The 70,823-nt window shown below is 50.5% G+C and overlaps 3 protein-coding genes across 3 annotated transcripts; 2 read left to right on the plus strand and 1 right to left on the minus strand.

Annotated features, from left to right (window-relative positions):
* The first annotated feature begins 15,946 nt into the window (after positions 1-15,946).
* PLA2G2F (phospholipase A2 group IIF) lies at positions 15,947-24,725 on the plus strand. Its single transcript, XM_060118425.1, is given in 6 exon segments — positions 15,947-16,062; positions 16,968-17,020; positions 20,547-20,659; positions 20,662-20,693; positions 21,848-21,957; positions 24,256-24,725. Coding segments are annotated over 6 exon segments (894 nt in total).
* A 9,297-nt stretch (positions 24,726-34,022) lies between these two features.
* On the minus strand, positions 34,023-48,849 carry PLA2G2C (phospholipase A2 group IIC). The gene is made up of 5 exons (XM_060118439.1): positions 48,707-48,849; positions 46,531-46,634; positions 36,898-37,030; positions 35,835-35,898; positions 34,023-34,076 (listed from the first exon to the last, which is right to left on the minus strand). The coding sequence occupies exons 1-5, from the start codon at positions 48,847-48,849 to the stop codon at positions 34,023-34,025; spliced, it is 498 nt and encodes a 165-aa protein (XP_059974422.1).
* A 17,892-nt stretch (positions 48,850-66,741) lies between these two features.
* UBXN10 (UBX domain protein 10) lies at positions 66,742-67,586 on the plus strand. The gene is given in 2 exon segments (XM_060080405.1): positions 66,742-66,762; positions 66,765-67,586. Coding segments are annotated over 2 exon segments (843 nt in total).
* The last annotated feature ends 3,237 nt before the right edge of the window (positions 67,587-70,823 follow it).

Below are 70,823 nucleotides of genomic sequence, written 5' to 3' on the forward strand. Positions count from 1 at the left end.
TTCTATCATGTCACATAATTACAATTTCTTTTTGTGGTTGGCATAATTAAGATCTAGTCCCTTAGCAAATTTGACGATTATAATACAACATTGTTGTCTATATTCACTGTACTATCTCTAGGACTTATTTACTACTTGTTGCAAGTTTGTACCTTTAAACAACTTTAGTCCTATCCCTCCCCATCCCCTACTTCCTGGTAACCACCATTTTACTCTCTGTTTTTACATGTTTGGTTGTTTTATTCCACATATAAGTGATATTATACAGTATTTGTCTTTCTCTGTCTTACACCTCACTTACCACAATGCCCTCAAGGTCTATCCATATTGTTGCAAATGGCAGGATACCCTTCTTTTTATGGCTGCATAATGTTCCATTGTGTATATATATACTCACATACATGACATCTTTATCCCTTCACCCGTTGATGGGAGCTTACGTTGTTTCCACTATTAACGCTTTGGTGTATGTCCTTCTGGTTCTATTGCTATATATATCTTTCCACACTTTTCCCTGACCGAATTAGGAAAATGTTACAGGTAGTACTTTGTAGTCTGTCTTTTCACTTACTAAAATAACTTGAACATATTTCTATGTTGTTAAATATTGTCCTGCAGAAATGTTTTGAAAGGCAGCCTTGTATTCCATTATATGACTATGCTCTTCATTTAACAAATCCCTTATTCATGGGCATATAGGTCAATTTCGTACTCTTTTAGACCATACAGTGGTACAGTGAAAGAAATCTTTGTTGTTAAATCTCAGTTTCTGCCCAAAATTGTTTATAGGATCTACTCCTTAAGTGAACTTGCTGAGTCAAAGCACACACACAATTTGAAGGCAGTTGATGTGTGTTGACTACTTACCCTGCAGAAGGTCTGCCCCAGATTACAATGGGAATCCTAATGAGGCAAATGGTGTGGATCCAGCCCAACTAGGGTGGAGATGCTGATGGCAGGACACACATGGCATTACAAAGGGATGGTCTGCCACAAAGGCTCCACTGGTAACATTCCAGGGTTTGATGGAAAGTCCATGATACCAGAAATTGGGTTTCTTCCATGCCGGTCAGATAGCTGTTCAAGAACACAGTGCATAGGCTGACCTCTTTGCTGCTAGCTAATCAGTCCACCCAAAAAAGCGAGACACTGCTGGGTATTCTCCCTGTCCCTCTCCCAGCCCTCTTCACTCTCTCTTTTAAATCTAATTTTCCTTTGTTCCTAGACTCAGTCACCAACTGATCATCTCAAATGTGAGAAAGCAATCTGCATGCAAAATTATTAAGCAGCAAGTAAATGAAATGTCTCTGGCATATTCTTTGACACTCCTCCCCTCTGTGTGCTCAATAGTCATTCCCTTATACTCTTACCAATGTGGGACCTTACTGTACAGTCTTCTAGATCTGGGGTCTTGATGGGACATAGGGCTACTCTCCAGAGCCCCAGCTTCCCCCAAGCTGGTATCATTTCGGCAGGAGCAAAAGTAGCCAGGATCTCTGCTGCTTCCAGAATAGATGCTACAAAAAGTTCTCAAAATCTGCTGTCCCAGAGACCCCAGTGCACAGCTGAAAGGCTGAGTTTGAGATCAAAGGGAATGTGTTAAAACTCTGGCTTCTTCTCTTACCAGCTGTGGGACCCCGGGCAAATCACCTGACCTCATGAGCCTTGGCTTCCTCATTTGCCGAATGGGGACAATGTGGGGGCAACAGTCCCTCCCTCCTCTGATTGCTGTGGGGTTTAGAGAACACATGCACACAGCACACTGCACCAAGTCTCACCCACAGAGATGATGCCATTATGGTGACCACAACACGTGCTATGTAGCATCACATGGAGATGAAGAGGCCGAGAGGTGGGATTCGAACTCAGGCTGCCTCCCCAGTGTTCCAGCTGCTTCGCTGGGAGAAAGCTGCTCGGCTCCGTCTTCCATTTCCTCATGTGTGAAATGGGGCAGTGAAGCAGTGTTACTGAACCAAACTTGGGTCTTCTTGCCAGCATACAGTAAAGCCAATCTACTGACCTCGGGCTGTGGTGAACCAAAGTGCATCATTTATTGCAGGGTGCCAAGCAAGGAATCCAGGCTGCTAATGTTCAAAAGGCTTGAATTCCTCTGGTGGCTTTCAGGGAAAGGTTTTTAAAGACAGGATGAAGGAGAGGGGGTTGCAGGGTGTGTGATCAGCTCATGGACATTCTTCTGATTGGTTGGTGGTGAGGTAATTGGGGGTCAATCTCATTAACCTCTGGTTCCAATCATTTGGGGTCTGCTGTTAATCTGCTGTTAATCCTATCCACTCTATCATCTCAGTGTATTTTTTTCTCCCTAGAAATGTGATCTGGGTTTTAAAAAAAAATATCTTCTGTTTCTAATTAACCTGCTCAAGCTTTCCTCTATCTTCTTAAACATATAGAATATAGTTATAACAACTGTCATAATGTCTTTATCTACTAATTCTATCATTTGCGTTGTTCTAGGTCTGTTTCTATTGATTGCTTTTTTTTTCTTATTATGACTTTTAGGTCACCATTGCTCATTGTTATAGAAAATACTATGGGGAATTCCTTGGTGGTCCAGTGATTAAGACTCCGCAGGGGGCACTGGTTTGATCCCTGGTTGGGGAACTAAGATCCTGCATGCCTCACAGCATGCCCGCCCCCCAAAAAAAGGAAAAGAAAAGAAAGCACTATGATAATAAATCTTTGTCTGTTTTTAAAAGGGGGTTTCTTTAAACTAGGTTTTCAGAAGTGAAACTGCTGAATTAGAAGATTGACGCGTTCTTAAACTTCTTCCTCTTTCTGAAATTGGTAGGAATTTCGAAACTCCCTTGCTTCTGGTTCCATCAGCAGCATATAATAGTTGGAACTGGTCATTTCCTGAGACTTGCCAGCAAGTCTGGATTTTTACTTTCCTGGAAACAGTGGGGAAAACACTTGGTGATACTATTAGGCCACAATCCATCAATATGTCCAAGTGGTGGACAGAAAGGAGCAGGAGAGGACTTAGACACTGAAGTGCAAATTCTATTAAGAATAGTTACCATCAGCTGGGGCTCAGAGAGGTTAGAAACCAGCCTAGCGTCATACAGCAGGTACGTGGCAGAATTTGGGTTAGAATAGAGGTCTGCCAGAGCTGCCCTTACTATGTGCTGGGCACTGTCCTAAGTGCTCCACAGATAGTAAATGTAAGCAGGTACTGCCCTAATCCCCATTTTACAGATGAGTCCTTTTACCCAGGGGCTACTTCCTTGCCCTCCCAACATAGATGGAGAAGAGCTGGTAGAGCCTGGAGACTGCTGCCCCCAGCCTCAGTGCAGAGAAGAAGGTAGACCCCCATCTCCTAAGAGACACCCCCATGGGGTGAGAACGTGTCCTTTTAGCCAGTGACCAGAGTCCTTCACGTGATGCATCCCTCCCCGCAAAGCCCCATTTACTGAAATGATCCCATTGCCTGGATTCCATTCATGATGAAACCTGCCAGAGGGGGTTAGAGATGCAGCTCAGAATTACTGAAGGTTTGCAGGGGAAGAGGAAATTTAAAGAAGCTAGGCTTAGCTAGAGATTATCATACTAAGTGAAGTAAGTCAGACGGAGAAAGGCAAATATATGATACCACTTATATGTGGAATCTAAAAAAAAAAAAAAAAAATACAAATGAACTTATTTACAAAACATAAACAGACTCACAGACTTTGAAAACAAACTTATGGTTACCAAAGGGGAAATGTAGGGGGAAGACACAAATTAGGAGTTTGGGAGTAACATATACACACTACTCTATACAAAATAAATAATCAACAACACCTACTGTATAGCACAGGGAACTCTACTCAATATTCTGTAATAGCATATATGGGAAAAGAATCTGAAAAAGAATGGATTTATGTATATGTATAACTGAATCACTTTGCTGTACACCTGAAACTAACACAACATGGTAAATCAACTACACTCCAATATAAAATAAAAATTAAATTAAAAAAATAAAAAGAGGAAAACAGGTAAAAAATAATAAAGAAGCTGGACTTCCTCAGGGTCTTCTGAACTTCATCTCTGATACCATCTGGCAGGGGGCGAGGAGGGAGGGAGAGAGCTGAGATTCCTTTGTGGCGTAGTGACCCACTTTTCTCCACCTGCACCCAAGCAGAACTGAAGTAAGTGAATTAAACAACCAGAAACCACTCAATGTCTGTCTGCTGCAGAATGGTAGATGGCGTGATTACATCACATCGACAAACTACAGCTACACATAACAACCCGGAAAAATCTCACAAACATAATGCTGAATGAAAAAAGCTGGACACAAAAGAGTACAGGTTGTAAGAGAGATTTATATGACCTTCCCAAATAGTCAAGCTAATTGGTGCTTTTAAAAGTCAGGACAGGGCTTCCCTGGTGGTGCAGTGGTTGGGATGTCCCCTGCCGATGCAAGGGACACGGGTTCGTGCCCCGGTCCAGGAGGATCCCACGTGCCATGGAGCGGCTGGGCCCGTGAGCCATGGCCGCTGGGCCTGCGCATCCGGAGCCTGTGCTCCACAACGGGAGAGGCCACAGCAGTGAGAGGCCCGCGTACCACACACACACACACACAAAAATTCAGGACAGTGGCTACCCATTGAGGGGCGTGGTGACTGGAGGGGTTTCTAAGAGGGTTTCAGGGGTGCTGCTGATACTCTGTCTCTTTGGGTATTGGTTACATTGGTGCATTCATATTCTGAAAATTCGTCCAGCTGTTCACTATTGTTTCTTTTGGCGGCACCACACAGCATGTGCAATCATAGTTCCCCGACCAGGGATCAAACCCATACCCCTCCAAGGGAAGTGCAGAGTCTTAACCACTGGGCCAGGGAAGTCCCCAGGCTGTTCACTTTTGATTTGTATATTTTCATGTATATGTTATACATCCATAAATTTGAGTAATAACAATGATAATTAGGATCCTGACAGTAAAAGCAAGTGGACTCAAACTTCACTAGGAAGTATTGGCTTGGCCAAAAAGTTCATTCGGGTTCATTTTCCCCGAATGAATTTTTAGCCAACCCAACACTTCAGATACCCTTCTAGATGATCACATATCCTTCTGGATGATCAGATAATCTTTCTAGATAACCCAATATCCTTCTAGGTGATCCAGTATCCTTCTAGATGATCAGATATCCTTCTAGATGTTCAGATAGCCTACCAGATTATGAACAACTGAAGTTGTGTAGTAGAAACAAATTTCTACTTTGATATCAGGCAAATCTGGCTTCGAATTCTAGATTATTCATGGCATTACTTTGATTACATTACTTCATCTCTGTGAACCTCAGGTTTCCCATCTGAAACTGGGGCCAATCACGCTTCCTCTGAGGCTCGTTGTCATGATTACAGGTAGAATGGTTGGCACACAGTAGGTGGTCAGTAAAGGCATGGCACCTGGTGACCCCTCTGCCCAGGAGAAAAGAGTTTAAAGTTCTGACCTCCCCTCACACCTCAGGCCCAGAGACTCTTGCTTCTAAAGAATAGAGTTGGTCACAGAGCAGGGAATTTCCACTTTGACCTCTCAGACAAGTGGCCACAGAATTACTTTCAAAATCACTCAAAATCCCCCTCCAGGCAGCTTCAAGTTGGTCATTGCTTGAAGGTTCTTCTTGTGTTCAGACTTGGCCTGGGCCCCTGCTGCCTTCCTCAAGGTCGCATCATCCTGGAAGGCAGCAGAGCCTGGGTGTTCAGAAGGGGGTTAGACAGGCCTGGTGTGGATCCTGACTCCCCCTCTGCTTTCTCCTCTGTTAAGTGGGCTGGAGGAACATGAGAATGTCCAGCTATCAGAGTTCTTGTGAGGATTCTGAGACATGGGGCACGGACGGTGCTTGTTGCAAAGGGCAGGTGTGGGTGGGGCCTGGCACCACTTTGCAGGAGTTGATTTGCGTGGAGGTGGCTTGATCTGCCTCAGGAGTTGGGGTTGTGACTGTGGACACCAAGAGATTTGTCTGGTGGCTTTGGCCTGAGCCCTGTGCAGAGAGCTCTGCAGAAACTCCAGGCGTAGGCTCTGGTCACTGGCAGGGGCTCTGCAGGGCACAGGGGACAGAGGGGTGCAAACGTGGTGCAGGATGGGTGCGGCTCTGAGGCTGGAGGGTAGGGAGACTCCACTGGGCCCCTGAAGGCCCACAGCTTTGGGGTGCTGAGGCCTCCAGGAACAGCTGCGGAGGTGGGTTTGGGGAACAGAGCAGGAGACTATGAGAGCCTGGGGTTCCCAAGGCTCCCTTGGAGACTCCCAGAAAGAACGGCAAGGTTTTACTTCGTGGGGACTTAGGGAGGGGCTGACTTATGTGGGCCAGACAAGAGGCATTTCTTACTGTTAATATGATTCCCCCAGGGGCCCACAGCCTGTTGAGAGATGGAATATTTCCTGCCATATCAGTAAACAAAGGATGTCACGTCATCAGCGATTGCAGCCCCCCAACGTGAGCCAGTGAACCCTGAGAAAACTCAGGAAGGGAAGACTGCCTGCCATCTAGCAGCCATCAGACTGCAGCCACTCCCTATGGCAAGCCCTGAGGAACCTCAGGATATGAAAACACAGGACACTGGCCTCAGATAGCTGAGGTGCAGATCAAAGGAATGATTTCAGTGAGCCCAGACTCCTGCATCTTCCCATACATAGAAAAAATGCTAATTCCTTAACTTGGGATATCTGGTTTTCTTTAATTAACAGTAATCTTTTGATCTTCCTGACTACCTGTCCTTTGTTGCAAAACTCCTATATATTCTAGCTACCCACCTCCGGGGGAGCAGTTCTCTCAGGGTTACTTGAGATGTTGCTTCCAGGGCTTGAAGTCCTAAAAATTCCCACAGAATGAAACAGGACTCTCAACTTTTAGGCTGTGAATGTTTTTTTTAAAGTCGACACTCTTGAGACCTGGTGGAAGGGTATACCCAAGAGACACATCATTCACTCCATAGGAAATAGCAATGTTTTGCCTTTTACATGAGGTCTTTGATCTCACCATGTGTATGGTGGGTATTGTCTGTCCCATCTGCAGATGGGGTTAGTGGGGCTCCGAAGGATCAAGCCACTTCTCAGGCAGAGCACTGGCCAGACCCGGTCTCCTCCCTTTGAAGTCTGATTCTTTTCCAGTGGGGCATCGCCATGGGCTATATGCACAATGGGTGGTGTTATGGGCTGAACGTGTCCTCCCACCCTGTAAAATGTATATGTTGAAGTCCTAGGCCCCAGTATCCTATTTGGAGATAGGGTTTTTAAAGAGGTAATTAAGTTAAAATGAGGTCATTAGGGTGGGTCCTATTCTAACATGACTTGTGTCCTTATAAGAAGAAGAGATTGGGACATAGACAGATACAGAGGGACAAACCATGTGAAGACACAGGGAGCAGATGGCCACCTGCAAGCCGAGGAGAAAGGCCTCAGAAGGAACCAACCCTACTGATACCTTGATCTCCGACTTCCAGCTTCTAGAACTGTGAGAAAACAAAATTCTCTTGTTTAAGCCCCACACTCTGTGGTGCCTTGTTATGGCAGCCTGAGCAAACCAACACTGATGTTAAGAGAGCCCAGAAATAATAATGGATGCATAGGCAGGCTTCCTGGAGGAGGTGAGCAGCTGCTAGTCATTGCCCTCTTTCTTCTGCTTGGTCCTCTTCCCCTCCCCACAATGTCCACATGCACCGTGCCTGCAGTAGAGACCTGGTCTGAGGGACTGGCCTGGTCCTCAGGCTGCTGCCTGTAACCAGGCTTTCCCTGACTCACAAGGCTGAGTCCAGCTTGTTGCCTCAGTTTCCGCCTCCATAAAATTGGAATAATGTCCTTTGATGTCTCCCTCCTCCAGGGTCAACTGCTTAATGATTAGGAATTATTTGGCGATATAGTCATTATATACGTGTGTGTATATATAAAACATTTTTGTTATAAATGTAGAAGCAGTATATGTTTCTTAACTTTTTGTTTCTTTTAAAGTCAACTTTACTGAGGTATAATTTCCACAAAATTTGGTATAGCCAGTATTTTTAATTTCCAGCCCTCTAATAAGTATGTAGTAGAATCTCGTGTGGTGTTAATTTTCATTTCCTTAATGACTAATGATTCAGAGCATCTTTTCTCTGTGCTAATTTGTCAATCAATATCTTCTTTGGTGAAGAGTCTGTTCAAATCTTTTGCTCATTTTTAAAAATTGAGTGGTTTGTTTTCTTATTATTGAGTTCTGAGAGTTCTTTATATATTCTGCATACAGGTCCTTTATCAGATGTGTGATTTGCAAATATTTTCTTCTGGTCTGTGATGTGTCTTTCTGTTATCTCAGTAGAGTCTTTAGAAAAAGCAGAAGTTTCATTTTCCTGAAGCCCAATTTATTGTTGGCTTCATATCTTCTATATTCTCTCTATATCATGCTTTTGGTGTTGTACCAAGAAATCTGCCTAATCCAAGGTCACAAAGATTTTCTGCTATGCTTTCTTCTAGAAATTTTATAAGCTTAGGTTTTACATCTAGGTCTATGATCCTTTTTAAAAATAGATTTTTTTAAAGTTTTGGTAAAATATATGCACGTAACATTTACCATCTTAACTACTGTTCACACTCTTGTGCAACTATCACCACCATCCAGCTGCAGAATTCCTTTCCTCTTTGCAAAACTAAAACTCTGTATCCACTAAACAAGAACTCCTAATCTCGCCCTCCCCCTCCCCTCCTCCCTGGCAACCACCATTCTTTCTGTCTCTGAATTCGACTCTCTAAGTAGCTCATACGAATGGAATCATGCAGTATACATCCTTTTCTAACTGACTTATTTTACTCAACACAATGTACTCAAGGTTCATCCAAATGGCATGTGTCAAAAATTTCCTTCCTTTTTAAAGCTGAATAATATGATCCATTAAAAAATAGCTTGGGGCTTCCCTGGTGGTGCATTGGTTGAGAGTCTACCTGCCAATGAAGGGGACATGGGTTCGAGCCCTGGTCTGGGAGGATCCCACATGCCGTGGAGCAACTAGGCCCGTGAACCACAACTACTGAGCCTGCGTGTCTGGAGCCTGTGCTCCACAACAAGAGAGGCCGTGATAGTGAGAGGCCCACGCACCGCGATGAAGAGTGGCCCCCGCTTGCCGCAACTAGAGAAAGCCCTCACACAGAAACGAAGACCCAACACAGCCAAAACTAAAACTAAAAATAAAAGAATATCTTTACAGAAATATAATTTGCATATCACACCATTCATTCGAGTGTATAATTTGATTTGTTTTGGTATATTCACCGTTATGCAACCATCACCACAATCTAATTTTAGAACGTTTTCAACATCCCCCAAAGAAACCCTCCCCATTAACAGTTACCAACCTCCTCTACCCCATACTCCCTCCCCCAAGCCCCAGGCAACAACTAATCTGCTTTCAGTCTATACCGTTGCCGAGTCTGGAATTTCATATAAAGGAAATCATATAATATGTGGCCTTTTGTGGCTGGCTTCTTTCATTTAACATAATGTTTTTGAGGTTCATCCATGTTATAGCTCGTATCAATATTTTATTCCTTTTAATTGTTGAATAATGTTCCATTGTATAGATATTCCTCTTTCATATATCTATTTATCAATTGATGGACATTTGTTTCTCCCTGCTTTTTGGTTATTATGAATGATCCTGCTATGAACATCTGTGTGCAAATTTTTGTGTGGGTGTATGTTGTCATTTCTCTTGGGTACATACCTATATACCATATATATAGCCATCCTAGTGGGTGTGAAGTGGTAACTCATTATGGTTTTGATTTGTGTTTCCCTAATGACTAATGATGTTGAGCAACTTTTCATGTGCTTGCTGGTCATTTGTTTATCTTCTTAGGAGAAATGTCTATTCAAATCCTTCGCCTATTTTTAAATTGGGTTGTTATCTTTATTGTTGAGTTATAAGAATTCTGGACCCAAGTCCCTTATCAGACATACGATTTGCACATGTTTTATCCTATTCTGTGGGCTGTCTTTTTATTTTCTTAGTGGTATAGTTTGCAGCACAACATTTTTAATTTTGATGACGTTCAATTATTTATTTATTTATCACTTGTGCTTTTTTTGTAGTATCTAAGAAACAATTGCCTAACCCAAGGTCACAAAGATCTACTCCTATTTTTTCTTCTAAGTTTCTTCTGAGTTTTATAGTTTTAAGCCTTACAGTTAAATCTATCATCCATTTTGAGTTAACTTCTGTGTATGGTGTGGGGAAGGAAACCAGTTTCATTCTTTTGCATGTGGATATCTAATTGTTTCAGCACCATTTTTTTTTTTTTTTCTTTTTGCGGTATGCGGGCCTCTCACTGTTGTGGCCTCTCCCGTTGCGGAGCACAGGCTCCGGATGCGCAGGCCCAGCGGCCATGGCTCACGGGCCCAGCCGCTCCGCGGCATATGGGATCCTCCCAGACCGGGGCACGAACCCGTATCCCCTGCATCGGCAGGCGGACTCTTAACCACTGCGCCACCAGGGAGGCCCTCAGCACCATTTTTTGAAGACCTCTTTCCCTATTGAATTATCTTGGCACCCTTGTTGAACTATGATCCATTCTGATTAATTTTTGAATATAGTGAGATATATGGATGAAATTATCTTTTTTCCCTCCCTCCCTCTCTTCCTCCCTCCCTTCCTTCCTTCCTTCCTTTCTTCCTCTCTTTTCTTCATATTGATAGTCAATTGTTCCAGCACCATTGTTGAAAATCCTCCACCGGAGCTTCCCTGGTGGCGCGGTGGTTAAGAATCACCTGCCAATGCAGGGGACACAGGTTCGAGCCCTGGTCCTGCAAGATCCCACATGACGCGGAGCAACTAAGCCCGTGCGTCACAGCTACTGAGCCTGCACTCGAGAGCCCGCAAGCCACAACTACTGAGCCCGCGTGCTACGACTACTGAAGCTCGCACGCCTAGAGCCCGTGCTCCGCAACAAGAGAGGTTACCGCAGTGAGAAGCCCGCGCACAGCAACGAAGAGTAGCCCCCACTCTCCACAACTAGAGAAAGCCCGCATGCAGCAATGAAGACTCAATGCAGCCAAAAATAAATAAAAGAAACAAAAAGAAAGAAAATCCTCCACGGGATTTCCTTTGCACCTGTGTCAAAAATAAATTTTCCATAAATGTATAGGTCTAATTCTGGATCATCTATTCTGTTCCATTGATCTATTTGTCTATCTTTATACCAATCTACACTGTCTTGATTAAAGTAAATTTATAAGCCTTAAAATCAGGTAGTATAAATTCTGCAACTTTGTTCTTTTCAAAGTTGATTTGATATTCTAGGTCCTTTGCATTTCCATATGAATTTTAGTATCAGCTTGTCAATTTCTACAAGAAAAGTCTATTAGGATTTTGAATGAGAGGGCATTGACTTTATAGAGCAAATCGGGATAATTGGCATCTTAACAGTATTCAGTCTTCCGATTCATAAACATGGTCTTTCTTGATTTCTCTGGGCATTGTTTCATAGTTTTCAATGTACAAGTCTTCCATATATTTTGTCAGATTTATCCCTAAATATTTCATATTTTTGGATATTATTGTTAAAGTATTTTTTTCAATTTCATTTTCCGGTTGTTTACTGCTAGTAAATAGAAGTACAATTTTCTTGTATTTTCATCTTATATACTTCTCCCTTGCTACTAAACTCAGTTATTAGTTCTAGCAGTTTTTTTGTAGATTCTACAGGATATTTTTTTTTACATGGACTATCATGTTTATGCCAATAGAGACAATCTTACTTCTTTTCCAATCTGAATGCCTTTCATTTCTTTTCTTGCCCTAGTGAACTGCCTAAAACCACCAGTAAAACATTGAATAGAAGTAGCGAGAGTGGAGATTCTTGCCTTGTTCCTAATCTTAGAAGGAAAAGTAATCAGCGTTTCCCCATTAACTATGATGTTAGCTGCAGGGGTTTTTTTGTAGACGCCCTTTTTCAAGCTGAGGAAGTTCCCTTCTATCTCAGTTTTCTGACAGTATTTTTCAAAAATCAGGGACAGATGTCAGACTTTGTCAGATGGATGGGGTTTTTTTGCATTTATTAAGGGGTTTTCTTTTTTAGTCTGTTAATCATTGATTGATTTTTTAATGTAAAACCAAACTTTCATTCCTCACTTGATCATTTTGTATTTTCCTTTTTATATCTTGTTGGACTCTGTTTGCTAACATTTTATTAAGGATTTTTACATCTATGTTCATGAGAGATATTAGTCTGTAGTTTTCTTTTCTTGTAATGTCTTTATCTGGTTTTGGTGTCAGAAGAATAGTGGCTTAATAGTATGAATTGGGAAGTATTTCCTCCACTTAAATTTTCTAGAAGAATTTGCGTAGAATTGTGTCCTCTCAAAATTCATATGTTGAAGTTAACCCCCATTATCTCAGAATGTGACTGTATTTGAAGATAGGGTTTTAATTGAGTTTAAATGAGGCCATTAGGGTGGTCCCTAATCCAATCTGACTAGTTTTTATGAGAAGAGGAAATGTGGACACACAAAGAGACAGGAGGGATGTGCATGCACCGAGGAAAGACCATGTGTGGAGCCGTCTGCAAGCCAAGAAGAGAGGCCTCAGAATGAAACCAACCCTGCCGACACTTCGATCTTGGGTTTCTAGCCTCCGGAAGTGTGAGAAAGTGAATTTCTGTCATTTAAGCTACCCAGACTATGGTACTTTGTAATGGCACCCCTAGCAGCCTGATACAATTAGTATTATTTCTTCCTTAAGTATTTGGTTGCATTCACCTGTGAAGTCATCTAGACCTGGGGTTTATTTATGAAAAGGTTTTAAACTGCATGTTCAATTTGTTTAATAGATGTAGGGGCTATTTCCAGTTGAGTGAATTCATGTTTCTCAAGGAAAGTGACTGTTTCATCTTAGTCATTGAATATACTGCCTTACATTCATTTTAACACACAAAAATGACAGACAGTAAAACCACCAGTTATTCTACTGTCTAAAAATAACCACTGCTAATGTTTTGCTGTATATCTTCCAGATAATTTTTATGCATGTGCCCACCCACCCCTCAACAACCTCCCCCCCCTTATTTTTTTAGTTTCCAATAGTCTTTTTTTTTTTTAATTGGGGTATATTTGCTTGAAAATGTTGTGCCCACCCTACTTTTCTTTTGTTTGTTTTACAAAATTGCTATTACCTTTAATATCCAGGTTTTTTGTATCGGTAAATCTTTGAAAACATAATTATGGATGGATGGTTAATCATTTGCTTAACTAATTCCCTAACTGAACGTGCTTCTGATTTTGCATCGTAAAGAACGCCACAGTCAGTATCCTCTTTCATTTGTCTCTGGGAGCTACTCAGGTTTGTATCTTGGTTTATAGTCCCAGAAGTGGAATTACTGGGTCGACCAGTCTATTGTTGACTTTTGATATTGAGCACTCTGCGATTGGGGGAGGAGGGGGGAGGGAGGGGGAGGGAGCGCCCATCCTCCTCTCAAGGGACCAAGCCCAAACCAACGCAGCCAGTGGGAGTGTGTGATGAGAAAATGGCACAGGACTATGCAGGGGCTCTCAGGGCCTCCCCCACTGCCACCCCCCAACCCCAGCCATGGCCTCCTTGGCATAGATCTAAGTGCCTCCTGGTTACCTGCATGTTGGCGGCTGTATCATCAGTATGTGGACTGGACTGGGCCTTACTTCTTGGTTCTTCCTCCTTTGGAGTGAGTTATATCATTAAGAGGCATCTGCAAAAATCAAAGTGAGTACTGAACTGTGCAGGCAAGTGAAGGCAGAGACCAGCCTTACCCTCCCATCACCACGCTCTGTTCTCAGGGAGCTTACAGTCTGATGGGGCAGATGCAGCCCCTGTCCCAGGAGAACCCCTGGCTTTTTTGGAGGAAACGATAGGATCCCTGGATCCCTGGTTTGAGTGCAATGTCAAGACCCACAGACCAAAACACATACAGGTGCCTACAAAAGACTGTATAAACAAGCACAGGTCAACACCTTCCACGTAAGGATGTGTGATTGGATGCACTGGGGCTTTTCTAGGATAACTTCCTGGGAAGGAGAAGGGCCTGGACCCGCACAGAGGAGGTTGGGCAAGGGAAGGGTGAGGGCTGGGAGAACGGGGAAATGACATGTGGGATTGGCCAGCCAGTTGGTTTGGTAGAGCCAGAAGTGCAAGCTGGAAAAACTGGGGGTAGGAAGGGAAGTGCTGGTGTGGGGGGAGGGGCGGTTCTCTTCTGTTCTTTGCCAGCAAGTTTGGGACCATTGGGAGGGAAGGGCCAATGGAGACGATTTGGATTCTCATTTCCAATGATACTCTTCTTCCCCCCTCCCTTTTTCCCCTCCCACCATCTCAGTTCACCTCAAGGCTGGAGAACAGGCCTCTGCTTGGTAACAAACAGGTCTTTATCTGAGCACCTACCACATGCCCCCATAGCACACAACACCTGTAATCTGTTATTATCTGTGAGCAGAATCCTTGCTCAGTGATGCCCGGTTATACCCATCTTACAGCTGAGGACACAGAGGCCAGGGAAGGGAGCTATCCTACCAGGATCTCAGAGTCAAGAAGTCAGGGTTCTAGGATCGGAGCCCCTGTCTGTGCAACAGTCCACACTGCCGTGGGCTCCCAGGGCTCCAGCCCCTCTCTGTTCCTCCCTGGCCCCATCTTTCCCCCACACGTGCCACCTCCAAACAGAGGCAAATGGCACTGACCCCCAGGCCACCAGGATCTCAACCAGAGGTGACTGGGCCCCCCAGGGCACATTTGGTGATGTCTGGAGATACCTTTGTTGTCACAAGTGGGGGTGGGGGGGAGGGAGGAGGAGAGGAGCACGGGGAGGGGTCACTACCGGGTCTAGTGGTGGAGGTTAGGGATGCTGCCCAGCCCCCTGGGATGCCTAGGGCGGTCCCCACCGGAGAGGTGTCGGGTCACATGACAGTGGTGGTGACGCAGAGTAGCCCTGTTCCAGATCTGCAGGCTCGCCCTTCCGAATGGGAGCTGGGGCTTTCCTGCTGGATGCGTGTGCCCGTGCCCCTCCAGCCTTAGCCAGAGGTGGGCACCAGCAGCTTGCAGATGTGGGTAGGCAGTTCTCTGCAGATTCTGGACTAAAGCCCTTCCAGGTGTGAAGGGATGGCTTACAGATGTGTGCATATCCACACGGAGGGCCTTCCGGGCAGAGCCTCTCCTTGACTCAAACTTGCTTGGTCTCCTTGAACTCTTCTCCTCCTAGGCCTCAACTTCTGGGCTTCCATGTCCATCTAGGCATTGTCCAGTTTTAGCATGACATCAGCAGCTAAGTCACTTCAGCCAGGATCCCTCATCCTTGATATCTGATGGGGTGCCTCACCCACCCCCCCACCAGCCCCAGGTGATGTCTGATCACCCTGCCTGCCTTCAGCAAGAATCCTATTAGGTGGGTTTAGCCAGAATCCCTCCAACCCTGATGTTTCCTCTTAGGAATTTCCCATCCTCTGACCCCCACGCTGTGCCTTGGCTACAAATTTCCACTTTTCTTTGTTCTATTTGGAGTTGAATCCAATCTCTTTCCCTCACCGCAAGACCCCATCATAGTGGTCCCTACACTATCCAGTGGCCCCCTTGAATAATTAGTCTGCCTTGCTGTGCTTTAACAAGTGTCACTGGATAATTTTTTCATCCTTTTCAGATGGGAAGAGAGAGAACTTTGGGCTAATTTCCTTTCAGATGCCTGGGGAAGGGCCACCTCCTCTTCAGGTGCATCAACTCCCACGCCCCGCAGGCCTGAACACCCTGGAGTGGGAGTTACCAGGCAGCTGTGGGCAGGGCCGTGGGGGGAGGTGGAGCCTCCTTTTTCTAGGCCATGTGTCACCTGCGTCCTGCCCTGGGGCATTGCCCCGCACTACTGTGCCACTGCAACAGAGAGAAGCTGGGGCCTGCTCCCCGGAGACTTTGGGGTGGATCGTGGCTCTCCTTGAGAGCCCTATGTTCCTGGCCCCCCAGAACCCAGAACATGGCAGATGGGACTCAGGCCAACCCCAAAGAGTTCAGGAAGAAGGGGCTGGTTAGACACCCCTCTGGGTGGAGGGGCCCGAGCCTCAGGGCCTCTTCTCCTTTGAGAAACTCCAGGTACATGCCTGCTTCCCTGGGATGGAGCCCTCCTTGGAGAGGAGCAGGGATGAGGGTGGGGAAGTGGCTCCTAGAATCCATTTCTTCAGAAAGGAGAGCTCTGAGTCTCTGATGGTGGCTGAGATATGTCATTGCATTTTTAGCACTACAAGGGCCTTTGGGATCATCTAGCTAATCCTTATAGGCACTTGAGGCCCAGAGAGACTAAGGAATCTATGGATGATCACACAGCATTTTGGAAGTAGAGCTGCAGCTAGAACCCAGGGACCCAGGTCTCTTGGCTCTGGGCGCAAGAGCCAGCCAGAAGGTTGGGTCACGTGACTCCCTGGCGTGCACATGGAAGAGGGTTGGTTCTGATCTGTGACGAGGTCCAACTCCATGAGACAGGAGCTCCCTGTCCTGGAAGCTGATTCTTGCTCAGAGTGGGAGGGAAGGAGGCTCTCGGTGCCTCTGGGCTCTGCCATCCTGGGGCTTGTCCCTCCAGGAGGTGCAGGCAAGTGGGAGGTGCTCAGATCTTCCTGGAGGAGCTAATCACAAGGCAAGGGCAGCAGGAAATGGGGCATCAAGAGGTGGCGTTGGGCTTCCCTGGTGGCGCAGTTGTTGAGAGTCCGCCTGCCAATGCAGGGGACACTGGTTCGTGTCCCGGTCCGGGAGGATCCCACATGCCGCAGAGCGGCTGGGCCTGTGAGCCATGGCCTCTGAGCCTGCGTGTCCAGAGCCTGTGCTCCGCAATGGGAGAGGCCACAACAGTGAGAGGCCCGCGTACTGCAAAAAATAAATAAATAAATAAAAATAAGAGATGGCGTTGACCCCACCTGTAACAAGGCTCAGGAGGGAGCCGCAGGCCAGGAACCGCACGCAGGGTGAAGGGACGGACACAAGACCAGGGTTTCTTCCTATCTCAGGTCTTACCTAGGGGCGAAGACGTTCATCGCCATCGCCATCCTGGCCAGCTGTGGTGAGTGAAGGTGCTGGGAAACTCCTCCTTCTTCCCCAACACCCCCAGCCTTTCTGCTGTGACTCACCCACGGTCCACAGGACCTCAGGCCTGCCATCAGGTCTCTGCTTCCTGGCTCTGCCCCTGACTGGCTTCATCCCCTCTTTGGGGCTCTTTACTCCTCCAGGCACCTGTAAACATAGCCGGGTTGGTCGGCATTTACTATTTACGAGCCTCAAGGGTGCAGGGCCTACAGCTGAGCAAGCATCGTAAAGTGGTGGTGGTGGCTTGGCGTCAGGGCACTTAGGGACACCGGGGTGCTTGTGTACATAGGAAAACGTGTTTGTGTGCGTGTGTACATGCAAAGCTAGTGAGCTTGCGTGCAGATAGCCACATGTATCTATGTGTGTGTGGGTGTGTCCGAGCACGTGGTGACGTCTATGTGTGTAACACACATCAGGATGATGTGTGTGTGTTCACAGTGGCGTGTGTGTCTCTAGAGCGTGTATATGAAAGTAGGCTGTACACATCTGCACACGGCAGGTGTGTAGCAGTGTCTGGGTGTGAGATGTACCGGAAGACATGGAGCAGGTCTGAGGGCCTTCTTTCTGGGGGGGGCCACCCCCTGGACAGCTGAGGCTCCTGCCACACAGGCAGGCGCCCTGGTGGCAGTTGCCCTGTGTAGGCGGAAGATGGGCTGAATGTCCCACTGGCTTTCTGTCCACCTGTTCAGCATTCCCTGAACCCAGCCAGGTCTGAGACAAAGGAAGAAAATATCAGAAACGAAATAAGGTTATATGTGGCCAGACATGAGAAACAGTTGGTTGAATTCAGGCGAAGTGACTTGTTATTTAGAACGTAACCCCTTGAGTTCAGCCCCGCCCAGGGGCCTGGGACAGAGGCTGCAGCCTGAGTGAAGGCAGGTTTTGTTCCTTCCGCTCGGAGTGGAATGTGCACGTGGCCACTCTGGGTGCTGTGTGTGTGTGAGAGTGGGAGTGTGTGTGCATGTGTATGGGCATGGGGGTGAGTGTGGGTCTGCTTGTGAGACTGTATGAGTGTGGGAGGTATAGGGGAAGGGCAGGCCTGGCCCAGGGGCCCAACAAATCCTGGGAAGGGGCACCATGGGGGGAGTGAGGGTCTGGTGCTTGCCAGGCCCCGAGCTGGGCACGGGCCTGCCCGATCTCTGGGGGCTGGGATTGTTATTCCCATTTTGCAGATGGGAAAACAGAGGCCCAGGGAGCTTTAGTTCTGGGCCTGCCTCTGTCTGACTCCAAAGTGAATGTGTATATGCGTGTGTGAGGTTGGCGAGTACGAGAGTGTGCGTCTATGTGTGAGGCGTGTGAGAGCACAGGAAGTATGGGTGGGCGTGTGTCTGCGTGTGTGTGTACACTTGTGTGGTGTGTGGAGGAGAGTGTGCAGTGGGTGACTGTGGGTTTACGTCTGTGTGTGTGTTAGAGTGTGAGTGTGTGTCTGTCCTGTGTGTGGATGGGTGAGTTTTAGGCGGGAGCTGATGGCTGGGGGCCCTGGGGATGGAAGCTGCCAGCTACCAGGGGTAACACCTCCAGGATGTGGGAGTGGGGGTGGGGGTGAGGAGGCCAGGACCTCACAGCAGGCGATGCGGCCCGTTGCCCTGCAGGGGAATGACTTTCTTGGCTCCTCTCAGATTTGGGAATCGAAGTCAAAGAATTTAGGCAACCTGCCCCCGGCCGCACAGCACTAATGGAGAGATCTGTTTGCAGATCTGGGTCTGTCTGACCCCCAGGCTGCTTGGCACACATTTGATTCCAGCAGCAAGAGCCCTGCAAGGCAGAAAGGGTGGGGGGAGAGCTAACATTCCCAGGGACCCCTCTTGTCCCCCCTCTTCCACTCTCTTCAACAGCCCATGCGGCCAAGTCAGAGAGAGGCCTACAGGATGCAGGGGCCCCTCTCTCCCTGCCCCGTACCTAACATAGCCATTTACAGGCTCTAAACCATCCTCTTAAAATTGTCTGTCATTTCTCCCCACTCCTTCTTTGTTTCCTCTCTTGTGTGCTACTTATTTTCTGTAATGATGAAAATCCTGGAGCCAGTAGACAGGAAGACACAGGTGGAGCAGGATTACTAAAGTCAGCTCTCTGACAGGGAGGGCAGGCCTGGCCCAGGGTCCCAACAAGCCCTGAGAGGGGGCACCATGGGGGCAGTGAGGGTCTGGTGTGTGCCAGGCCCTGAGCTGGGCGCGGGCCTGCCTGATCTCTGGAGGCTGGGATTGTTATTCCCATTTTGCAGATGGGAAAACCTCCCAAGGGAGCTTTAGTTCTGGGCCTGCCTCTGTCTGACTCCAAAGTCTGTGCTCTTCCCACTGAGGCATGTGGAGGTGGTGAGTCCCTTGTCATCACTAGCGATGTTGGACAACCACGTCTCCAGAAACAAGTAATTTCGGCCTTTGGGTTTCCATCCAGTCTCCGTTTCTGAAATTCTTAGCTTCCTCCTTCCCCCAGTACATTTCCTCTTTCAGGCCATGGAGCTGGGTGGGGGATGTAGAGAGAGTTAAGGTTAGGCTGAACTGGGTGCCTAGCCCCGGGCACAGATGGAGGAGCCCAGGTTGGGGAGGCATCCCAGCTCTGGGGCACACAAACCTGGGTTCAGGTCTGGGCTCTGCCACTTCCAGGCTGCATGGCCTGGGCAAAGCTTCACCTTTCTGAGCCTCAGTTTGCTCATCCATAAAATGGGATGACAGCGGCCCTCCTGCCTGTGTGGGTGGCGGCCTCACCGAGGTAAGGACCCAAATGCTAGGCTTGATGTTGACTCAGCAGTGAGCCAGCACATCTGGGAGCCCAGGAGGCAGGGAAGCAGGGGAGGAGAATATGTTCCTGGGGTGAGCGGCCTGAGGATGCCAGGAAGCTGATTTTGTGATTTTGCTGGTGTAGGAAAGGTTGTTGCACTACCTGTGAGACAAGGACAAAGGGAAAGAAATATATACGTGTGTGTGCGTGTGTGTGTGTTCATTGAATAATGCACTGGCCCCAGGGCCACGTGGGGATGCTGAGTCCCTGCTGGGTGTAGAAGAGCCAGGCCAAGCCAGAAGGGCCCAGAATCGTGTTCAGAAGAGCTTGTGGCGTTTGTGAAGCCCCTTAGAGTGTATAAGGCACTGGGCTCTCACTGGCTGGGTCCAAATTCTGCTTCACCTCTTTTCAACAATGTCTTCTTGGGGAAGTTACTATATGCTCTGGGTCTCGGTCTTCTCATCTGTAAAATGGGGATAATATCAGCACTCTGTAGGGCTGCAGGGAGCACTTGATGAGTTAATGTATGGAAGGGGCATAGGACAGTGCCTGGCAAATACTATTATCATATTCTCAGGGCCATAGGGCTCAGTGTAAGGACGTGTGTAACGCACCATACCGGCTGCTTTGTGGATTGCACCCTCCTCCTGCTCTGCCCTCCCTCTCCTGCTCCCTCTCTCCCTTCCCCTTTCCCCAGCCCTGGGGTGTTGCAAGGACAGCCAGTCAAACAGGAGAGGCCACGCACAGGGCAGGGAACTCACAGCACCCCCTCGGTTCTCTTGCAGTCCTGCCTGCGGCCCACAGCAGCCTGCTCAACCTCAAGTCCATGGTGGAAGCCAACACAGGGAGGAATGCCATCTTGTCCTTCGTGGGCTACGGCTGCTACTGCGGGAGGGGTGGGGGCATGGCCTGCCCATGGATGAGGTGGACTGGTAGGTCCTGGAGAGTCTGGGCTGCTGGAACCGGGCAGGGACAGTGAAGGTCAGACTGTCTCCATCTCTGAGAGGTGGGAGAGGCCCCTTCCCCCAAGGAGGAGGCTTGTTTGATGAGTTAGTGGCCAGAAGCCTGACCTTTGACCCGTGTCCTCCTCGACCGTCTTGGATATTTTGTTTTCTTTTTTTTTTAAGTGTATAACATTGTGGGGTTTTTTTTTAAATTCTATCATTAGCATGTTTTTTTAATTTTATTTTTATTTCTTTTGGCCGCGAGGCTTGTGGCATCTCAGTTCCCCAACCAGGGATTGAACCTGGGCCCTCCGCAGTGAAAGTGTGGAGTCCTAACCACTGGGCCGCCAGGGAAGTCCCATCTTGGACACTTTCTATCGTCCCTTTCCAAGGTCTTGGGCTTGGAGGCATTTGAACTTCCGTTCTCACCGGAAGGAGCATTTGACCTGCTTCCAAACACACATGAGAGCAATAGTCACACAGCTTATACTTGACAAAGGCAAGGACTGTGACCACTGGCCCCTCAGACTGGAGGCTCTGGTGGACAGGACTGTGCTTCCTCCATCAGACTGGGAGTTCCTGGAAGCCGTGGCTTATCCTTTGCTCCTGTCTCTCCCCAAAGCAGCCAGCACCAAGTCTGGTATCAGTGGAGGCTTCATAAATGCATGTTGACTAATTGCCTGCCCTCCACTAGAGGGGATGGGACAGCCACACCACATTTGCTTCCTGTCCCCCATCCCCAAGCCCCACTTAACTCTCCAGGCCTTTGTCTCTCCCTGGCCATCGTGCACAGCCAGGTATAGCCCCTGCATCTAGCCGGTCTCTTCCTACTTTGACTTCACCCAGGCCCCTCCCTCCCACCCTGACCCCTCCTGCAGCTGCAGCCAGGGCTCCAGGGGGTTGGGGGGGAAGCTAGGGCTCTGGGCGGAGGGCAAAGGGAGGGGATCACGGACAAGAACCTGGGGCACTGGCCTGGTTCTGCCCGGCTGTGTGACCTAAGGCAAGTAACTGCCCTCTCTGGGCCTCAGTCTGAAGGTCTGACCCGTAAGGGACAGGAACAGATGATCATGATAGAGGTCACTGCCAGTGGGAGAGGGGCCAAGCCTGGCTATGCCTGCCTGCTCTCCTCCCCCCGCCCCTACGTGCTGCCATGCCCACGACTGCTGCTACCAGAAGCTCTTTGACTTGGGCTGCCACACCTATGTGGACCACTACGACTACACCATCGAGAACAACACCAACATTGTCTGCAGTGTCTCCCACCATCGCCCCTTCCCCTCAAGAAAGTGTGTACTGCCAGCCCCCTCAGCCTGTGCTAGGGCCGTGGGCCGGGTTTCCAGATGAAATACAGGATGCCCAGTTAAATTCAAATTTCAGATAAACAATGAAAGATGTTTTCATGTAAGTATATCCTAAATATTGCATGGGACATACTTATACTAAAAACTAAATGTTAGCATACAATTAATAAGTATTAGTATGAAAGGAAGAATTAGCATAAGTATATCCCATGCAACATTTGGGATCTACTTATACTAAAATATTTATTGTCTGAAATTCAGATTTAACCAGGTACCTTGTTTTTCGTTTGCCAAATCTAATAACCCTGGCTGTGGCTCTGGCACATCTCCCTGATGTGCTCGGAGCCCCCAGGCCTGAACTGGCCCCCAGGTTCTCCAGTCCCCGAGATTCTTAAGCTTCGGAGAGCTTAGGGAGTGATTCTGATTCAGCGGGTCGGGTCTGGGTGGGGTCCAGGACTCTCTGTTTTTAATCAGATCCTCAGGTGATCCTGAGACTTTGTGTCAGGCTGGCATGGGAGTCAGGGGACCTGGGATGGAACCCAGGTTCCCCCAGCATGTATGACCCTGGGCAGGCTCCTTCCCCACCTGGTCTCAGTCTCCCCATGGGTACATTGAAGGGTTTGGATCTGAGCAGACCCATTCCCTTCTAGTTCTGTCATTGGGACCCCAGAAGATGAGGTGGCCCCATCCTAGACACCCAGGGTTTCTAGGGATTCAAGGTGTTGGAGCCAGGCCTGGCAGGTTCCCTCCTTTACCATGGACTCACTCCCCACCTGACGGGCGCAGCATCCAAGCTGATGGCCCAGGTGTCCCTGCCCGGCCCCTGCTGGTGCCCCACCCTGGGGCAGCAGGTGCCCCTTGGCCCAGCCCCATGGGTAGCCCTGGGCTCCCTTTGTCTCCTTATCTTAACCAGGCTGTGTGTCGTCCCTTACGAAGAGCTCACAAGCAATGCCAGCTTTGCAAAGATACTCAAGACTCCTGTTCTCTGGGAAAGAGTCTGGTGGGGAACTGGGCACATCTGGGGACCCTTGGCAGCCCAGGACTGTCTGGTCCTCATATTCTGCTGTTCAGATGTGCGGTGGAGGGTCTGGCTTGAGAGAGGAGTTCATTAAGCAGTTCGAGGAGAGGAATCTCCCTCCTCAACCCCCAAGACAATGGACTAACCCAAGCAATGGTTTTCACACTGGGTTCTGGGGATTTCTGGGGCCATCAGGTCAACTGCTGTGAGAGCTAATGGGGGGTCGGTTATCCCTGGATTGGTGGTCCAGCTGGTTCTTTAATGTATTTTGTAGCTCAAGTGGCTTCTCTTTCAGCTGTTTAAAAAAATTTTTTTTTATTCTTATCTTTTTTATTTTGGCTGCACTGGGTCTTTGCTGCGGCGTGCGGGCTCCTCTAGTTGCAGCTCTCGGGCTCAGTTGCTGTATTTGGGATCTTAGCTCCCCAACCAGGGATCAAACCCGGGCCCCCCCTGCATTGGGAGCACAGAGTCTTAACCACTGGACCCCCAGGGAAGTCCCCTCTCTCGGCTGTTTGATATATTAGTCTTTGGCCAAGAGTTTCATGTCAGAGAAGGTATTCTGCTGATGGAGAGTTTGCAAGTTTGCAAACAATTGGGCTAGTGGGTGGTTCTCGAAAGGTGTTTCCTGAACCTGCAGCATCAACAGCACTTGTTAGAAGAAGCTCTACGGGTGGGGTTGGGCAGCCTTGGTTTTCAGGAGCGCTCCAGCTGATTCTAATGCGCTCCTAAGGCTGAGAACTCTGGGGTAGATGATTTCTGAAGGCCCGTAACAACAACGACAGCATTTGCTCCCTGGGACACACTGAGCTAAGCTCTTTACAAGTGTTTTTCTCACTCAGTCCTCACCACTAACTCCCTCCAGAGTGGGTGTGTTGTGATTCTGTGCTTGAGAGACCCCTGCGATGGTAGAAAGTAACTGGGCTGGGGGGCGAGTTCCTGACACCTGAGTTTCCGTCCCAGCTCTGTCTTGGGTTTGCTGGGTGACTTAGGCAAACGCACCCTTTCCTGAGCCTCAGTTTCCTCCTCTTGTCATTGTCCTGTTGGGCTTCAGGGGTTCTCTGTTTACCATGTACCAGGGGCACCTGGAGGGCTGTGAATGCAGAGGCTGGGCCCCGAGCGTCTGAGCCTGCAGGCCGGGGGTGGGCCCGCTGATGGTGCTGGTGCTGCTGGCCCAAGACCACCTTCCGAGGTCCACTGTGACCTCAGAGTCCGTGCGCTGCACTCCCCATAGGCGAGCTCAACCAGACGGAGCGTGACCAGCAGACGTGCGAGTGTGACAAGAGCGTGGTCCTGTGCTTCCAGAAGCCGACATACAGGGAGGAAGGAGCATGGCAACGACCTCAACATCTACGCCAGAGCCCCACGCCCAACTGCAGCATCTACGGGCCACGCCCCCCGCCCCTCCCTAGCGCCCTCTGGGGGCTGACAGAGAGGAGTGTTGGAGGTTCCCGTCCTGGGGACCAGCCAGATGGAGCAGGTGGAGGTGGGGGCGGGTCGGGGGCCCCTGGGCTGCCCTCCTCCCTGGAGCCCTCCAGCGAGACTGGCCCCAGAGGACTCAGAAAGGCTAGAGCCCTGGCCCCCTGGCTCCTCCAGCCCAGACCTGGGTGTGGCTTCATCCTGGACGTGGCAGGGGGCATATGCCCTGTTGGGGTCTCTCCCGAATGTGGAAGGCAAGGCCTGCGAAAGACTGGGGGCCTCTGAGGGAGGGGGGCCTCTCACTGGCACTAGCTTGACTTCCTCAGCCAGGCCCTCAAGGCTGGGGCCCAGAGTCTTCGAGAGCCAGACCTGGAGCAGCCAACATGGGCCCAGAGCTTGGCGTGTCCTAGGACCAGGTTCCCAGGCAGACAAGGCCTGGTTCTGGGGCCCCTTGGCTGCTTCCAGGGGATGACTCAGGGTGATCCCTGCTTTGGGAGCCTTGCAGCCCCCCAAAGCCCCAAGAAACAGCAGGTGGCCCCATCCTGGCCTTTGTCAAAGTAGCACATGAGTCCCAGCCCAGACACCACAGGATGGTCACGGGGCTAACGTCCCAGGCCTGAAGTCTGGCCTCAGTTACCCAGAGAGCCTCAGAGCAGGCTCCTGGGCACTGACAGAAGCCACATGCACCACCCCCAGGTGCACAGGGACAGAGATGGGAGCACCCTCAGATGTGTCCCCACCACTCGAGTCCTCTGCCGACCCATTCATGTCAGAGGCACACCCTGGCCGCCGCCCTGCAACGCTGAACTGCTCTGAGGGGCGCCCCGACCCTAGGCCGCCCGGGTCCCTGACAAACACGGGAGGGGGAAGCCCCAGGTCTCCAGGCGCTCCCCCTGCATCTCTCCCCGTGCAGCAACCAGGCCAGGGGCTGGAAGGGACCAGAACACTCATTCCCTGGGCAAGGAGAGGCAAGGCTGCAGCCTGGCAACAGAAGCCCTCTCGATGGGGAGGAAGCTGAGAGCTGGGACCCACCTCGGTGAAGAGGAGACAAAGGCAGGAGAGACCAGGTCCAGGCAGGAGGCCGTGGGGGAGATTCCAGAAGGCAGCAGAGAGGAAGCAGGATGTGAAGAGGGAAGGGAGAGGAGAAAGTGGGAGAGAGGTGACACAAGGTGAGGGCCAGACGTCCAGACCAGAGTGGTCCTGGCAGGAGGAGGGGGGGCAGAGGAGCCTTGGGGGTGGGGTCCCCCCCTGGGGCCCAGGTTCCCGCTGGGGCTTGTGGGTTTACCAGCAGAAGAGCAGGAGGATCAGGCCTCAACGGGCCTGCTTTCCTGACTCCGCCCCAGCACTGTTGTTTCCCCCGCTTCCCAGTCCTTCCTCAACTTGTCTCTTGACCTCAGGGTCAGCGGCCTCCAAGTAGCCAGTGTGCCCTGCCTTGCTCCACCCTCTGCCTTCATCCAGCGTCAACCCTGAGGGCCACTGACACAGCGCTGTGACCCACCCTGGACACTGAGAACATCCACCAAGAATCTCGGCCCAGCCTGCGGCCGCTCAGGACCACCAACACAGGGGGGAGGGACAGTCAAGAAGAGCACAGGCGGGGAGGGACGTGGGGGTAGGGAGAACATCTACAAAAAAGACGGCAGGGCTGGACGGAGTCCCGCCAAGCTGCAGCTTCTAGAAACCCTCCTTGGGCTCTGGAGTCAGCTGTCACTGTGTATGGGAGGCCTTCCTGCTGCTCACCCCCTGCTGTCCTGCTGGCCGTGATGGGTGTTGGCTGTGGTCCCCCGTGTGCCCGCACCCGACCTGCCCAGTCACCGAGATGCTCTCAGGAGCCCACCTGCTCCTGAGCTGACCCCATCAACTCTGAGCTGAAGCCCCGCCCCACCCAGCAGGAATGGAGCCAGGATGGGGAGTCCCCCAGAGGCGGGGGCAGCAGAGGCCTGGGCCCCTTGCCTGTGGGAGCCTGGGTTTCTGGCTGTGCCCCTCTACCCGTGCAGACAGCCTCCCCTCCTAAAAGTCTGGGTGTTGGGATGGGATTCCGCTGCTAAGGGGTCCTGCCTGCCCCATGCCTCACCCCAGACTTTCCCAGATACTGCAACCCCCAGAGATTGTCCACAGGCCATGGCACCCCTCCTCAAACTAATAAAGGCCTCCTACCTCAACTCCCCACTGCTGAGTCCTCCTTGGCAAGGCACCCACTGGCCAGGGAAAAGCACAGTGACTCCCTCCTGGGTCTCCAGCTCTGGGGAAAGTGGGTTCCCTGACACTCAGCATCTGGCATGGCCTATCCCCTTCCTGCTCCTGGCCTGGGCAAAGTGGCCCTCCTCCAGCAGACACAAAAATGTTGGGAGGGTTGGAAAGTGGGGCTGTGGTCCAGCGCTCGGACAACGATAACAACTACTGGGCTGAGTACTTGCTAGACATCCATCTCCACAACGTTCTCCCTCTACCCCATCCTTTTCTGTTGAAAAAACCAAGGCCCAGAGAGGGTAAGTAACTTGCCCAAAGTCACACAGGTCATTAGTGATGAGGCTGGGATCTGAATCCTCAGCAACTGACTTTTTTTTTTTTTTTTTGCGGTACGCGGGCCTCTCACTGTTGTGGCCTCTCCCATTGCAGAGCACAGGCTCCAGATGCGCAGGCTCAGCAGCCATGGCTCACGGGCGCAGCTGCTCCGCGGCATGTGGGATCTTCCCGGACTGGGGCACGAACCCGTGTCCCCTGCATCGGCAGGCGGACTCTCAACCACTGCGCCACCAGGGAAGCCCAGCATCTGACTTTTAATGTCATCTCTTCGTACCTTCTTAATGAAGACTTGGGCAGCTGGGGTCAGTGGGACAAGTGACTGAGAGTCCAGCAGGGTGCCAGGTCCTGTGTCCTGGCCTTAGCCTCTTCCCTGTGATGGGCATCAGTTTCCCCAAGTGCAGAGAGACCAGAGCCACTGTTTCAGACGCTCCCCAAAGCCATGGGTTTTCCTGGGACTTCTAGGGGTGATCTCTGGGGAAGGGGAGGCTGAGCAGATGGGAGTCTGAGCCCCCCACCTCATTCTTCCATGAGCAGCCGTGCTTTTCCTGTGTTACATATTGACCCTTCCCATGAGCTACCATAAGAAGAAAAGAGAGTCTTCAGCTAACATTCTGAAAACCCCTCGACATGATCATCCATTGGTTCATTCATTCAACGGACCTATCCCGATGGTCTCCTGTGGACCAGGCATGAGGCTGGGCTTCGGGGTAGACACCACTTATCAGACACAGCCTCTGCCCCCAGGACCCCACAGCCTGGGAGGGGGAGGCAGACACATGGACCAATACCCTTGACATACGGTGCCAGGTGGTGTCAGGGGAGCACGAAGGATGCAGCCAATCCTGGAAGTGGCCCCCAAGGGGATGGGGTGGAGATGGGATGGTGTACTTGATGCCTCTGGAGGTGGCGAGGGGGAGTGGGATCACAGTTTTTGAAGGGCACTTTGCTTCTACAGTATGGGTGGTCTTTCTCTCCTCAAGTTAGTGAGGTCTTTTATGCAGAGGCTCGAGGAGGGGGCTGGACTTGCTTCCCACTGGTCTGGGGGCTGCCATTAACAAAGACTCTCTCCTTGACCAAAATTTAGTCAGGTTCCTCTGAGATCTTTTCTCAGCTAGGTCTCAACATTTCGGTTTCTATTGCCTCGTGTTAGCAAGAATCCTGCCGTGTCAGTTTAGTGAGAATCCCTACCTACCCTCAATATCTGATCAGATTCCTCATCCTCCACCATCCCCTGGGTGAAACCTGATTACCCCACCTGCCTTCTGCAAGAATCCTGTTAGGTCGGTTTAGCAAGAATTCCCCAGCTCTTATCAATTTTCCACCTCCCCCCAGTCCCTGCTATAAACCCTCACTTAAGAAATGTAAGGATTTGAAATTGTATTTGGAAATGAGCCCAATTCTATACTGGCCCCTATTGAAATAGTTCTGGAATAAAATCTGTTTTGGCCGCTTAAGCTACTGTCCGGCTCTGGTTTTCTAGGAGTTGTGACTCAGATGGAATCATATTCATCATTGGACCCCGGGATCTCTGCCAACTAAAAGTTGTTGCTTGCCATTCTTGTTTCTATAAGAATGAAGTCACCAGCCACTGCAGCCTCTGACCTTCAACACCCCCTGAAAGGAGTTAAGGGTGGAGATCAGGCACGAGGCGCTCTGTGCTCTGGGAAAAACTGGCAGAACAGGTCTTCAGGTCGTTCGATATTTTCAGGAGGAGATTTTATGAGCTCAATTTCTTGCATCTTCTCACATCTAGAAAAGCACTAAAATCATTCACAGAGACATCTGGCTCTTTGTGACCCGCAGCAACCTTCTTGACTAATAGCAACTTTTGGCAAAATGTGTGCCTGACTGCACCAAAATCACACGTATTCTGACCCCTCCCCCCTTTACCTCTTTGGAGCAGTTCCTCAGTGCTATTTGAGATGCTATAGTTCTCATTTTGCCCCAAATAAAACTTAACTCACAACTCTCACGTTGTGCATTTTAAAAAATTCAACACCTCTCACTTTCAGTGGGAAGTATAGCACAGCCTCGTGGGTTATTACATTACAGTCCTGTTCATTGTCTTTGAGCTATTTTTCACCCTCTTGGTTAGATTCCATTTTCCTTTCTGCTTTGTTACCTGTCTGTAAACCGGAATGAATCCTGCCATCCTGCACATTTTGTTAATTCTTCTAATTTTCTCCAAAATCTGGCTACAACTCTTCAAATGAATGTTTCCAATTTTTCTCCCACCCTCTTGACTTGGAGTCACTGAGAACTAAAACCCAACTGCCCAGATCCTTACTGGGACTTTCTAAAGAAGCCCTATGAGCTGAAGCTGGATGCGTCCATGCTCTTCTCCAAGAAACAAGCATGACCATGACACGGATGTCCGTGCCATCACCAGAGATGATGCAAGCTGCAACCAGGAAGACCAATGGATTGCCACCTCTCTCCTCACTTCACCATCTACAGATGCTTCAAGCTCAACATCTAGAAATCTCAACTGGCTGTCCTTTGAACCCAGAAACTGGGTTTAGTTGCTCCGATCATTAATCTTTGTTTTTCTTTTTTCATAGATATCCCCCTCATTTAAATGCTTGATGGTTCACACCATCCAGAAAATACCCTTTACTACCAAGTCTCAACAGGTGGTTCCACTGGTCACTAATGAACAAAAAATGACCAATCGAGAAATGAACTCATATTGTTCAGAAGAAAGAAGATCTCCTCTTTCCCTGAACCAGAGGAGGGACTGGCAAAGACTCTCCCCTTGACCAAACTTTGGGCTCCTCTGAGAAGTTTCTCAACTTGGCCTCAACCTGTGGGCTTCTGTGTTCATCTTTGCATCATTCTTGTATTTCAGCAGGAATCTGGCTATAACAGTTTAGGGAGAATCCCTACCCTTCCTCAATATCTGATCAAATTTCTCACCTCTCACTAGTCCCCAGGTGATATCTGATCACCACGACCTGCCTTCGGCAAGAATCCTGTTAGGTCAGTTTATCAAGAATCCCCTACTCTCTTAGCAATTTTCCAGCCACTGATTACCCCCACCCAGCTCCTTAGTTAGAAATCCCCATTTTTCTTTGTTAATATTAAGAATGGAGCCCAGTTCTATACTGTCTCTTTTCCCCCACTGCAATAGTTAATAAAATCTACTTTTACCACTTTAACTTCTGTCCAGTTCTGATTTTCTACACCATCATCTCTGCCCAGACCTAGGTCAGTCTTCCATTCTCGGAGAAGCACTGCCCCATGCCCGCATTCTTCAGACCCCCACCCACCAAGGGAGTGGCTGTCAACTCTTTTCTAGAACATGGGCGACACCTAGTGGTCATGATAGGTCACCACCTATGCTTTGCTCCACACCTCCTGCCCCTCTGGGTCTGAACCCAAAGGGAGAGACCCTGCCCCAGGCTGGCAATGCCCAGGAGAGCACTAGGAAACCATCCCTGTCACCTCCACCTTATCATTGCCATCGACACTGCCTCTCACAAGGAGCAGACTGGGTGCAACCCTGGCTCTGCCGCTCATGGGGCCACTGGCCTTGGGTTAGTTGCCTCACCCCTCCCAGTCTCCAACTCCCCCTTCTGTAAAATGTGTGTAATAAAGAAGAGCACGTCGTTGGGTCTGAGGACTACATGAGGCCGCGGAGGAGAATGCTCCCAGCACAGGGCCTGGTGCAGAGACTGGAAACTCAGTGCTGGAGACTGGGGCCCACCCTTGACAACATGTTGGGCCAAAAGTCCTCAGGGCCAGGCTGGCAAAGGGCAGTAGGTGGAAGGAAGCAAGATGCTGATGGAAGTGTATGGCCTGGGACATTCTCCCCCAGACGGAAACCTGGCAGAGCAAAGCTGTGGTTTACCAAGAAAATCCGGCTCTCTGCACGTGGGTTTTGGGGGGAGGGGAGGGGAAGGCGAGAGGCAGAGGGAGAAGGGAAGGGGGCAACTTAGTGCCCCAGCTGCACAGCCAGGCCCCTGGTGCCTGCCCGGCCCTGGTCTCAGCTGGGCCTGGGAGCCACCTCTCTTCATGCTCGGGACCGACTATGAACGCAGGGAGGTGGTCCTGTCCTCCCCAGTGGTTGTCATGGCAACACTGCTGTCAGCTTCCCCAGCTGTGGCTTCTAACAAGCAGCTGATGCCACCAACTGTGACAACAAGCAGAGTTGGGCATTAGGAGACAAGGGTGCACAGTACCAAGGTCCGGGTACATGGCCCTGCAACCCTGCCCAACACCCTGCCTCCTGGGCTGGCCATCTGGTACCTCAGCATGTCAGGGCCCTGTGAGTAGAGCAAGATTTATTAAGCACTTACTGTATGCTGAGCACCGGGCTCAGAGCTCTGTGTGCGCCATCTCACTGAACCCTCCTAGCAGCCCTATGAGGTGGGGCTCTTCATAGCTTTGTTTATAAAAGGAGGGAACTGAGGCCCAGAGAAGCCAAGTAAGTTACTCAAGGTCATGCAGCAGAAGCAGGGTTTGAACCCTGACTCCAGAGCCTTAGCTTCAGAGAGCATCCTTTCAACCCCTCCATTCTGAGAAAGGGGATGGGAAACAAGAAACTTAGAATTGGGACTTCCCTGGCGGTCCAGTGGCTAAGACTCCGTGCTCCCACTGCAGGGGGCATGGGTTCGATCCCTGGTCAGGTAAGTAAGATCCTGCATGCCGTGCGGCGCGGCCAAAAAAAAAAAAACAGAGAAATTTAGAATCAGAAGACATGGGTTCCCATTCCAGCCCCACCTGCCTGCTCAGACCCTCCATTTTCATCTGTGAAAAGGGAATGAATAATTTCTGAGGTCCCACTGATGATCAACAAGTTGGGTGAAAAAAAGCTTCAGGAAGGGTCAGATGTACACAAATAGGAACCTGGGGCCCAGGAAGAGGAAGGGGCTTATGTGAGGTGGTCCTCACCCCGACTTCCTTCTCTCCAGCCTCCTAGCTCCCTCCTTCCAGCCCCCTTCAGCCCCCCACTCATCTCAGCTATGGGCTGCCTCTCTCCTTTGCCTGCCTCCCGGCCTCTGCTCAGGCCGTTCCCTCTGCCTGGTGCCCTCTCCCTCCTCTCTGCCTTGCCTGGCTGACTTGCACCTAACCTTCAGGTCTGGAAGCCTCTGCTGACCGGCAGGTCTGGATGGGGTGCCCCCCAGGTATGCCCGCCTCCGGGCTCCCTGCCCCTCACTGTCTTGTTATCACCTGGTTACTTGTCTGCCTTCAGCTCCATTGTGAGTTTTAGGGGTCAGGGGTGTACCCTCCTATTCCCACTGAAACCAGTGCCCACCCCATCTCGGCACACTGGATATTTGTGCACTGGGTGAATGAATGAATGAAACCACACAACGACTTAGTGGCTTGGCCAGAACCAGAACCTAGGCCTCCCTCTAGGGCAAGTGTTTAAACCCTGGGGGAACAGCCTCCTCCATTACCCCTCCCCCAAGTCTCACCAGTACTGGATTCCTTCTGAGATGAGCCGGGAGAGGGGAACCTTAGGGCAAGGAGAGTCAGCCTGGGCTCTAGCCGCTGCTCTGCTACGTGTTAGCGGTGTGGCCCTGAGCCTCAGTCAATTGGGGACTTAACAGCAACTGCCCGAGGAAGGTCGGGTATACTATGCACAAAGGGAGTGCTGTGCCCGGGACGAGATGAGCCTCAGTATCTGGAGGCTGCTTGCTGCAGCAACCAAGGCTTGGGGGGCACATCAGGATTCCCCTTCTCCCCACTCAGCATCCCGGGTCCTGGGCCTCGCCCCCTGCCCCAGCTCTCTGTTCTCCCACCGGACATGATTTCGCTTCCAGATGAGCTCAGTAATGCCTGGACCATCCCAGGCGCCCCGGGAGAGCCTCTGTAGCCACTGACCCAGTCACCTCTCTCCCCACCAGGCCGGCTGCCCCGCTCCAGGCCCCCAGCCGTGCCCACGCTGCTGCGTTATGCCAGACTCCCCACATCTGCTCATCCCCGTACCTTTCACAGCTTTGCAGACACCCCGGAAGGGGGATGGGGGACAATGGCTCTGCCTGCCGTGCACACAGTCACCCCAAAGCAGTGACAGCCTCTCCCTGTGGGGCACCGAGCCCAAAGCCCGCCCTTGGTGGAGGGCGTGCCCACTGCTCCACCTCTCCCTGACTGCCTGGCAGCTTCACCCAGACAGCAAGAAATGCAGCTGAGGAAAAGATGCAGACACAGAGCTGTCGCAAAAATGCATCTACACTTGACGTCTGTCCCCTTTGAGGCAGGGAGTTCGCTCCCACAACAGTGCCGAGGCGGAAGGGAAGGGACACCACTGCGCCCCCGCGATCGCCACAGCCCTCCCCGTGTTAGTCATCACGCGCCCTGGTCTCGCCGTCCACCCGTCTGCCTCTTTTCCCCTGAGGACACTGAGCTGCCCAAGGTCTCCCAGGTGGAAAGTGGTGATGGCCCAGAGCACTGGGACCCCCACTGCTCCCTGGATCTGAGCCCAGACTTCTTAAAGTGGCCACAGGCTTTCCTTGACCTGGCCTTGCCTTCCTCATCTCTTCTGCTCGCTTGAAAATCGACTCCCACATTCCATGCTCCCCACTCTGAGCTAATGCAATCCCTTCACATTGACCTCACGTCATTCAACATACACATCAGGGATTAGAAAAGAACACAGATCCTTGCCCCCAGGAGCTCATCTTCCAGCGGGGAGGCAGGCAACGAACAGTGGTATCCATGCGTGTACGAAGCCTGGGGAAACAGAGAACAGGATGAAGGGGATGGGAAAGGCCAGGGGAGGGTGGGCAGTATTAAAGGGGGTGGTCGCATAAGCTTTATTAGGAAGCTGAGATTCCAGCAGAGACTTGGAGGAGGTAAGGAGTCAGGCACATGGGATGCCCCTTCTAGGCCGAGGGAGCCACTGTGGGCAGGGTCCTCGGGAGGGAGCGTGCCCGCCATGTTCAAGGAACAGAACAGCATGGAGGCCATTGGCTGGGGTGGAGGGAGTGAGCGGGAGAGTATAGGAAGCGAGGCTGCGTGGGGATGGTCAGGGGGGTTTCGGGGCTGTGGAAGGACATCGGCTCTTACTCAGAGGCAGACGGGGAGGGCGTGAGGAGAGGAGTGACACGATCAGACGCCAGGCACCCTGCTGACCAGCTGCTGGTGGATGAGAGATTGCAGAGGCTGAGGGTGGAAGTGGAGAGAATGATGAGGGGCAAGCCTTAGCCCAGGAATGAGGTGATGGTGACTCAGACCAAGATTGCAGCCCTGAAGGTGGCCCAGGTGGTTCTAAATGTTTCCCCGCTCATCTTCGTCTTCTTTTAAATGTGTACATTTTACTGAAGTATTTTATAAATATAGAATCTAAATGTATTTTGAAGGTGCCAACACATTAGATGTGGGATATGAGAGAAAGAATTTGACATGCATGTTTTTGGCTTGGGGGAGGGGCAAACATGGAGGATGGCCCTTCAGCTGATCCGGGGGGGAGACTGGTGGCAGTGGCGCTTTCGAGCAGGTTTGTTGAATCACCTTCCATCCCTCTACCTCACTTGGCTACCCCAAGTCCTCCTCATCTTCAGCTCTCAGGTGAGACGTCAGACCCTCAGCATTCCTCAGGGAATGCTGACCCCCCGCCCCGATGGCGATCATGGCTCCCTGAGCTGACCCCAATTCCAGCATCTCCCAGCCTGCCTTGTAATCACCCGCTGACTTGTCTTCTGCCTGATCTGAGAGCAACCTGGAATTGGATGCAGCTTTATTTCTCTGCTTTAGCACAGGGGCTGGCTTGCAGCAGGCCCTTGATGTGGATTTGTTGAGGGGATGAATGATCGACCTTCCAGGAGAGCGGGCTTTCCCAGTGAAAGCCAACGACCTCCCTCCACAGTCCCACCACCGTCCTGTCCTCCCAGAACCAGGGCATCGACGTGAGCAGTTCGATACCACCACGGGCCCCATTTTACAGATTAGAATCAGAGGCCCAGGCGGTGGACCATGGCCTGGATCTCACACTGAAATCCCTGCCCCCATGCTGAGCCCAGCCCTGGCCTCCCTCCCTCCACTGTGTCATTTGGCCAGTCCTGAGCTGGTCTCTGTTGTGGTCCGGAGTCCGCAAGGAGGGGAGGTGCCTGGCTTGGGCCCAGCCACCCTGGTTCCATGCCTGCCTTTCCATGGTCACTCCCCTCACCGCCTTTTACAACCTTCACCGTGACGCCCATCAACCCCAAGCTTCCTTCTGCAGTAGCAATGACTACAGCACGTGGGCAGGTGGGAAAACAGACCAGTTTCCCCTGTGACCTGCCAGCTGAGCCAGGCAGAACCCCAGAGCCCTAGTTCCCAGACCCTCTGCTGACCACCCACCTCTAGCTTCCCTTTCTGGCTTCACACCCGTGATGGCGTCACTCAATCCAGATTGTAAGTGTCTGAACTTGAACTTCTAAAAGCTGCTCTGGCTCTCAACTTTTTCCCCAGGATATTTACACCTGATTCTCTGTTTGTTTTCTTTAAACCTCTGAATCCCTACTGCCCAGCTCTGTGCCTGCCGCCTAGCAGAGGCTCAATGAACTTTTGGTTGGATGACTGAGTGATTACAGCCTCTGTGTGTTCTCCGGTATTGCATGAGGATGGCCTTTCTCCTCCCAAGCCCGTCAGGTAAGGGGCAGGGGCACGTCCACGCTGCTCATGTGGCCCCCAAGCTCGGCACAGTGCTGAGAACCCCAGAGTCTCGGGTAGTGAAGACCAACGACATCAGTGAGTTACACCGCGTGGCAAACCACACCAAAACTTAATGACATTAAACAAACCCATTATTTAGCTTGCACTTCTGCAAGGTGGTGGTTTAGCTGGGGCTCAGCTGGGTGGTTGTTTTGGTCTCAGTGAGGTTCTCTGGTGTCTGTGGTCAGCTGTGAGCTGGCTTTGCTGATCCCTGCCAAGTGCTCTCACAGGTCTGAGGTCCTCAGCCAGACAGCTGGCCTGACGACCCTGATCCAGGTGGGCTCCTGCCCTCCTGCAGGTGGGCCCAGGGTGTTTCTCATAGCAGTGGCAGGCGTTTCCGAGAAAGAGGGGACGTGCGTTGGGCCTCCAGAGGCCTTGCTGGTGAACTGGTGGACCGTCACTTCCACCATGTTCTATTGACCACAGTAAGTCACAAGGCCAGTCCAGAGTTCAGATTCAGGGGTGGGGAAAACAGTCTACCGCTTGACCGGAAAAGCTGAGCATCACATCGTGAGAGGTGAGGCTACAGAGAGGTAAGAACAGTTGTGGTCATTTTTGCAATCTACCCCCAGGCGTCAGAACGATCAGCATCCACCCTGACTGGATCACTTTAATATTTATTAGAATTTACGCCTTATAACCAGGGGCTTCTAAATGTGGATCGAAATCTTGGATACCCCCATTCCCTCTCCCTTGCCCTCTTTCTCCATTTCTTTGTTATCTTCCTGGCGTGACACCCAGGTGGCAGCCGTGGGAGCTGATGTTCTCATGCTCTGTCTCCTGGGAGGTGAAAATGGCATCGACTTTTTCCAACCTCGGGGTTCTCTGGAGAAGGCAGAACTCCAGCAAATGAGAAACAGAGTCCAAGTGTGCTTCTCGGGTGCTTGGCATGTGACCAAGACCTGGTTTTCCAGGATCCCTGCTTGGCTCTGGCCGGAGCTGGGTTGTGGGTCTGGTTCCCAAATCTGCCCTGTATCCTGACTTTGAGGTGGGGATGGAGGGAGAGTTTAAGGTGGATCCTGGTGCCTTTCTCTTCCTGGAAATTTCCTGGGATGGGGGTAGGTGACATCTCTCTACCCTGTCACCTTGTTTTATTGCTTCCTAGCGCTTAACTGCTATTGGAATGTACTGTTTATTTATGTATATGTTTATGGTCTGTCTCCCTCCATAGAAAGCCAGGATTCTGTCTTTTCCACTGTTGATCTCCAGCCCTCTGATGTCCAGTGACAAAGGAGTATCCCAGACCAGACCGACCAGGGACCCACGGCCTCACTAGCATTGGAGTTTGCACCTGCCGCAGCAGGGCCAGCTGGAGAGGAACTGCTTGGAGTTTGGGCAGGTTCTCTTTGAAGCAGATTGTGTGTCACACTCGCAGGTCCTTAGCCCACAGAGGCAGCCGGCACCAGGACCAAGGGTGCATTCAACTGAAGGGAGACAGAGGGTCACGGGGGGCTTCCATCCACTCCCAGGGTTTGATTCTAAAGCTGGGGAGAACTGGGAGCTCGCTGCAAGGGGTCAAGGTTTGAAAATAGAAAGGAAAGGAACTGGGAGTTCTTTTCTTTCGTCCCCAAGCCGTTCCCCCACCACACCTGGACATGCCCCAAGGAGAAGCCTGGAAGGAAGCGAGAGAAGGAGCAGGTGTGGGCTGCACGGAGGTGCCCAGGGGTAGTGTTGCCAGGCAGCACCCAGGCCAAGGACATGAAACCTATATTTTCAGAACTCAGCCCCTCCTTCCAACAGCTTACCTGGCATCTCACCTGGATGTCGCGGGCATCTTCAATGTAAGACGCCCCAAAGGAAGCTCTTGATGTAAGTGTCCCCTTCCGGCCCCCCCGCCCAATGAGCTGGTCCTCCACCCACACTCTTGGCTTGGGAAATGACACCACCTCCCACTCAAGCCAGAAAACCAGCAGCCAACCTTGATTCCTACCCCCCTTCCACTTTCACAGCCCATCCACCCAAAGTTCCATTGAAGTCTCTATGTTTAGAATATTTCACTCTGCGCCCTTCTCTCCATCTTCTTGGCCACAATCCCAATCCCTGTCATCACCAGCAATTCCACCCTAATGGAAGGAAGTAAACAGGGACTGTCTTTAAGATTTTTAAAAAATTTTTATTTATTTTTGGCTGCGTTGGGTTTTCGTTGCTGCACACAGGCTTTCTCTAGTTGCAGCGAGCGGGCTTCTCCTTGCGGTGGCTTCTCTTGTTGCGGAGCGCGGGCTCAGTAGTTGTGGCTCACAGGCTCTAGAGTGCAGGCTCAGTAGTTGTGGTGCACGGGCTTAGTTGCTCTGCGGCATGTGGGACCTTCCCAGACCAGGGCTCGAATCCCTGTCCCCTGCATTGGCAGGCGGATTCTCAACCACTGTGCCACCAGGGAAGTCCGGGACCGTCTTTAAATGTAACTTGAATTATGTTCACTCTCTTGCTGAAAGCCCTGCTGTGGTTTCCTACTATTTGGGCAAAGACATCCTAAATCCTTGCCGTGGACTCCGAAGCAGGCTTGCCATGATGGGGTCCCCGCCAACCTCTCCATCCTCACAGACCCCCACTCTCTCATCTTCACTCTGCTCCAGGACCAATGGCCTCTTTCTGTCACATGTTTTGTTTGATCTTGTCCCAGGGCCTTTGCACTTGCTATTCTCTTTGTCTGAAACACTTCTCTCCAGGATTTTTAAGTGGCTGGGTCCATCCCACCTTCGGGTCTTGGTCAAATTTCCTCTCTTCAGAGGGCTCTCCCTGCCCACTCCTTCTAAAGCTTCTCCAACCACTCTCCCTCACATCGCCATTTGTTTGATTCACCATACTTCTCACATCTCTTATTTCTCTTATTTGTTTGCTTGCTTGTGTCTGTTTCTCATCAACAAAGTGTGAGCTCTTTGAGACTGGGGCTTTTTCTGTCCTGTCCCTCCCAGTATCCCCAGCTGGGATGTTATGCTGGCACATAGTAGGTGCTCAACAGTCATTGAATAAGTGAATGAAGCCTCAATGGGCCTTTGGGATTGAGTGTCTGCACTGTGGCCAAGTGACCACTAGATGGGCATCTTTTTTTGTTTGTTTTTTGCGGTACGCGGGCCTCTCACTGTTGTGGCCTCTCCCGTTGTGGAGCACAGGCTCTGGACGTGCAGGCTCAGCGGCCATGGCTCACGGGCCCAGCCGCTCCACGGCACGTGGGATCTTCCCGGACCAGGGCATGAACCCGTGTCCCCTGCATCAGCAGGCGGACTCTCAACCACTGCACCACCAGGGAAGTAGATGGGCATTTTTTATTTAGTAGTCAGAGCTATAGTGCTCTGTGCATGGGTGCATATGCATGTGCGTGTACGTGCGTGTGTGCATGTGTGTGGGGGGGTGTAGGGATGTCTAAGGCAGCCTCCTTCTAGATAACTCCACCCCATTTCCACTCTCTTTTGAGGGTTGTGGGGGGGTGAGGAAGTGAGGTGGCCAGACTCCCTGATGTGTTGGCCCTGGGCAAGTTAGTTTCAGTATCATTTATAAAATGGTGATAGGGCTTCCCTGGTGGCGCAGTGGTTAAGAATCCACCTGCCAATGCAGGGGACAGGGATTCGATCCCTGGTCTGGGAAGATCCCACATGCCACGGAGCAACAAAGTCCGTGTGCCACAACTACAGAGCCTGAACTCTAGAGCCTGTGCTCCGCAACAAGAGAAGCCACCAGAATAAGAAGCCCACGCACTGCAACGTAGAGTAACCCCCGCTCTCCACAACTAGAGAAAGCCTGAGCACAGCAACGAAGACCCAAAGCAGCCAAAAATAAATAAAATAAATAAATTTTTAAAAATGGTGATAAAAACAATAGTACCGGGCTTCCCTGGTGGCGCAGTGGTTGAGAGTCCGCCTGCTGCTGCAGGGGACACGGGTTTGTGCCCCGGTCCGCGAAGATCCCACATGCCGTGGAGCGGCTGGACCCGTGAGCCATGGCCGCTGAGCCTGCACGTCCAGAGCCTGTGCTCCACAACGGGAGAGACCACAGCAGTGAGAGGCCCGCGTACCACAAAAAATAATAATAATAATAATAAATAAATAAATAAAAGCAATAGTATCAAAAGTAAATAATGGTGTCTACTTCACAGGATCGTTGTGAGGATTTTCACTGTTGTCGTTACAGCTGGAGTGGTCTGGATGTGCTCAGAACACAGAGAGGCCTCTATAAATGCTTGTTATTATGACGATGGTGCACACTTAGCTTCACATGTTGGAAAAAGAAGGGCCCTTTGAAGCTGGACCAGTGCTGGTTATCGTCTGTTTGTTTGCTTTTCCCCCTCTCCGAAGTCTACACAATTCCTGCAGGAAGCTGTCCTCCCACATCTCACTGGATCCTGGATTTCTCAAGACATGTTGACACCCACCCTACGCCTCAGCTGTACCTCTCCACTCACCCTCAGGAAATGTGCCAGGGATGGTTCCTGCCTCTCCCACTGTTCCTGGCGCCTGGATCACCTTTGCTTTCACGCTCTCCCTTCCTCATCTGTGACAATCCTTCAAGACCCATCAGGCCCCAGCTCCTGCAGGGACTCCCTGAGAGCCTCCGTCCCCTCCATGTCCAGGTCTCTCACCTCTGCCCAGCATGCCCCTGGCTGCCCTCCCCTGGCAGCCGCCATGGTCTGCAGGGGCTCACTGGGTTGTTTGGCTGCTGCCCTTGGTGGGGCCCAGGGCTACTTGGGCACAGGGCCCTGCCCCATCCAACCTCGCCTCCCTCCCAAAGGGCCTGGCACCTGGTGCTGTCACTTACCCGGGTGCTGCTTCTCTGGAAACTGGAAGCGAGGCACTTTTCCTACCCTTTCCTCTTTCTCATCCTTCTTCCTTTCTGTTTATCTCTTTGTCTCCTGTTCCTCGTCTTTAACATCTCTTCTTTCTTCCATCTCAATTCACCAAACCTCCTTCTTCCTTTCTCACCACCCCCTTTCTTGCTTTGTCTTCCGGTCTTTTCCAACCTGTGGAGTATAATTCTCTCCTGCTGTTCAGTTCTACATCTATCAGCTTGCCCAGGGTGCAGGCTGTCAGGACCGACCTGGAGCAGCGGTCTATTGCTGTGGACATCCCACAGCTGTTGTAGCATCAGGCCAGTCATGGGCTGGAAGAATAGGCATCCCTGGGCCAAGAAATGCCATGTTTGGAAGTCATCTTTTAAAAACAAGCCTAAACCCAGATCCTGCATCTTCCAATTTGCTGATGGGGAAACTGAGGCATGAAGAATGGAACTGACAGCTTTAGGATATGCTTTCTCATTCCATGAAATATACCTCCACCAATGAGACAAAGCAAGAAGGTCTACGTTCCTGCCTGGGCTAACCCAGACTGCCTGCCACGCTGCTACTGTCTGTGCCCGGCCTCCGACCTGGTCTCTAAACCCTCTCCTTGGGAGCTCTTGTTTTAAAGCTCAGGGCTCTAAATACCACCGAGCACTGCTGATTCTCCAGTTCTCACCGCAGCCTAGACATCTCCTATGAGCTCTAGATGCCAATAGGTTTGTGTTCATGTGACTCCCTCTTGGGTGTCTGATATGCATCTCAAACCCAACATGGCTCATGCCAGGCTCTTGCTGTGTCTGCAGAGTCTGCTCTCCCCCATCTGCAGAAGCTCGTAGATGCACCACCATCCATCACTGCTCAGACCAAGAACCTCAGAGTCAGCCTCCCTTACCTTCAAACTCCACATCTAATCCATCAGCAGGTCCTATCAATCTACCTCCCAAACACACGCAGCATCTGGCACGTCTCCCCAGCTATTGATATGTGCTATGGTCGCTTCTCCCCAGTGCTACAGAAACACCCCACTAATGGCTCCCCGTTTCTTCCCCTGCTCCCCAACTTCTCTGTACAGGGGCCAGAGTGATCTTTCTAAAGCAAAATCTTAGCAGATCACTTCTTGCTTTAATGCTTCCCCCTGCAACCGAAGGAGAAGGTGAGCCCCTCACCCCACGGCCAGGCCCCACCGGACTCATTCCTGGTGGGACGCCCACCCCCCAGCCCCTCGTCTCCTTCCACACTAGCTAAATGCCACCTCCTTAGCGAGGCCTTCTACAGCCACATAAGGTAGCCATCCTCCCCGTGCACCCACACCCCCTGCCCTTCCGCCCACTGCCATCCTCATCCTTTAGCTTGTGGCCTTATTTTAGATGCTTCATAGCACTTGTCACTACCTAAGTGTATCTTTCTTTCTGAATATTTTATGGGCTGTCTCTCTCCCTGCACACAGGCAGGGAGTTTGTCTTTTCATCGCAGATCTTCAGCCCCAAACACGCTGTAAACGCTCCATCCCAGTTTGCTACTGCCTTACTGGCTGGGCTTACACGGCCTGCGGGGCAGTGAATGAAGCCCCCTTCCCAAGAAACAGGGAGTCGGTTTCTCGGTCCAGATCTGCCACCTGCATGTTCTAGCATGGCAGGCAAGTTGTTCCTCTCTGAGCATCTTCCCTCAACTTTCAAATGAGGGGACGGGTGCTTGCATTGACTATTTCATGAATTTTTTTCATTCACTCACTCATCAAACAAACAGGTATTGAGTTCCTAACCCGTGCCTGCCCTTTGGCTAGGAAGTGCGGAGGTACAGGTCTGAGCGAGCGGACCCCACACTGCATAGCTCTGGGCATCCTCTGTGGCCTTATGAGGATAAGCGCCGCCCCCAACAAGTGCTCCCCACTCTCCTGGAATTCACATGCCAGTCGAGGGGAGAATCAATGCATAAATAAACAAATAAGTAAACAAGAAAATGAGATGATGTCAGGTTGAGACAGATGCTAGGAGAGGAAATGGGTGATGTGTCAGCGAGCGGAAGTGTTGTGAGGAGGAAACTCAGTAGCAAAGGAGAAAGATCTTTGCAAACTACAAATTCCAGTGGTTACCTGCTTCACCCTCCCCCTTCGGCAGAGGGAGAAGTCACAGGCTCAGAGATGGAGGTGATAGTGGTACCTCTGGCTGGAACCTGGGCTCTGCTGCCCACAGCCGGGCTCCCCACTGCACTACAGATGCATTCATGTGTGGGTGGAGGGGGCGTCACCACTGGCAGATCTTAAAATCCCTTGCGAATGCAAAGTACTTACGTAAGCCCACTCAACAGAGGGCTAATGACCTCCCTGGTTACCTGAGGGCAGCCTCCGCCCCGCGGCAAATTGGCCCCAGGGCTTGGGTTCCAGGCCTTTCTCTGCACTGAGCTCCCAGTGACATTTACAGACATGGGCAGACCAAGTTGTTTTTCTGCTTTCCCTTCCCTGCTCACACCAACTGCATCCTGGAGCAGCCACTGGTTGCTAGGCAACCTGGGACCAGGCTTGGGTGCGGGATTTCAGAACTTGGAGGCTGGGGAGGTGGTTAACCCTTGCAAGGCAGCTCCTTGAACGGCAGTATAACTGGGGGTAGAGTGGGCGAGCTTCTATCCTATAAGGGGTTAATAACATTAGCTCAAGCGGAGGCAAATGCAGAGGAGATGCTTCCAAGAAATCTCTCAACAGTACTAAAGAAAACTCCCAGTGCTTTCCCACAAAGTAAAGGGGAAAAGGAAACTGAGATTAAACGAAAGAATTCTCAACTTCTAAAAGGAGGGGCATTGAGGCTTCCCTGGTGGCGCAGTGGTTGAGAGTCCACCTGCCGATGCAGGGGACACGGGTTCATGCCCCGGTCTGGGAAGATCCCACATGCCGCGGAGCGGCTGGGCCCACGAGCCACGGCCGCTGAGCCTGCGCGTCCGGAGCCTGTGCTCCACAACGGGAGTGGCCGCAACAGTGAGAGGCCCGCGTACTGCAAAAGAAAAATAAATAAATAAATAAATAAAAGGAGAGGCATTAACTAACTAAGCACCTGCTCCAAGCTGGGTTACTTTAGTCAGTCCTTTAGTGACCTCATGAAGTTCTGATTAGTATCTCCATTTTACAGATGAGAAGACTAAGGCCCAGGGGGTTGTGCAATTATCCAGTTAGAAAAGGTGAAGCTGGGATGCAGGCCCAGCTCTGCCTGACTCCAAAGTGTGTGCTGTCTCTGGGCCTCTTAGCAGGGTACATAGAGCTAGAACAGAAAGATCTGGGTCCTTGCAGAGGGGCAAATTCCTTCTGCTCTTCTTTGCCCTTTGGGCCAGGGCTGAACATTCTAACAAGCCTGTTTTAGATAATAAGACTTGCATTTGTGTGAGCCCCCAGTCAAGAGCAGCGCCATCGCCCTCCCAGTGGCCCCATGCCCCTGGGAGGATGGTGGGAGGCAGGAGCACCAGCTGGGGTCAGATGACCTGGGTCCGAATCCCAACTCTTCTTTCCCTGGCCGTGTGGCCTTGGCCATCTCACTTAACCTCTCTGAGCCTCAGGGTCCTCCTCGATAATGGGGAGAATAATGCCCACCTCAAATGTTTATCACGGATTCACAGTGCTGAGTGTAAAGCATCTGTCAGATGCTCATGAACTGTAGCTGTTGTTAGTGCACCTATTTTATGGATGAAGAAACTGAGGCCTAGAAAACTCAGGTCAGCAGTGTGTTCCAGAGCACTGGAAAGTCTCAAGACGTATGAGTTTTAATCTTGCCTGTTACCTTGGATCAAACCCTTCCCCATCTCTGGGTCTCAGTCTCCCCATTGCTACAATGAGGGTTTGGTTTGGATGGTCCCAAGGGCACTTTCAGCTCTGGAGAAGGCCAGGACAGCAGGGTCTGCAGCTGGCTGCCTTGTTCTGTGCCCCTGGCCCTGGCACAGCACTGGCCCTGGATGGGCACCCAATGGGTGCTCAGTTGATACTGGGCAAGTGAATGGATGTGTGAGGGGTTCACTTGGGGTCTCAGCACACACTGGAATAGGGGTTTGGCAAGGTGGGGGTGGGGACAACAGGGGGTTCAGCCTGGTCCTCACTAGCTGGGTCAGCTGAGGAGGGGGATGCTGATGTCCTGGTGAGGACGGGGAAGCATCCCTCCATGCTAACTCCCTAAGCAAGATGTTGGACTCTGGGAGCCCTGGTCAAGCTTCAGGAGCAACTGGCTACTGCTGCTTGGCAGGGCCCAGCATCTGCAGAAAGCAGGGCCAGGCCACAGACTTTCCAGGCCAGCTCGAGGCCCCTGCCTACACCTCTCACCACCCCCCAGCCTGATGTGCCAAGCAGAGGACGTTTCTTGTGCCACCTCCTGGGGCTCCAGCCTCTGCCCCCAGGTCACTCTCCTCCATTTCCTGGGGTCCTGGGCTGCACTCTGATCCCCACCTGGGAGGGTGAAGAGGGTTGGTAAGGAAGCTGCTCCAGGTGCAGAGAGCCCGGGCTGGCCCCCGTGACACAGGAGCAGCGGGCGGAGGCCTGGCCTGGGCCTGAGACCACAGTGCAGGAAGGTCCTTTGCACTTACTGAAATTCCACTTCCCCCCTCAGAATACTGTTTCCCTCCTTCCTTAGTCCCTGCGCTTTCCAGGGGCATCAGAGGAGAGAGCTCTTAGAGCACACTTTCTCTCAAAGTGATGCTTTTCAACCATTCTAAGGTAACACTTAACATGACAGATGTTAAGATCAAGGCGAAAAGAGGTGAGAAGAAACCATGTGAAAGTGAGACCATGAGCTGGGCTGAGAGGAGTCAGGGGCAGCTTTTCTGTGTGCCTCTCTGCCACCAACCGACAGCCAGGCTTAGCCCCTGCCTTCCACCATGTGGAGCCCAGAGGGGTGGGAGGAGGATGTCAGAAATTTGGGCCCTGGCCTCCAGAGGGCATCATGTGCCAAAGCAAACAATCCTCTGGGGACCACCTCCTCCAGTCACCCCCTTCCCGCCCCTCCACTAGACCCTGATGCCTCCCCAGCTCCTGGACATGGCCTTGGGGGCCTCACAGAGGGGACGCCTTGCTTTAGGCCTGAGGATGGTCACAGCCAGAGAGCTCCAACACAGGGAGTCTCCTTGAGCTCACATAAGAAAAAGGGGGTTCCCTCCCCAGCGGTGGTGTGCTTGTAGGGGCTGAGAAGCAGACTCCGCTGAAGCTGGCCTCCTGTCTGCAGGGGCCTGAGCCATGTTTCACCACTGGGACCAAGGAGACTGCACCATCCTAACGCTCAGTGTGTCCTAGGCTGGAGCCCTGGCTGGGGGCTCTGGGAGATGAGTGGAAGGGAGGTGGTCCCCCGGCCTCGGGAGAAGACAGGCGATCTCCAAGACACACTCACAGCTCTGAATAAACACACAAGGAAGAGGAGGACAGTGGTTCACGCAACTCCCCAAGGCCAAGCGGAAGGCGAGTCACACATTCATAGGGGCATTCAAACCACCGGTTCCGCTGAAATGAATGGCATTCACGACAAGGCCGGGGCCCAGCATCTGCGAATGGGTTTGTTCTTTAGATCCAACTTGCCCTATGCACCCAGCAGTCCCAGAACATGCTCTGGGAGATCAGGGGCCCCTCCCTATGTGCTGGACACTCAGTACTTGCCCACCCTGTCCTTGGCCCTCTTCCTTGAATTGCCTCCATGACACGTGGGTTCCCTTCCCCGTCCCCCTCCTATTGACTTTGGTGTCCCCCCCTCCCCACCCTCGCACTTATCCCAGTGCTTGGCACGCAATCACCCTTCACAGATATTTGTTCAGCTGAACGACAGCTGAGCTGCTTTGTTAACACATGACAGACATCGGGAAGAAGCTTCTCAACAGCAACAGCTGCCAGGCGAAGCTGCAAAATTCACTGTACTCTCGAGTCAGCAACTATTTATGGAGCACATGCAAGACCCTGGGCGGGGGCGGGGGTGCTGTGCCCTGCATCCTGCCTCTGGAGAGAGCTGGGTGCACAGCTGCGAATGCGGACCAGGGAGGGACCGGGCCAGGACGCTAGAGAAGCTCTGATTCTCGGAATTACAGCTCTCCATCCCAAAGCACTTGGAAAAAAATCTCATTTCCCCAAAATTCTCTGGGTCCACAAGGCTGACCTTAAGGAAAGGCCCAGTTTCAAAGACATTCCCTACAGAGAAGGCAACTCACAGATCACGGTCCAGTTGGCCACGCGGAACTGGTAGCCGTTCAACACGGGCTGGCAGCTGAGCTGCTTCAGTTTCTCGCAGCAGCAGTCGTGGGCCAAGCAGCACCTGGGGGCTAGATGGAGGGAGATGAGAGCTTTCCTGAGGGTGGCCCTGGGGAACTGGCTGGAAAGGATTCACATGCCTCCTTCCCCCCGCAGGGGGAAGGTGCTGAAGGCAGGGAGGTCACTTCCTGATGACATTAAAAATCACAAAAAGAGCCCTCCTCTACCTACTGCCGTCTCATGAGTTCCTCACAGTAACCCTAGGACGTGCAGTCCTTGTCCCCGTTTTATAGGAGAGGAACTGAGATCCAGAGGTGAATTTCCCAAAATCATACGGCTGGCAGGTGATAGAGTCAGGACTCAAATCTAGGTGCCCATGACTTATTCATTCATTTAATGACTTTTGACTGAGCACTGAATATGTGCCCAGCCCTGGGAGAGGCTCTGAGCAGACAAGGGTCAGCACATCAGACATAATCCTTCAGTCTTTGCTCTCCTGAGGCTCAGGGTTGACCAGGGGAGGGGTGGGCGTGCCGGAGGGGAGAACTCTGGAGGAAAGAAAACAGTGGGGGATGGCCTTGGCCCCCCTCTTCCACCTTGTCCCCATTAAAGGGGCTGATGCCCAGGCACCACATTTAGGGGTCTCCTGATATCTGAATGCTAAGCACTAGGGGACCTGAAAGCAGCATCTTTCTCATCGCATCTTCTCTTCTTCCTTATTTTCTCCTTGGCAGTGATGGCCTCCACCCATGGCAGCTTCTGGCAGTTTCAAAGGGTGGTCAAACACATCACAGGGTGGAGCGCCTTCTTCTCAAATTATGGATACGGCTGCTACTGCGGGCTTGGGGGCATAGGGACCCCCAATGTCGGTTCCACCATGTCTGAGTGGCAGGAACACAGAGATCTGGGGCTGGATTCTAAGACATGAAAAGGATCAGCTTCTGGCCAATACCCTGGGCTGGACTCTTTGTCTTCTTCACTCACCATCCCCATCCACACGTGGGCTCTTAGCCGCTGGTCATCGTTGGCTAATAGTGTTAAAATTCTCATCAGCCACAGGACTTGGAAGGGGAGGCACAGAGTGTCAAAGGGCCTGGACTTTGAAACAGGCAAATTCTGGTTCAAATCTGGTTCAAATCTCAAGGGCTGTGTGTCTTTGGGCTCTGCTGTTTTGTTTAGTGGGTCCCTCACCGTTGTCATCTGTAGAATGGGGATGGTGGCACGGCCTCGACCATGTGCTGGGAGCATTAAACCAAGCCCTGCATGCAAACCACGAATCCCAGGGCTCAGGATGTGACAGGCATTTCATCAGTGTCAGGTCCCCTCAAGGGCTCGGGGATCCTTCCAGCTGGAATATTCCATGGTCTCATGAGCCCAACCCAGAGGACTCAAGCTCCAGGGGTGATATTCAGGCCCTACTATGGGGATATATTTACCCACACTACGGTGAAAGTGACCAGGAACATTTTGCTTCTTATTTCTTCAAATAAAAAGACACACAAACCATCCTGTTTCCTACCTCCCTGTTCCCTCCCCAGATTAACACCAACCTCCACCTATTCTGGGAATTCACCCTCCCCCACCCCCATCCTTAGAAGTAGGCCTGGCAGCCAAGTTTGTGCCATGTGTCCTCACCCAGATGGACAAATTTTCCAAACTGGGCCACTTGGATTCTCTTTCCTGGAAAATGGAATTAGGACTGGGAGACAGTTGCTCAGTCTTGCTGCATGTGTAATCCTAAAAACTGGAGGCCTGGGAGAAGACCACGTTTACCATGAGGACAGAGAGCTGAACATTCTAGAGCTCTGGGCAGGGCTGACAGAATAATCTGCAACGCCTGGTGCAACATGAAAACGAGGGGCCCCTTATTCAAACATTGTCAAGCGTTTCCAGAAGGTGACAGAGCCGGGAACCTCATGCGGGCCCTGTATAGCTGCATAGGCCACAGGAAGCCAGCCCCAGCCTTGGGTTCCTCAAGACCACCCTCCTACTCCCATTCTGTTTTTTTTCTTACCCTCAGGCTCACCTGAATTGGTTTCAGTTCCTTACAATGCAAGGGTCCTAACGCCCTCTCTCTTCAAGCCGGGATTTCAATGCAAATCAACCGACAGGAGGCCTCAGAGCCTCTGCACTCACCTGTCAGTGTCATCCGTGGGGGTCCCTATGCCCCCAAGCCCGCAGTAGCAGCCGTATCCATAATTTGAGAAGAAGGCGCTCCGCCCTGTGATGTGTTTGACCACCCTTTGAAACTGCCAGAAGCTGCCAGGGGTGGAGGCCATCACTGCCAAGGAGAAAATAAGGAAGAAGAGAAGATGCGATGAGAAAGATGCTGCTTTCAGGTCCCCTAGTGCTTAGCATTCAGATATCAGGAGACCCCTAAATGTGGTGCCTGGGCATCAGCCCCTTTAATGGGGACAAGGTGGAAGAGGGGGGCCGAGGCCGTCCCCCAGCTGTTTCCTCTCCTCCAGTGCTCTCCCCTCCCGGCACGCCCACCCCTCCCCTGGTCAACCCTGAGCCTCAGGAGAGCAAAGACTGAAGGATTATGTCTGATGTGCTGACCCTTGTCTGCTCATGTCTACCGCGTCACACAGATAGTGTCTCGCTAGCCCAGGATGAGAACCCAGTTTCCATGACAGTCAGGACAATACGATCAACTACAGTCTTCTTCCCAAAGTAAAAGACCACCATCCTGGGCAGAAACACTCTCAGATCTGATGTTAAACATTAACGAGAAAGGTTCAAAGCCAGAAATGTCAGTCCTTGCAAATACCAGCAGGCATTTACAACCTCACAGGAGAAACAAAATACTCAAGAGGCAGAAAAAGTTGTGGTCAATCCATTTTTTTAATGGCAAATACACATGGACCTAGCAATTTTCACTTCTACAAAATGCTTAGGAAAGTGAGGGGGGGAAATTATATATATATATATATATATATATATATATATATATATATATATATATATATATATACAGGGATGTTTGCTGCAGCATTATTTGTGATATCAAAAAATTGGAGACTACCCGCATGCCCACGGACAGGCAGATAATAACTAAATGATGTCTTGAAAACATGCTACTTTTAGCAATATCACTAGGCAATGGGACTGAGGAAGTAGGTGGAGAAAAACAACTGGCAACATTTATCTTAAATACTTTTCTGCTGTCTGATATATATATATTTTTTTCTTACAAAAAGCGTGTTTTACTTTTCTATCGAAATGTTTGAAATGTATGTATATAAAGGTCTAGAAGGATGTATATCAAACTCTGAAGAGTGCTTACATCTGAGTGTAGGGAAAGGATCAGGGTCTGGGAAGGATGAGAAGGGGCTTTATCTTTTTTTTTGCGATACGCAGGTCTCTCACTGTTGTGGCCTCTCCCGTTGCGGAGCACAGGCTCCAGACGCGCAGGCTCAGCGGCCATGGCTCACGGGCCCAGCCGCTCCGTGGCATGTGGGATCTTCCCGGACCGGGGCACGAACCTGTGTCCCCTGAATCGGCAGGCAGATTCTCAACCACTGCGCCACCAGGGAAGCCCGGGGCTTTATCTTGTTACTCCATATTCTGTATTCTTGTAACTCTGTGTATTTTTCTTTTTAATTACAAGCAGATATTAATTTTACAGTAAAAATAAAATAAAAACATGAACTTGAATAAACAAACCAAAGACAGGAGGTTTGGGGAAATTTTCCCAGGAGCCTTCCCACCTCATTACTGTGATTTTGGAGGCCTTGTTGTCACAAAGCGTTGCAGAGGGGGCCAAAGCCTGGAGGTGGTCTCTGGGACCGGAGCAGCCCCCGGAGAGGGGGCAGGACCACCCTCAGACACTGCTCTTGGGGTACTCGATGGGGGCTGCAGCAGTGGCTCTTCCTACACATGGGTCCCCTGCCTCTAACATCATGATCTTGAAAACTGTAAATTCCACCACTGACTAAGGGAAAAGGGAACCCCATTTTTGCCATTTTGACTTAGGAAGCCCAAAGTGATTGCTTCACAGCTGAAACAGATAGAAAAATGGATTTGAGCAAATCTCTACTCATCTAATCAAACCAAAGAGTCAAAGAGTTTTCCAACAAACCCAACACAGTTTCTCTTTCACTTTGCAGAGGTAGGTAATCGGATCTCCTGGTCGCAATGACTTATAATTACTAATTATTCCATAGGTCACCGTAAGAATGGCTTTCTGATGAGAATTAATCATTCCTAAATTAGCTAGATATATGTCTGCATTTTTGTCCTGGAATCCACAAGACTTTAAATAAAGGCAACTAGCATCCAAATGAAAAAAAGACTCCTGAATGGTGTGTGTGTGTGGTAAAACAATAGTCAAATGCCCTCTTTCTTAGCAAATGGTTAGCAACCTTTGATTTTCTAGACATTCTGTGAGATCCCAACACCAAATTAACCCATTTGGTAGAAGCAGCAGAAGCAGGAGGACTTTGGTGGGGGCCGTTCCACTCCCGATTCCCTTTTGAGTGAGACCTGATTTCCCCTCACCTGATGCTACCTGAGGAGGGGCCACCCCGGACACAGACACACAGACAGGACAGCGCCTTTGAGCTCACTCAGCTGATACTACTTACGGCAGGAGACAAAGACCATGAGAACCCAAAGACCTTCATTCCTGAGGAGACCAGGGGGTCCGAGGCACCAGGAGCACACTTCCCTCTGCTTTCGAGGGCTCTGCCAGCTGAACTCCTGTTTGGGGAGGAAATAACCAAAATGAGGGAGGCCACATGGATGTGAAACCCCAAGCCTTCAAAAGCCCTCAGTGGAGGGCTCGGAGCAAAGAGACCTTTTTCAAACCTAATTATCTCTGAATATGATAATCCCTCGGTTATTTAGACCTAAATATAAAGATGAGAAGGGTTCAATTGTTTGAAAAGTGCAAGGCTTTTTTTTCCCCCCCCCCTTTGGCAATACTATGCCTTCATCTTTTTTTTTTCCTTTTGAAGATTCAGTATTTCCTCTGTTGCCAAGTTGACAGGCAAATGCTATATGGCTCGTGTTGGAAATGCAGTGTGGGAAAGTCTGGCCCCGTTTGCATGGTAGTCCCCCTCTGTTTTCCTTCCCTGATGCCCAGGTATCTTATTCATAAACTTAGCCCCTCTGAATCTGGCTTTCCTCTCCTAAAGAGACTAAAACTGGGGCTTCCCTGGTGGCACAGTGGTTGAGAATCTGCCTGCCAATGCAGGGGACACGGGTTCGAGCCCTGGTCTGGGAAGATCCCACATGCCGTGGAGCAACTAGGCCCGTGAGCCACAACTACTGAGCCTGCGCGTCTGGAGCCTGTGCTCCACAACAAGAGAGGCCGCGATAGTGAGAGGCCTGCGCACCGCGATGAAGAGTGGCCCCCACTTGCCGCAACTAGAGAAAGCCCTTGCACAGAAACGAAAACCCAACACAGCCAAAAATAAATATAAAAATAAATAAATTTTTTTTAAAAAGAGACTAAAATTGCCTATAAGTAATTTCAAACATTTGTTAAGAAATTAGTTGGAACCTAAAAAAAAAAAAGATACAAATGAATTTATTTACAAAATGGAAATAGACTCACAGACATAGAAACCAAACGTATGGTTATCAAAGAAGGCAGTGGGGGAGGGAGGGATAAATCACGAGTTTGGGATTAACAGATACACACTACTGTATATAAAATAGATAAACCACAGGGAACTCTACTCAATACTCTGTAATAACCTACATGGGAAAAGAATCTGAAAAAGACTAGGTATATGTATATGTATAATTAAATCACTTTACTGTACACCTTAAACTAACACAACATTGTGAATCGATTAAACTTCAATTAAAAAAAGAAAAAACACTTAGCAGATCATTGCATCATAACAATTTATTATTTCTTTTTTTAAAAAATAAATTTATTTATTTATTTATTTATTGGCTGCGTTGGGTCTTCGTTGTTGTGCACAGGCTTTCTCTAGTTGCAGCAAGCAGGGGCTACTCTTTTTTTTTTTTTTTTTTTTTTTGCGGTACACAGGCCTCTCACCGCTGTGGCCTCCCTCTCCCGCTGCAGAGCACAGGCTCCGGATGCTCAGGCTCAGCGGCCATGGCTCACGGGAGCGGCACAGGGGTATGAACCCATGTCCCCTGCATCGCCAGGCGGACTCTCTACCACTGCGCCACCAGGGAAGCCCAACAGCTCTCTTTAAATACAAGTGGTTTTTATGCACTCCATCATAAATCAGGCTAAATCTGATAAGGTCAAGACTTGGAGTATGAACACTAGCTCAGCAGAGCCTAGAGGATTTGGCAGGTGTAGAGCTTCAGCCAGATTTGCACTCTGTGGCAAAGTTTCCCAGGAAAATTTCAAAATGAGCGACCTGCTGAAGCGTCCTGGGAGAGTTTGCCATTTTTGCCCTCGTTGGCAAGTTTCTGGTGGATGCTTCGAGACTGGGCCCTGACCGGGCCTGGTCCCAGGCAGCCTTCGTTTCAGATGCTGCACGGGATGTTTTTAAATGAGGTTCCATCTTACAGGCTGGCTTCCTTTGTCTCTTTTGAGTGTGAAAAAATAACTGTGTGGTGGTTTAGCCCATGATGAAGGGACTCATAGCTTTCAAAAGATCGGGTGGTGACACTTTGGAGAGACAAAGAAAGGGACCTGGGTGCACTACCAGTAATGAGATGGTACAGACTCTTATTAAGCACCAACTATGCATTCTTCTAATGAGACAAGATTGTGGCCCAAGGTGGGCCTCCAAGCTGACCAGAGACCAAATAGGTAAATGTAGACCATATATAGATCAAAAGCCCCATGTGCAGAAATTCTATTCATTCTCCATTGATCCCGAATGCTTGGCATAGCTTCTGGCAGGTCTTCTCTTTAGGGATGGGGTATCAGCTGTTCCTGACACTCTCACTCACTCACTGGGAATTGCCTCTGTCTGGTCGAAGGTTAGGACTCTGCCAGGTGATGGAGGGAGGAGTAGACCCTGGTCAAGGTGATGATTTAAAGGGCCAAACCCCCCACCCCCAGGATGTTGAGAAAAGGGAACTCTCGTGCACTGTGGGTGGGAATGTAAATTGGTGCAGCCTCTGTGGAAAACAGTATGGAGGTTCCTCAAAATATTAAGAGTAGAACTACCATACGATCCAACTATTCCACACTAATCCGAAAACACAGATGACCCATATGTTCATTATTTTCAGTAGCCAAGATATGAAAGCAATCTAAGCATATATATATATATATAGATATAGATATATAGATATATATAAAATGAAATATTACTCAGCCATAAAAAAATTAAAATTTTTGCCATTTGCAACAACATGGATGGGCCTAGAGGGTATTATGCCAGCTGAAATAAGTCATAAAAAGAAAGACAAATACCATATAATTTCACTTATATGTGGTATCTAAAAAACAAAACAAATGAACAAACAAAACAAAACAGAAACAGAGTCATAAATATGGAGAACAAACAGGTGGTTACCAGAGGGGAGGGAGGTGGAGGGTTGGATGAAAGAGGTGAAGGGCACTAAGAGATACAGGCTCCCAGTTATAAAATGTCACGGGGATGTAATATACAGCACAAGGAATATAGTTAATAATACCTTAATAATTTTGAGTGGTGACAGACGGCTAATAGACTTATCATGGTGATCGTTTCATAATGCATTTCCTCAGTCACTCTGGTAAACCCCTGAAATTAACATGATATTGTATGCCAACTATACTTCAATAAAAAAATAAATTAAAAAAAAAGGGCCGCCCCCTTGCGTCCTTCAGGACAGCTCTGAAAGGCCATCCCAGGTCTCCCAGAGCTCACTGGGGGACCAGCTGTGGCCTTAGCAACTGTCTCCACGTGTCAGCTTCTCCTGCTCTCCCACTTCGCCTGGTTCACTTCCGCACAGGTGTCTCTCCAGGGAGCCTCCCGGCAATGCACTTCTCCATCTCAGAGCCTGTGTCCGGGGAGGCCAGTCTAAGCAGGTGCAGAGTGATGAGCCTCGCTCTAGTGGTTGTATACATAAATGCCTTTGAGCTCAGAGACAGGAGCAGTGGACTCACCTCCAAAAGGACGGAGGCGTCTGAGGGGGCCTTGAATGACCTTAAATTTGTATTCTGCTCCTACTTCCTCCTCACTACCATCCTACCAGGCAGGACCTATCACTTCTTCATTTGACAATTGAGAAACCAACTCAGAGAGGAGAGGTGACCTGAAATAGATCCACACGGCTACCAAGTGGCGGCGCCAGGACTAAGCTCTGTTCCTTAACTTCAAATCCACCTTGCCGGGATCCCTACATAAACCTCTTGTCTGTGTGGCATTTTGAAAGTTACAGAGCCTTTTCATAGATACTGACCTCCACAGCTGTGACTTAGGCAAGACAGACATGGTTCTCTCCCTTTGAGTAATCGTTTACGGGTGCTTTGAATTGTGCTGAACCAAAGCCAAGAGCACAGGGCTAGGGGCCCAGAGACTTGATGAAGGGGGAGACGGAGGGAGGGAGGGAGGCATGACTCTTACGCCAGCCTCTAGGGCAGCAGCCAGCAAGTTGGCAGGTCCCTAAGAGTGATTCTCTCAAACCCATTACTTCATCTTACATGGACAGTGATGAAACATTGGTTGGCTTTTCTCCCCATGGAGAAAATAAGGAGGAAAGAGCCTACAAGATCCACAAGTCAAAGGTCATTCTAGTTTGTTCACTTAGAGTCTAACTAGCACAGTGCCGGGCAGAAATTAGTAACTAATGATGACGGTTAACAAGTGTATCACGTTTATTTTACACCTGGCACAATTCTGAGCACGTCAAATATATTTACTCTTTAAGTCCTCATATCTAGTCCTCAGCTAGATAACAACTGTTATCATCCTCGTTTTGAAGATAAAGGAAACTAGGCATGGAGAGATGGGCAGTAATAAATATTTGAAGGGTGAATGAATGAATGAATGATCCGAGGCCTATCATGCTTCAAGTCACAGAAATAAAAACGAAACTACAATCCATTGAGGAGCAGAATGGGGCTAAGCCTGGTACGTGGATTATCTCCTCGAATCCTCTTTCAATCCTCCCAAAGAGGCACAGGTGATCAAGCCCAGTTCACAGATGAGGGGATAGAGACTGGCAGAGGGTAGGTAGGTTGCCCTGCAAATTAACAGAGCCAGGGCTTAGTCCAGGTGTGTCTGACTCCAAGGAGAGCACCCCTAACCCCTTCGCAGTTCTCTTGCTTACCTGTGGGTCACTGAGCCAAACCCTGTAACTATCCAACACACAGCTGAGAAAACAAAACCGAAGACGTCCCTGAGCATCCAAGCACATGGCACAATGTTCTTATTTTAGACAAAATTCTAGCAAGAGCGTCAGCCTCTTTTTCTCAGACCCAGAAGTGGAACAGAAATTAGAAAAAAGAGTGGCTTCTCTTAGAAGGAAGGCAAGGGAGAGAGAGGAATGATTAAAAGGATAACTGACCAAGCCCGCAAACCTGGGGCCAGGACTGCAGGGCAGATGGCTCTAGTCACGTCAACAGTATTGCACCTGGAGCGTAGTTATTGCCTTCCAAGCCCCAAGAAAAGGTTGTAGTGTGCAGAGATGCCACTTCCTGTCACAGCCACTGCAGCTCCCTGAGCCTCAGTGTCTTCATCTGTGAGATGGAGACAATAGTCCTGGCCCCAGACGGATTGCCGGCAAACTTCAACAAGCTCCCGATGGCAAAAGCACTTGGTCAGCAGTAGCCAAGGCGAGTTACCATGTCTGGTATGTTTTGCTGAAGAACACTGGGAAGAGTAGGCAATACATTTTTGGAAGTTTTCCAATAATATGGCGGAAATAATATTTAAAGAAAAAACAACTGCAGTATGTCAAGGGGTGCATTTCATTTTCTAGAAACTTCTCTCTTGCAGTGCCCTCAGGAAGCTGATTCATCGGGAGGCATGACTAACTGTGGCAGCCTCTTGGCCCCTTTACCAGAAGATCCACCCAGTTCACCTTCTGCTTGAAGGTTATCCGTGATCTCAATCGACATGTCTAATGGGATTTAGGACAGACACAGTAGGACACTGGGTACAGACTCCAAAATCTACAAGTCGCTAGTTCAAAAAAAAAAAAAAAAGGCCAATTGCTCTTTGGGGACGAGCTGCTAAGAAACTGAAGCTCCTGCCTTCAGCCCAGACCCGGGGGAAGGCTCATTTAGACTTCAAGCCACATACCCTTGGGGGAATACCAACTGGTAACTTGCTGGATCTCTCATAGAAAAGCCAGCTGTGCAATCAACATCACCATCATCATTAATTGAATTCTCATAGGTACCTACCACAAAGCAGGCACGTGGTGGGCAAAGCAGGAAACTCAGACACAGGCAAGTTCCTGCCCACAAGGAGCTCATAATCTACTGAAGGAGCTGTGCACCGTGAGATGAGAACGACAGGAGGATGAACTTAACCCTCACCCAGCACCTACCATGCGCCAGGCACTGTGCTAAGACCTTTACACGCGTTATCTCATTTCACCCTCGCTACAATCCTATTCTCATCATCTCCGTTCTACAGAGTTTTCTATGTGAAAACTGAGGTCTAGAGAAGTTAAAGTAGTTACCCAAGGTCTCCAGCTAGCAAGGGGTGGAGCTGGGATTCAAACTCAAGCCTTGACCCCAGAGGTCACGCCTGCAACCCCATGACCAGCGCAATAGGCAGGTACAGGTAAAGTGCCAGGCGGGAATGCTGGGGTGGGGGATGGGCCTCTGGGGTACAGGGTGGGCTTTGGAATCAGCTGGACTGGGGTTCTAAAAGTGCTCTGCCAATCATTAACTTGGGGGGCCCTGAGATTCAATTGTTTTCTACAACTACATGGGCAGGGAGGAGAGTCCTGAAGATTAGAGGAGTTGACCTAGTGGGGGTCCATGGTGCCATCTTGGGCATCTTCCACTGGACCAAAAGGGATCAGAGAAAGCACAGGAGGGGTGTGTGTGTCGGGGTGTGTGTGGGGGGGGTGTGGTCAGGAAAGGCCTTCAAGAAAATGGTGACTTTTAAGATGGGCCTTGAAGGATCAGTAAATTTGGATTAACTTCAAGGAAGGGAGCAGGGTCGGGCAGGCACACGCAAAGACCCTGGAGGTAAAGCTGAGGGCCCATGTGGGGGACAAACTGGCTGGAGCCCAGGAAGAGAGCGGTGGAGTAGAGAGACCCATGGCTGGGAAGGAGGTGAATCCACATTCAAGCTGGCAGGGCAGTGACCTTTGGCCACGTTTACTGAGAATCCACTTTGTGTGTGTTTGCTGAAGACCTGGCATTAAAGGGTTCATCCTTGAAAGACATCCTCTTCAAAAAAGGCGGAGAGACAAAGGTGGCGGAGTCAGCCCTCTCTTTAAAGAGCAGGCAGGCACAGCAGTTGGCTGGCCAGCTTCCTTTCCTTCCCTTCCCTCCAGCCTCCCCGCTAGGGCTGTGCATTCCATGGCCCCTGGGAGCAAAAGGCACACACTGCTGAAGATTAAACAGACCCTAGGCATAAGCACTGTTTCACTGTGTGCACACATGGGGACACATCCATGCACACAAACACACTCACGCACACAAATGGGGTAAGAAGCCAATCTGATTTTCCAAGAGATTGCATAATTCTTAGGTGATATTAAAATAGCTGATGAAGAATCCGCTTTAATCTTTTTTAGGTGGGCGTTGAAGGGCTGAAGAGCCTTGCTTAGATATTTCTGACAGAATCATTTACAAGAAATAAGCCACCAGCACAGAGCTCTAAAACATTCAGCTCCTAAAACCTCTAGCTCCTGCACCTTCTTGGGTCCTTAGATGCCTCCCTAGATGTGCAGGGTGGGTGAGGGGGTGATCCTAGCAGGGGTCCTGCCCAACCCAGGGCCTCGCCAGCAGCTCCCACAGATCAGGTGCTTCTTTTCTGAGATGGGAAGAAACACCACCGCTGAAACGATCCCCTCTTTCCCAGGCCCCCAGAGAACTTCCTGTCCGTGTCAGTCACGTGGCACATCATCATGTCCAGCCTGTGTTGTTCTTCCACCCTTGGCTCAGATTGTACTGAAAAGAATCTGATTTGTAATTGCTTATGCCTGTGCGACTTGTCTTCTCAGCTAATTGTGAACATCTTGCAGGAGGGTTAGAGCTGCGCTCTATTACAGTCCTGTAACCATGCATCTGGGATAGACAAGGTAGCAAACATTTTGCCATTATGCTAGGTAGTGAATCTGAATTTTTTCCTCTGATGATATGGTTCTTGAATGTCTCCTAACATTATCTTCTAATAATATAGTCACTAGTTATTCCTCTGCAAATTCCAAGAGTCTAGAACAGGGCCTGGCAGACAAGTGTCCAGTTAGGACTCCTTCTGAAACTATCTTAATTCCATCTTGGAAGAAAACCTTCATCTATTAAGTTGGGATCTGAAGGGTAAGTGGCCATTAGGCAAAGAAAGAGGATGAGGAGTTGGGGAGAGTGGAGAAGAATCTTGTAGGCAGAGGGGACAGCAGGAGCAAAGGCCTGGAGTATGATGAGGGTGCGTACAGGTGTGACCCTGTGGCCGGGGACGGGCTTCAGGGCAGCCCTGGAGCAGCAGTGAATCTCGGACAGAATCAGAGGATGGGTTCCCTCCCATTGGAACAGGAGGGAGGAAGGAAAGCAAGGAGATGAAAGTAAGCAACTTTGTAGGTCTGAGGGCAGAAAACTGAGAAAGTTTCCATACGATGGCTTCTATTTTCTCTCTGAGGAGGGAAGTAAGGATAGCTTCTGAGCAGGAGGAGGAACGAGGAGAGGTGAGAGATTTTAGGAAAGAGGACAAGGTTTGAAATAGCCACTGAGAAGAAAGGAGTCAAAACTGGGCTGGGGGGCTTCCCTGGTGGTGCAGTGGTTGAGGGTTCGCCTGCTGATACAGGGGACACGGGTTCGTGCCCTGGTCTGGGAAGATCCCACATGCCGCGGAGCAGCTAGGCCCGTGAGCCATGGCTGCTGAGCCTGCGTGTCCGGAGCCTGTGCTCTGCAACAGGAGAGGCCACGACAGTGAGAGGCCCACGTACCGCAAAACAAACAAACAAACAAACAAAAAACTGGGCTGGGGAAAGTGGGAGGATTTCTGTGTAGGATTGAGTGTCCAAAGAAGGTTGGAGACCCCATGTTTCCATGACATCAATGCCTGTGGCTGGTCAAGATTTCTTCAGGACCTTGGTGTAGGTGGACTGGTTGGGGTTTCCTCAGGTGGGAGTGATGGAAAGACAGCAGGACAAGGGCACGGCTCCTTGCAAGGGAACAGCTGAGGTGATGGAGCTTGAACTCAACAGGGTAGGGAAGACGCAGGTTGATATGGAGAAAGCAGAAAGGCAATGGACGGGCCTCTGGAAGATGTTGAATGACAAGCGTGGTAGAAGTGGCTGGAGTTGCAGAAGAAGTCATGGTCAGGAGGGTCAAAGCAGGTGCAGATGTAGCTACAGCAAGATTTCGGATGTGGCCCGGGAGTGGTAGGCTGATAGGGAAATGAGGAGGTCAAGGAACGGGTGTCGAAAGGGCGGACTCAAACAGATGCGCTAAAAGCAGCCGCTCAGATTCTAGGATTCACAAGAATCAGTCAGCTCAGCAGCTTCATCTGACAATCAGGGACACTGAGAGTGTCAGGGACTGAGCCAAGGTCACGAAAGGGGTTTGGGGCAGGCGGGCGTGCAACCCCCAGCCTCCTGGCCAGGGCGCTCCTCCCCCTGGACGCCCTCTCCCCCAGGAGACAGTGCAGCGAGGCAGGCAGGCTAGGTGAGGAAAAGAGGAGGAAGGAGAGGCCAGACCTGAGTTCCCACCCCGTCGCCTCCCAGGGCCTTAGCCCCCGCGCCCAGCCCCAACCCCCCCTCCCCTCCCCCCCACTCCCTCCCCTCCCCCTCCCCCACTCCCTCCCCCTCCCCGACACACCCTCTCCCCCCAGGCCGGGCTGGTTCCGGCCAGACCGGAAGCATGTGGCCGCCCACCGGCGCGGTTGCCCGGGAGACCCAGGCTGTTTACCCGCGGGACCGAGCCCCGACGACGGCGGCGGACGGAGCGGCGCCGCTAGGTGAGCGCGGCCGGCCGCTGGCCCGCGGGTCTGTCCTCGGCCTCCTGGGGGCGTGGGAGGGGCCGGGAGAGGCCAGCCCCGAGCCCCCCAGGCCCGTCGCCCGGGCGGGCCTCCCCAGACTCTGCCCCAGGGGCGAAGCCCGGGAGACAGGCCAGGGGCCAGGGGGGAAGCGGCTGCTCCCCAGGGGCAGAGCCAGCCCTGCCGGAGCTCACCGTTGCCGGAATGGGAGAGCTCCCGGGTTCTGCGGAAGCCGAGGGGCCTAGGAAACCGCTGGGCCATACCCTCCTGGCTGGGCAGTACAGACCGAACACAGACTCCGAGGGACAAGGGGATGTCCTGTCACACGGAGAGACTGGAACCAGATCTGAGCCTCCCCCCCCAGACCCCCGCTGTTTCACCCAGGTCAACTCGCACTTTCTAGAGGCTCTTTCTTGCCCCTCCCCCCACATCCATCCTGCCGTCTAATCTTGCCTCCTTCTAGAGCTGCCAGTGCTTGAAAAGAACTGAGCTCTTCCACCTACCTCTAATCCCTCCTCCCCACTGCTGCTGGAATCATGCCCAGTTCCTTTTCCAGACCTTTGATCACTTGGTGGCTTGTGGTCCAATTTCTCCACTCCCCCTTTTAAACATGGCACTCTGCGTAGGACAGTGTATTCTAATCTTTAGTCCTGGGTAGAACTGGGAATGATACCAAAGTTTTCTCATTCTCAGGCCAACTACTATCTCCTGTTTGTTCTCCTGAGCGTTTTCATCCTCAAAGCCTCACAAGGAGGGGTGGGGATTGGCAGAGGATAGTATTAACTGACAAACATTTTTAAAAGACCAATTCAAATGTATGCATCCTTGGTATATACCAGCAGATGATATGTGGGTGGTTATATTTTATTGCATTCATTGTAGGCTTAGGTTTGGGTTGTGAGTGAAATAGGGTGGTCTGACCCCATGGTGGGAGGTGGGAGCCTTTGGAAAACAGGAAGATGGCCTTAGCTTCTCCTATCCAATTCTCCTTCTTCCCAGTTGATTTGGTGAGTAATCTTAAGGAATGGGCACCTGCCCTTTTGTCAGTTCCTTGGAAACCGTTATCAATGTTTGTTTCCTGACTCCTAGCAGGCCTCTGGGGTGCAGCTATTATGTTTAAGTAAACAGGCCACTTGCCTATTCAACAGGCAGCTTGATGGAAGCCTACGCCTAGAGCTTGTCAAATCACTTTGTGGTTGAGAGTCTGCCAGGCCTAGAGGTGGTGAGATGAGCTGAGCAGGGTTGATGGTGGATGCAGCAGAAGCCTCCCTGGACTGAGGCGGGAAGGCAGAGTTTGAGACCCAAGGTGTGAATATAAAGACACCGTTGGCCCAGGTCCCCAAACACCTGTTTCCCCCACCTCCCCTCTCCATGTGGGAGAAGCTGGGGAGAGTTGATGTTCCCTCCGTGTAACAGATGGTTCCTGCGCTCGGCAGGAGGCAGCGGGTTATGAAAGCAGGTTTGATGGAATGGTTTTACCTGAAGGAGGTGTTAATCTCTAAATAACCATGAGTGGGCTTATAGGCATTAGTCATAATTGAGGTTTTTCTCTGAGATAGCTCGCAGTCATGTTATCTTATGACCAGGGTGTCTTGGATATGACACCCCCTGAACATGGATAATTATATAGTACCAAAAGGTATAGAAAGTGCATGCACACACTCAAGTTTTACTGTTAAAAATAATCCAGTAGGGAGCCTGTGAGAACACATGACTTTCCTCATCAAAGTTGTTAAGGAAGAGGTTTCTAAGTTACCAAACTTACTGACAGTTAAGCCTTCCCGAGGCGTGTGTGGGAATTAGAAGCCAAGTCTGTGATAACTGGGTAGAAGCTGTGGCAAATTAGCAGTCCTTCTTCGACGGGGAAGGGTGGGCAGAGAGGGGGAGCCGGTCTCCCAGTTGAGCTTCTCTTTGGCAGAACAGTTGGGCAGTTATGACCTCCCCATGCCACCCTGAGTTAAGTGCAGAGCTGCTTAATTACAAGCAAAAGACTTTGACTAAAATTAAAGGGAACCCCCCCACATATTCTTCACAGTTGATCAGAAAATAGATTAAATTAACAAGGAGCTGGGCAGGCTTTTTTGATGCCAAGGAGAAGGCTCCCGAACTCCCAGCAGCCAGATTGAGTGTGAAAGACTAGAAGTGGGAAAATGGGAGTGTGGAAAGACACGGCCTGTGAGCAGAATGGAGCAAACATAGAGGCCTTGCAGTCAAGAAAGACAGGGCAGACTTTTTTTTCTTCTTTTTTTAACATCTTTATTGGAGTATAATTGCTTTACAATGGTGTGTTAGTTTAGGCTTTATAACAAAGTGAATCAGCTATACGTATACATATATCCCCATATCCCCTCCCTCTTGCGTCTCCCTCCCACCCGCCCTATCCCACCCCTCTAGGTGGTCACAGAGCACCGAGCTGATGTCCCTGTGCTATGTGGCTGCTTCCCACTAGCTATCTATTTTACATTTGGTAGTGTATATATGTCCATGCCATTCTCTCACTTCGTCCCAGCTTACCTTTCCCCCTCCCCGTGTCCTCAAGTCCATTCTCTACATGTGCGTCTTACTCCTGTCCTGCCCCTAGGTTCTTCAGAACCTTTTTTTTTTTTTTTTTTTAGATTCCATATATGTGTTAGTATACGGTATTTGTTTTTCTCTTTCTGACAGGGCAGACTTTGAACTGAGTAAGCCTTCAGGAATACACAGGGATACTGTGTTTTGTTTGGTTGTGGTTTTAGTGGTGAGGAAGGGGGTACGCCCTAAAATTAGACAATGACGGTAATATGCACAGAATGGGAATATCAGGGTTCAGAGCTAAAGGGCTTGAATTGCATTGCTCAGCATTGTGTGATGAAGGTAGCTTGGAGTAAGTGAATGGGAGGTAAGTATACGATTAAAGTGTGGGATTAGGGGGAATTCCCTGGCGGTCCAGTGGTTAGGACTCCATGGTTTCACTGCCGAGGGCCCAGGTTCGATCCCTGGTCGGGGAACTAGGATCCCACAAGCCATGTGGTGTGGCCAATACATAACTAACTAACTAACTAAATAAATAAATAAATAAAAGTATGGGATTAGAAGGGACATATTAGAATGCATTTTTGGAGGCAGTTTCATAGGCAGTAGCTCATTGGAGTCAACCTTCCAGCATTTCTGTGCAGTGGGCGGGGCAGGCATGGGTCCCCTGAGTCACCCAGCCGATTAGAGGTGACTGGGAGTAGACCCACCACGGACACCCTGGGGAAAAGCTCTGAAGCAACAGGTGAGACTTTTGGACCTAAAACAATCGAAAGCACTAAATAAACAGAAAACAAAAACCAAAAGCAGAAAAATGAAGCCTTTACTGTGTGCCAAGCCTGGTTTTTACGGCCTTACCTATGGTGTTTCGTATTACTGTCCTCATGTTGCAGATAAAGAGACTGATGTTTAGAGGTAGTTAAATAATGTTTTCAAGGTCGTATAGCTAATTCTATAGATGAGGAAAGCAATGTACCAGAAAGGTAGAATGATTTCCCATGGTCATCCAGCTAGCTCTTGGCAGGGCCTGAAATAACCTAGGTCTCATGACACTTCCCAACGTGCTGCTTCCTGGGGAGGCTCTGGGAAGCTACCAGAAGGTCTTTCGAGGGCTGGGAGAGGGCTGGTCAGGCTGCAGGTGGAGAGAGCCGCAGTCACAGCGGTGGTCAGGATTCAGAGGAGGCAGGGAGCCCGACACGTTGCAGTGTCCTGGGAAGGACGTAACCAGGGACTGGGAAGAAAAGGTGATCAGAGCGTGTTAGTGAAGGTGCTGTGAAGACAGTGAGGATGGGGAGGGGGCCTGACTTGGCAGTTCCAGGCCTTCAAGAGAAACACGCCTCCCACTGTGCTTCAGGACGTGCACTCGCGCACACCCCCAAATACAGGGTGTCGGAGGTCCAAACACAGGGGCCCTCAAAGTGTTGACAAGGTGGTTGGGAAGAAGAAATGTCAACAGCTAACGAAGAGACTGAATGTGACCAGTGCTGGGGGAGAGGCCAAGTCTGGTCCTTGGTGGCCTGGGGCATTTGCTCTGCTTTTCTGGCTCACACATCTGTAGAATTAGTATGTGGCCAGAGGCCCCTTTGGAGGTGGCCTAGGACGGGGTTTGGTAAACCATGGCCCACAGGCCAGATCACACCAGTGTGTCTGTGTGGCTCGTGAGCTAACAATAGCTTTTACACTTTCAATGGTTGGAAAAAATAAAAAGAAGAAGATTTTGTGCCGCATGAAAATGATATGAAATTCAAATGCCAGTGTCCATAAAGGCAGTTTTCTTGGGACAAAGCCACACCCGTTCATTTACACACTGTCTATGGCGGCGTTTACACCACAAGGGCAGAGATGAGTAGTTGTGACAGACTGTGGCCCACGAAGCCGAAAATATTTACTCTCTGGCCATTTACGGAAAGGGATTGCCATCCCTGGTCTAGAAGCTGAGTGCCCCCCTGTGAGTTCTGGCCAATGGGGGGACCAGCAGTGGGGTCTCCTTCTCCTCTCCCCCAGCCTGATGACAAAGTGAGGGCAGCAGAGGGATGTTGCATGAAGTGACTTGTACAGAGCCACCTAGCAAGGTTGAATGAAAAGCCAGTAGAAAGGAAAATAAAGTATGGAGGGGAAAGGGAAAATGGGCATGGCAGAGGGGGGTGATTCCCCAGTGAATACCGGGCGGGACCCCCCCTGCCACCTGTGGCAGGAAGCTCAGGCTCTCAGCTCTTGTTTTTTAACATCTTTATTGGAGTATAATTGCTTTACAATGGTGTGTTAGTTTCGGCTGTGTAACAAAGTGAATCAGCTATACATATACATATATCCCCATATCCCCTCCCTCTTGGTTCTCCCTCCCACCCTCCCTATCCCACCCCTCTAGGTGGTCACAGAACACCGAGCTGATCTCCCTGTGCTATGCGGCTGCTTCCCACTAGCTATCTATTTTACATTTGGTAGTGTATATATGTCCATGCCACTCTCTCACTTTGTCCCAGCTTACCCTTCTCCCTCCCCGTGTCCTCAGGTCCATTCTCTAGTAGGTCTGCGTCTTTATTCCCGTCCTGCCCCTAGGTTCTTCATAACCTTTTTTTTTTTTTTCAGATTCCATATGTGGCACATATATACAATGGAATATTACTCGGCCATAAAAAGAAGTGAAATTGAGTTATTTGTAGTGAAGTGGACGGACCTAGAGTCTGTCATACAGAGTGAAGAAAGTCAGGAAGAGAAAAACAAATATCGTATGCTAACACATATATATAGCTCTCAGCTCTTGAGTGAAGCTGAGCGTGGATTCCCTGCTGGGTATCTGAACAGGGATACTTTCTCTCTTCTGAGCAAAGGCAGCCATGGGTAACGCTCTCTTCTGGGCGTCCAGGTCTGTGGACAGCGTAGGGCGGAGCGCCCCACCCTGGGAGCCAGCAGATTCCGCCCTCAGGACTGGACCCTGGCTCTTCCCTCACTGGGGACACTTTCCCCCTAGAGCAAGGGTGGGCAAACAGCCTGTGGGCCAAATGGGGCCCACCCCTGTCCTTGTAAATAAAGTTGCCTGGGAACACAGGGAACACAGCCGCAGTCCCTTTCTTATGTATTGTCTATGGCTGTTCTTGTGCTACAGGGGCAGGGGTGAGTGGTTGGATCAGAGACCATGTGGCTCCCAAAGCCAAAACCATTTAGAGAAAAAGTTAGCTGAGCCCTGCTCTCGATCGTAACAGGGCTTATTCCTTCTCATCAATCTGGTCTCTCAGGTTAAAGCCCTCCCGACCCCCCGTAAGAATAAGAATTACTCACTCACTGGTGCAATACTTTATTTTCCTCATAGCAGTTATTAGTCATTGAAAGTATCTATTTACTTGTGGATTTAACACCAGCCTTTTCTCACTATGATAATTTAAGTTGCAAGGACTTTGGTTCACTGATATATTCCAATGCCTGGAATGAAGGAATGAATGAATTGCAGCTGGTGCCCTTCTCCAGATGCCAGAAATCCAGAGAGAAGCTCCTCTGCCCACCCCCTCCTGCCCCCATTGTGGCCGGTCCTTATTCTGGATCCTGGGAAGTGAATGGCTCAGGTCCAGAAGTCCTAGAACATTTAACCCACAGCCTCCTCTCTTTTGCTTCCTTAGGGGGTCTTGAGGAGCAATGGCCACAGAAGCCCCTGTGAAAATAGCGCCCCCCCCGAACGCAGCACTGTTGTCAGCACAGCAGCTGACAGCTTCGTTTGGCAGCCAGACTCACTAAACATGCACGTCACAAGACCCAAGTCCGCCAAGGGACGTACTCGTCCAAGTCTGCATAAGCCCGCAGGCACGGAGGGATGCGGCAGCCTCACACCATCTTCACCTCCAGCCATTCCCTGCGAGTCGTCGAGCAGCCAGAAACCGGGAGCCTGCACACCCAAATCTCCAAATCAGGGAGCCCCCGATGAGGTCCTGGAGCTGCTGCAGCAGGTGCCCATAGGGGCATCCTCTTCCCTCAATAAATACCCAGTCCTTCCTTCCATCAACAGGAAGACCCTGGAGGAGGGGGCCCTGGAAACAGTTGCTAAAATGACTGGTTCCCTGAAGCTGAGCAGCACCCAGGCTCTTTACCAAGCGGAGACCTGCACCGTGAAGATGAGTGAAGAAGATTCCCGAGCTCAACCTTGTTCCCCGGAGAGGAAATTCATCGTGCGGACCAAGAGACAAAGCTCCTACAGGGCCAGAGACCTGGAGGAACCATCAGATCAAGAGCCAAGGCTGCTGCTTGCTGTGAGATCACCATCAGGACGAAGGTTTGTCCACCATTTCCGGCCAACTGATGACTTATACACCGTTGTCGCCGTGGCCGAACACAAGAACAAGGCCACCTACCGACACTGCAGCATTGAAACGATGGAAGTGCCCAGGAGGCATTTCTCTGACCTCACCAAGTCTCTGCAGGAGTGCGGAATCCTCCACAAGTCGGTGCTGGGCATCTCACAGGAAGATGGGGAGGGAGGGCCCTGAGTCCGCAGCCACCCAGCTGGGGTCCTGGGTCTCCGAGCAAGGAGCCTGCTTGGGTGCCACAGCCTCCCAGGCAGCTTGGTTCCAAGTGCCATGTGAATCTGGTGCAGCTGTGAGTCTTGGGACACTCACCCTCAGAGCATCTTCTTTGAAGCAGTGACATCTACACAGGCACCAGATGCATTAAGGAGATTCTCTTCCAGTTGTTAACTTCTCTCCACCACGGGAGTGAACTGGCAAGTGACCGAGGCTGTTCCTGGAACAGCTGTGACCAGGCCTTCTCCTTTTCTCCTTGGGTCCTTTCTGAAGCACCTGCTTACCTTTACAATGAACTTGCACTCTCTTGAAGCCAATGGTTTGCCTTTCTGTATTTGATGCAGAATTAAACACTTCCCAGAGAGGATTCTGGTCTGGTAAATAACCAGGGTTCAGGAAATACTGCACTGGCCTTTGTGTTTCTTGCAAGCATCTTTAAGAAACAGGCGCTTGACCCTATTTTGGGAGCCACCCCTTTGCCAAGCTCGGTGGCTCGAGTTTCTCGGGGATTACCGTTTGTGTGAAGTGGTTTCAGAGGAAAGAATAGGTCTTCAGCTAATACAAATCCCCCAATACACCAACATTTCAGAAAGAGCCCCAGAGCTGGAAAGTGAATCCCTTCCATAAGCAGGGATTAGCCAGGAGCTACTTTATTTTTAATAGAGAATGACGAGGTTTACAATTTTTGGTAGCTACTCTCTGCACAAACTTTTCCCAAAACTGAGAAAAGCCAGTGTAATCTTACATCCTTTGCTTTTGTCAGTGGTGGCATCTTTTGTTTTGAAAAGGCACAAACCTACAAGTCTGCACCAGCTTATAGGAAAGACCCCCTTGGCTTATCTGGGTGTAGATACATTGTTTTATCCCCCAGTTTCAGGGTCTCCCCTACTTCAAACACGGACGCTCCCTTGAGACGACAGGGGTGCCCCCGTGTTCTGATTTAGAATCCCCCAGAGGAAGAGGGCGCCTCGGTTTGGTGTCGCTTTGCTGTGCCTATGCTGAGACCATGTGCCCAAATAAATGTCTGGTCGATCAGCATGACACCCGTAGCTGTGTGGCAGACCCCGGAGTCTTGCTTTTCCAGCTCTGAAATGGTGACATGGAAATTTTCCAAAGTTCCCTCGTGTTGTGAGCTGAGCAAGGCTCCCACATCTCACCTGGATCCCCTTTATGGCCAAATCACCGTTCAGAGTAGAGAACACCTGTCCTCCCAGAGCCCAGCCATCACAAAGCCCTGAGTACTGATGTGCACCCCTACTTGCTAGGTACACAGAGAAGGCAGGACTTCTAGAAGCATAGCAACGAGTGCATCTCGTGCATAGGTAAGCCCTGTGGTTGGAAATGTTACTCCCAGCAAATTGATACTTGGCCCTGGAGATGAACACCAACATCCTTTCCTCTGAAGAAGGCTCGACTTGTCCTAACTGCATCCCACGCCACCCAGATCATTCTAGAATAGGTTATTTTGGAATGTTTTGCAAAATTTCTTAGTGCCATTTGGTCAGCCGCTCCTCTGACTGCAAAGGTCAGCTGGGGCTGCTGGCGCCTTGGGCAGGCCCAGGCCGCTGGCCACATCCCCCGGCTGCTGACCACGCAGAAGGGCCTGGTGACTCGAGCCCGGTACTCACAGTCCAGGGGTTTCGCCTCCTACCCAGGACTCGAGCACAGAACTCTGCCTCTGATCTAGGAGGCTGGGGGAAGAGACTCCCACATTTTATTCTTACCACCTACTCTGTGGTAAGAATAAAATCCCACCCACCTGGGACTTGGTAATTTCTCCAGGCAGGAAATCTTTAGAAAATTGCAGTGAAATGGAGCATGGAGGAGTTAGAATGTTCTGCACTTAGGGGTTTGCTACTGCTATTTAGCTTAGAATTTTGGGGGTAGTGGGAACAAAATGGAAGGCATAAAGCATAGAAATATTTTAAGATATTTGGGGATATGTGAACAAAGCTAGATTTGAAGCAAGTCTTTTGTTTCAAATAAACTTTTTCTGCGGGGACAAAAGATGACAATACTACTAATAAAAACTGATTTGCGTGAAACTGAGTCAGTGGAGAAGTGCATCTTCTTATTTCAGCCCAAGGCTTCAGCCACCCACGCTAGTGGACAGAGGGCGTTGTGAACCCCGTCTTCAGTTCTCTCCTTGGCAAAGCACTTGGCCCTGCTGTTTGATCCAAGTCCTCTTCCCCAGGCACTCCAGATGCCCACCCTTCCGAAAGCTCCTGCGAAATTTCAGCTCATATCAGAGCACTAAGCTGGCCTGTAGGGGAAGAAACTCCTGAATTTCTTCCCCAAATCATTCCACGTACTCTCCTTTTGAGGTTGGCAAGAACACACTGTATCAGAACTTCAGCCTTCTTGGCTCTGTAGGTGGTATTGCCAATCAGGTGCCCTGGCCTAATGGGCTAAGCTGAGCCCAGGGCCTAACTCTTGGTGGCCCTGGTAGGTCTGAAGTTGGCCCACTTTGCAGTCACAGGCCCGAGTCATTCATTTAACCCACAGTCAGTGAGGGTCTGCCCTGTGCCACACCGGCTCACAGGCATTGGTGCCCTAGCAAGAGAGCATTGGCAAGACCATGTGGAACCACCTTGGACTGTCAACTCCAACCAGCTGAGGGCGGCAGCTGTAGCTTTATCTGGGAGGGCCCTGGAGTGAGGGCCAGACTGGATGGCTGCCGGGTCTTCTCCCCACCTTGCGGGAACACAGAGGAAACTCCTCCCCACCTCTTCTAGTGATGGCAGCAGGAAGATGGCTCATTAGGGACATGGATGTTGCATAGGACAAAGCTTCATGATGAGAGATTCCACTCCATCCCCTGATAAAATCCAGTAGGTGAATGCGTCCTGGCAGGAGAAGGAACAGCAGAAGAAAGAAGTGACTCATCATGTAGAATCCAAAAAATTTTCACCAACAGATGGCAGGTGCTTCTAACACAACCACAGCCCTTGCCCTGAAAGTACCTGGGGACCCAGCCCACAGCCGTGAATCCAGGGCTGTCCTGCTGAAGAAGTGAGGTGAACGGGATCATGGGCCAGCGGTCATCCCCGAGCTCCCCACAGAAAACCCTTCACAAACAAACAAACAAAAAAGCAAGACAAGCCTTGAGGCTTCCATTCCAATGAGAAACTTTCAAGACTAGTGACAGATCAGTCTCACTATCAGGCATGACAAAAGTAAGGCATTCCACGCACTAGACTTTGC

This window comes from Mesoplodon densirostris, chromosome 2, assembly GCF_025265405.1.
Source record: "Mesoplodon densirostris isolate mMesDen1 chromosome 2, mMesDen1 primary haplotype, whole genome shotgun sequence".
Taxonomy (NCBI): Eukaryota; Metazoa; Chordata; class Mammalia; order Artiodactyla; family Ziphiidae; genus Mesoplodon; species Mesoplodon densirostris.

Coding starts and splice junctions, on each gene's coding strand:
- PLA2G2C (XM_060118439.1), bottom strand. CDS start 48,849: ATGGCCTCCACCCCTGGCAGCTTCTGGCAGTTTCAAAGGGTGGTCAAA. Junction 46,635..48,706: donor CCCACGGATGACACTGACAG/GTGAGTGCAGAG, acceptor TCTAGCCCCCAG/GTGCTGCTTGGCCCACGACT. Junction 35,899..36,897: donor AGCTGGCCCTGCTGCGGCAG/GTGCAAACTCCA, acceptor GCCCACCTGCAG/GAGGGCAGGAGCCCACCTGG.